Source organism: Notamacropus eugenii, chromosome 1 (genome assembly GCF_028372415.1).
Source record: "Notamacropus eugenii isolate mMacEug1 chromosome 1, mMacEug1.pri_v2, whole genome shotgun sequence".
Classification (NCBI taxonomy): domain Eukaryota; kingdom Metazoa; phylum Chordata; class Mammalia; order Diprotodontia; family Macropodidae; genus Notamacropus; species Notamacropus eugenii.
In genome coordinates, this window is record NC_092872.1 from 68,221,040 (window position 1) to 68,293,128 (window position 72,089).

General features: G+C 37.6%; 1 protein-coding gene across 1 annotated transcript; it reads left to right on the forward strand.

Moving 5' to 3' along the window:
- Window positions 1-19,018: 19,018 nt before the first annotated feature.
- On the forward strand, window positions 19,019-59,322 carry PSAT1 (phosphoserine aminotransferase 1). Its single transcript, XM_072605041.1, has 9 exons — window positions 19,019-19,301; window positions 25,337-25,397; window positions 25,555-25,624; window positions 26,566-26,771; window positions 27,702-27,874; window positions 30,498-30,667; window positions 42,470-42,598; window positions 57,111-57,248; window positions 58,021-59,322. Exons 1-9 carry the CDS (start codon window positions 19,242-19,244, stop codon window positions 58,124-58,126), a joined length of 1,113 nt encoding a protein of 370 aa, XP_072461142.1. The 5' UTR covers window positions 19,019-19,241; the 3' UTR covers window positions 58,127-59,322.
- Window positions 59,323-72,089: the final 12,767 nt, after the last annotated feature.

The following is a 72,089-nucleotide window of genomic DNA, read 5'->3' on the forward strand; positions in this document are numbered from 1 at the left end:
CACTGTACTTATTTAGATGTCTTGGCAAGCTTTCTTGAAGCCATTTCTATCTGTTTTTATGAGGCAATATTGCTCATAATCACCATCATCCTTCTCACAAATGAGTTTCTATTCTAACTTAGCATTGCCTTTGGCAGACACCTTTCTCCATTTGGCAAGTAAATCATATACTGCTGACTAAGGCGCTTTCTAGCCTTCTTTGGAATCCTTGTTGTAGCAATTGGTTCAATGTCTGCATGGAATTATTATAATTAGTATCAATGTAATTTATGTTGATCATTTCCCATTTTTGATGATCAATATTCTAAATAGCTTAGGACTGAATTTTCAATTCTATCCTGTCTCTTTGTCTTATAATTCTTTTTTTTGCATTTTACTAATTCTGATCTTTTATCTGACAAGTTGATGGTCTGACTGTACACAGACAGCTGACTCAGGGATAACTCCTATTTTGATAACAATTTTTTTCCTGTCTGTTAAATATAATTTCTTTTGTGCTTTCCAGGTCTAGCACCTATCAATTCTTTTCCTGAAGAAAATGTTCGTGAGACATGAAGTTTCTGCATAACCTTCAAATCTTCCTTTGTTTTCTCTTATTACTTCTTCCCAAAACATGATTTCCTTAAACACATACACACGCATACACAAACACACACATACACGCACATATCTCCCCATCCTCATCTTTTCCACCTTTGCATGACAGTCACCAGGCATTATAGTACATGTTGCTTTGGTTTGGAAGGTCTTATCTTCATGGAATTTATCTAAGTCTTTTATTCTCAGCAATAAACTCTTTTCATGTAGTCCTCTTGCAAATATTTATTATGAATACTGTATAGCATGTACTGGCCAAATGAGCCATGAAATAATTTGTCTTGTTGTCTTTGGGCATATGATAAAATCTACTCTGCCAATTTTTTATTTGGTATTCCACTGAGTACCTACGAACCTTCCTTCCATTTAGCCCATTTATCTACAAATTCTTTATTCTGGTCTTGTTTTCAATAAGAATGTCAAGATTGATATAATTTAACTTCTCCAGCAAAACACTAATAGTCAAACTGAAGTTTATTGACAGTCAAAAGACCATGTGATTCTCACTCTCCATGACCTTTTCCCTGACACTCTGCCACCATCCCTGTAGAGACATGATGGTGCTGCATAGGACTCAAGGGATATTTGTTGTGTTTTTTTGTGTTGTGTTTCATGGCTTGTCATTACCAAAACATTCATCACAATTTGGAATAGATGGCAATCCATTTCTGGAATGATATTCAAAGTATTTCCAGTGTGGTAAAAAACCTGATAGAGTTCATGCTTTGCTGGTAGAGTCTTTGAAAAACAAAAACAAGGAAACCATGATGAAGCATCAGAATAAGACTTTGTAGAGGACATCAACTAAAATAGGTTTAATGTTGTGTTTTTCTCATGATGCCATGAGTGTTGAAATGTTTTCTTCCATGTGATCATTTATTATTGATGTATTAAGTCTGCCTTTCTCTTATTTCTTTTCCTTTTAAAAAGAGGATTTTTTTATCCTCAGTCTTGAGTGTCAATACATGAAAATTACTTTAGAGTATTTTGGTGGTCTGGATGAACAAAGCATGAAGTTATGCTTTCGTAGGTTTTTTTTCTAGCTTGTAGAGTTTAATCAAGTAACTTCTCCCCATGTTACCTTAAAATAATTAGAAGATTAGTAAAACTCTAAAAAGCTAGGAAATACTAACAAGTGTGGATGAAAAATATGTTTGTAATCCATTGTACTCGACCTGGCACTGGAAAGGCAAGTAACTAAACAGACCTTTGGTTTCATCAGTCAAAGAGAACCACTGAGATTTTGTAAAATCAAAACAAACAAAAAATCCCACACTCAATTTTTTTTATTTTCTACCAGTCCAATACAAGGGTCAAATGTTTGTACTTAATTGAGCCATCCAAACAATGGCTCCATTCATTTTAGTTTTGTTACTAGTAGACTTAGGTTTTTGAAAAAATAAATTTGTTCTTTTTTGTTTTTACATCATAATCATTTCTAGACATATTATTCCCTACTCCTACACTATCTCCCTCCTCCTCCCTCCTCCCTCTCCACTCTCTCCCACACTCCCTTTTAACAAAGAAAAACAGTCAAAGAAAATCAACTGCCAGTGTCAGACCAAGTACAGCCGTGCCGTGCAACATTCTGTACCCATGTGCATATCCTTCTTTATTCTATATCAGTTAGTTTCTCTGAATTCCTCATATTTATTGTTAAGAATATAATAATAATTCGTTATGTCTGTATATCACTTTTTTCAATCATTTAATAATCAATGAAAATGCATCTTATTTCCAGGTTGTTATTTTTCACAAAAGTACTGCCAAAAATATACATGCCTAGTAAGTGGTAGGATAACCAAGGAAAACAATATGAACATGACTTTTACAGCATCATTTCCTGAAGTGAGAAGTTAGTAACGATCTCAGGAACTCAAATCTAGCATAGGGGGAAGGGAAGACAGAGTATCACTTGCTATTGATTCAATGAAGTGTATAAAATGTAGTTACATGTAGTATGTTTGATGTTGCTCTCAGCACTGTAATCAATTCAGTTTCCTCCATTATAACCTTCAAGGTTATAATAAATCTCTTAGAGAAATGGATGTTCTGTTAATGAAGATGGGATTTTGGCAACAAAGATGTAATGATTTTAAAATGGAAATTTTTATATTGATACCATATCTGATTCTATTAGTTAAAGGAAAAAAACACCATAAAACCACATACAACTACCTAGCACACTGATACGTGATTAATGTTTATAATCACTGTTAATCAGAGAATGTTAATCAAAGCCAGCTAGGTATTATAGTGGGGAGAGCACTGGCCTGGGAGTCAAGAAGACCTGATTTTAAATCCTGCCTCAGACACTTACTGCCTGTTTGACCCTGGGCAAGTCAGTTAGCCACTCAATGCCTCAGTTTCCTCATCTGTAAAACGGAGATCATAAGAGCATCTACCTCCCAGAGGTGTTGTAAGGATCAAATGAAATTTGTCAAGTGCTGTACAAGTAATATATAAAGGTAGTTATTTTTTTTCTTTTTTTGGAGGGGGGAAGGCAAGGCTATTGGGAGTAAATTACTTACCCAAGGTCACACAGCTACTAAGTCTTAGGTGTCTGAGACTGGATTTGAAGTCAGGCCCTCCAGACTCCAGGACCAATGCTCTACGCACTGCACCACCTACCTGCCCCAAAGTTAGTTATTATTATTATCATGATTATAATTTTCTTTTTTTAAAGAATTATTTAGAATTCTCCTTGGTGGGCATCTGTTCATTCTGAACATTACTAAATGGTTTATCAGCCTGGGCTGTAATAATAGGAGAAAGCACGGCAGCACATCATCCCAGAACCCCCATAGCTTGTTTGGAGTTGATGTAGAATCACTGGGCAGAGGAAGAGACCTAGATGCAGAAGCTTAGGACATTACTAATTATTAGCTAGCATTTAAGCTTTAATAGTCTAAAGCCACACTAAGACTGTTGGGACACCCTGTATAAGACTAAAGTTTGCAAAGTGTTTTATAGAATTTTTTAGGTCCTCACAGCAATCCTATGAGGAAGGTGCTATTACTATTCCCTTTTTACAGTTGAAGAAATTATGGCAAACAGAAGTTAAATGACTTGCCCAGAGTTACACAGCTAGCTAAGTATCTGAAACAAGATTGAATTCAGGTTTTCCTGACTCCAAGTCTAGCTCTTTACCTACTGCACCACTTAGCTGCCCTCCATAACTGGCATCTGGCCCTATTTCTGATGCCAATCTCACTTGAGTGACTCTAGCCCTTCCTAAACCATTCTACATTGCTTTTAAACTTCAGTAAAGGGTTTAAGGTAAATTGAAACGGTTTGTAGGTGTTTGAAAAAAGCAAGAGGTAAATTAGGAAGAGAAGTATCTTTCTCCCTTGCCCTTTCCCAAACCTGCCAAATCCTGTACTTTTAACTATGAAGCTCATTCAATCCTAGTCTCTTATATGAAAACTTTTGGGTCTTTTTCTCCAGTGCTTGGAAAAACTATCACAGTAGCTCCAGACAATCAGGGATAATGTATTATATCTCATTAGAACTAAGAGCCTGTAAACATCTTAAATGATAGGTCTGGGTGAAAAATGAAAAAAAGAGGCTTCCAACAGATCCACCTGCCTCCCAGGTATCACGACTGTATGTCTAGATTCTGTACTGTCATCTGTCTCCTCTGTTTTCTGTGGACATAATTCCACAACAGATATTTTAGGGGGAGAGAAACTGATTTCCTTAGCACTGGGAATTCTCCATTAGGAAATCTCCCCTTCCAAAACACACAGGCAACTGTTGCACATGGAGGAGCCTTAGAGAGTTGCCTGAGAACACTATGAAGTTGTGACTTGACAAAGTTCATTGAGTCAATTATGTGCCATAGGCAGGGCTTGAAATCAGGTGTCCTGACTCTGTGGACCACTCTAGTCACTAGCCAGCCTGCCTTTCTTCCATATACATTTATTTTCTTCTTACTGGTCATTTATAACAATAAGTGAGACATCTATAATGATGCTAATATTGGTGAAACAGAGGAAATGTTGGTAATAATTGTTAAGCATGGAAAAGTAGTGAGAAACACAGAGAAAAACAAAGTTATATAAAAGCTTCAGGAGAAAGTGTGAAGCAGGAGACACCCTGTAGTCAAAGATGCTTATGATATGGAGCCAGCATTAAGAGTCACGGTACCTGACATACATAGAGAGCTTCCAGGCCTGCAAAGCACCTTTACATATGATATGATGATACTCATGACAGTTATCCCCATTTGAAAGATAAGGAGATTTGATTTGTTCAGGCCATACAGGTAGAAGTGTCTGAAGCAGGATTTGAATGCATCATTCCCTCACTCTGTTAGTCTATCCATTAGCCCAGAAACAGGGAAAATAGGAAGCTCTGTGGGTCTGTCCATTGAAATGTCAAGTAAAGATTTATTTTATCCCATCCACTAATATTCATTTAAAGGGGAATGCTGTACCCAGTGAGATAAAATAAACATGAAGGGAGTGGCAGCCTTGTAAAAAGGTAAGGCATGTATTTTCCTGCATTTTCCTCTCCTCGAACACTAAATATGCTGCATTAAATTTCATGCTGTAAAGCTTTGTACTTTAGTCTCTTCTCTTTCTTTGTAGTATGGATTCCTTTGAAAAGATTGCAATCATTTTACTTTAAATCCCTACAACTGGGGCAATATGCCTCAGACAAAATGCAGTGGTTTTCCTTGTCTTTCTTAAAGATTTCTTTCAAGATTGATCATTAATGCCTATGAGTTTAGGTAAATTACAACTGGCCCTTGTTTTTCTCTTCTGTAAAATGAGAAGAATCATACTACCCAGCTTAGCATGGTAGAAAGAACACTGACTAAGTAGGACAAGGAGACATGGATTGTTGTCTGCCTTCTAATCCAACCCAAAAAGTACTTATTAATTGCCAGTAAATACAAGACATTATTTTAGATACTGTTACAAAGACAAAATGAGAAACAGTCCCAGTGCTTTTGGAACTTACATTCTACTGGGGAAACACAACATAGAAACTTGATTAATTGAGGAAGGAAAAAGCACGAGCAACTCAGCCATCATTCAATCCTGAGCAAGTTTTCTAACTTCTCTGGGCCTTGGCTTCTTTATCAATAAATTGAAGGGGGTAGGAGGATTTGACCAGATTATACCTAAGTCTCCTTCCAGCTCCACATTTTTTTTTAAATTTTATTTTATTATTGTTATTTTTTAATGTTTAACAATCACTTGCATAAAATTAAGATTTTATGCCCCCCACTACCCCCCTCCCTCCCCACAACTGCATACAATTCTGTATAGGTTCTACATATACTTTCCTATTGAGTACATTTTCACTATAGTCATGCTATGTAGTCGAACTAAAATAAATGAAAGAAATCATATAACAAATCAAAACATGATACACAAACACACACACACACACACACACACAAACATGATCTGCTACATTCTACGAATGACTTCCATATTTCTTTCTCTGAGTGTAGAAGGCATTTTGCCTTAGAAAACCACCATTGGGATTTTTTTTTAAATAAGTTCTTGCGTTATTACGAAATTCCAAGTCTACCAGAAAAAACTCTGGCACACTGTGGTCATTGCTGTGCACAAAGTTCTCCTGGTTCTGCTCCTTTCACTCAGCATCAGGTCATATAAGTCCTTCCAGGCCTCTCTGAAGTCTTCTTGTTCATCATTTCTTATGGCACAATAGTACTCCATTACATTCATATACCATAATTTATTCAGCCATTCCCCAATTGATGGACATCCCCTTGACTTCCAGTTTTTGGCAACTACAAAGAGTGCTGCTATAAATATTTTTGTACATGTGGGACCCTTTCCCATTTTTATGATCTCTTGGGGATACAGTCCTAGTAGTGATATTGCTGGGTCAAAGGGTATGCACATTTTTGTAGCCCTTTGGGCATAGTTCCAAATTGCTCTCCAGAATGGTTGGATGAGCTCGCAGCTCCAACAACAATGAATTACTGTTCCAACTCTCCCACATCCTGTCCAGCATTTATCATTTTTTTGTTCTGTCATGTTTGCCAATCTTATAGGTGTGATGTGGTACCTCAGAGTTGTTTTGGTTTGCATCTCTCTAATCAACAGTGATTTAGAGCATTTTTTCATATGATTACAGATATCTTTAATTTCTTCTTCCGAAAATTGCCTGTTCATATCCTTTGACCATTTATCAGTTGGGGAATGACTTGTATAGTTACACATTTGAGTCAGTTCTCTATATATTCTAGAAATGAGGCCTTTATCCCTGCAGCTCCATATTTCTTAAAGTTAATAGAGTACTTAGAGAGGTGTCATGATTAAGGATACAGGACCATGCTTGGAGTCAGGATGACCCAGGTACAAATCCTGCCTTGGATACATACTACTTGTATGAACATGAGCCAACCTCTCTATATCTCAGAGAGTTATGTAAGACTACAAAGAACAAAGAATTGTTGAGGGGACTTCTGTAGGGGAAATTCTCTGCACTGATGAAATTATCAAAAAAAGAAAAAATTAAAAAAGATGAAAAAGCTGACCAATACAATTTTAGGGAACATTGATGCTGGAAAATGATGTTATCACCTATGTTTTATTCTTCTTAAGCTCTTATTACTATGAGTAATATATATGTATATATACTAAGAGATTATATATATATACATATATATATATATATATATACACATATGTCAGTATAAATATAATAGTGTCTGAGAGAATTGCACTTATCTTGACCCATCACTCAGTATTATCAACTGTCTGGTTACTGTTATGTATGCAATTTAATGATTATTTTTACTTGGTGGTATACTTAACTCAGGACAGTGAAGTAAACCCAACTATCTTTTTAAAAGATATATTTTATTTTTCCAGAATAAAATACTATTAAAAAGGTTTTGCATAAGCAGAATTAATTTAGCCAAAATCAGAAGAAAATCAGGAAACTGGGAAAGAATTTTTGTGGCAGTTTCTTTGATAAAGATTTCTTTCTCAATTATACAGGGAACTGAGTCAAATTGATAAGAAGAGTCATTCCTCAAATGATAAATGGTCAAAGGATATGAATAGGCAGGTTTCAGAAGAAAAAAATCAAATCTATCTATAGTCTTGTGAAAAAAATGCTCTAAATCACTATTAATTAGAGAAATGCAAACTAAAACAACTCTGAGGTACCACCTCATACCTATCAAATTGTCTAACATGAAAGAAAAGGAAAATGATAAGTGCAGAGATATGAAAAAATAGATGCACTAATATAGTGTTGGAGCTGTGAACTGGTTCCACCATTCTGGAGGACAATTTGGAACTATGCCCAAAGGGTTATAAAATTGTGCATACCTTTTGAACCAGAAATACCACTACTAGGTCTGTGTCTCAAAGACAGCAAAGAAAGTGAAAAAAGACCTAATTGTACCAAAATATTTATTGCAGCTCTTTTTGTGGTAGTAAGGACTTGGAAATCGAGGGCATTTCCATCAATTGGGTGGTGATTCAATAATTTTTGATATATGATTGTGATGGAACAGTATTGTGTTATGAAAAATTATGAGCAGGATGGTTTCTGAAAAACCAGGTAAGATTTACATGAATTGATGCAAGGTGAAATGAACACAACCAGGAGAATATTGTATACAGTTATAGCAATATTATAAGGATGATCAATTATGAAAGGCTTAGCCACTTTAATCAAGGTCAATGATCCAAGACAGTTCTTAGGGACTTATGATGAAAAATGCTATTCACTTCTAGAAAGAGAACTAAAGAACTCTGAGTATAAATTTAACTGTATATTTTTCACTTTCTTCATTTTTCTTGCTTTTTTTAATGTGGCTAATATGGAAATGCTTTACATTATTTTTGTATATATAAATAATATAATATTTCTTGTCTTCTCAATGGATAGGGGAGGAGTGGAAGTGAGGCAGATAATTTGGAACTCAAATTTTTTTGAATGCTAAAAAGAAAAATGTAATAAATTTAAAAAGGCAACATTTCTATTTTTTCTAGTTAAATGTAAATTTTTTAACTTTCTGAAAATTTTGAGTTCCAGATTCTCTCCTTACCTTCCTCCCCTTCCTCCTCTTTGAGCAGTAAGCAGTTTTATGTAGGTTATACAAGGGTAGTCATACAAAACATATTTCTATATTTGTCATGTTGTGAAAGAAAACATAGATCCAAAAGATAAAATAAATTAAAAATAGTATACTTTGATCTGCATTCAGGCTCCATCAGTTTTTTCTCTGAAGGGTGAATAACATTTTTCATCATAAGTCCTTCAGAACTGTCTTGGACCATTAAATTGCTGAAAATAGTTGATCATTGTATAATATTCTTTTTACTGTGTACAATGTTCTCCTGGTTGTGCTCATTTCACTTTGTATCAGTTCCTAGTTTTTTTCTGAAAACATCCTGATAATAATTTCTTATAACACAATAGTACTCATTCATAATTATATACCACAATGTATTCAACCATTCCCCAGCGGATAAGTGTTCCTTCAATTTCCAATTCTTTGCCACCACAAAAAGAGCTACTAGAAATATTTTGTACAGATAGGTCCTTTTCTTTTTCCCTTGATCTCTGAGGTACAGACCTAGTAGTCGTATTGTTGGGTCAAAGGATATGCACAGTTTTATAACCTTTTAGGTATAGTTTCAAATTGTTCTCCAGAATGGTTGGATCAGCTTACAACTTTACCACCAGGGTATTAGTGTCCCAATCTTCCCACATCCCCTCCAAGATTTTTGATTTTCCTTTTCTGCCATGTTAACCAATGTGACAGGTGTGAGGTAGTGCCTCAGAGTTGTTTTAATTTGCATTTCTCTCATCAATAGTGATTTAGAACAGTTTTTCACATGATTATCATAAATCACTGTTTTTTTTTCTGAAAACTGCCAATTCGTATTCTTTGATCATTTATCAATTGGAGAATGCCTCATAAATTTGACTCAGTTCTCTTTATATATGAGAGATGAGACCTTTATCAAAGAAACAAGCTGAAAAAATTTTCCCCCTCCCCCATTTTCTGTTTTTCTTCTAACCTTGGCTGTGTTGATTTTGCTTGTGCAAACCCTTTTTAATTTAATGTAATCAAAATGACCTATTTTAAATCCTTTAATGCTCTCCATTTCTTGTTTGGCAATAAATTCTTCTCTTATCCATACATCTGACAGGTAAACTATTTCATGCTTCCCTGATCTGCTTATGGTATCCCTCTTTACATCATGTACCCATTTTGACCTTATCTTGGTATATGGCGTGAAATGTTCTATAATGACTTTCTGTCAAACTACTTTCCAGTTTTCCCAGCAGTTTCTGTCAAATAGTGAGTTCTTGTACAGTAAGCTTGGATCTTTGCTTTTATCAAACATTAGATGACTATGGGCATATGCTAATGTGCACTGGGTACCTAATCTATTCCATTGATGTGCCACTCTATTTCTTAGCCAGTACCAGATTGTTTGGATGATAACTACTTTGTAATTCCATTTAAAGTCTGTTATGGCTAAGTTACCTTCCTGCACAGTTTTTTTTTACATTAATTCCCTTGATATTCTTGACCTTTTTTTCTGCCAGAGTAATTTTGTTACTATTTTTTCTGGCTCTATAAAATACTTTTTGGAAATTTGATTGGTATGGCACTGAATGAGTAAATTAATTTAAGTAGAATTGTAATTTTTATTATATTTGCTCAGCCTACTTATGAGCAATTAATGTTTTCCCAGTTGTTTAGACCTGATTTTATTTGTATGAAAAGTTCTCTATAATTGTGTTCATGTAGTTTCGGGTTTGTATTGGCAGGTAGACTCCCAAGTATATTATATCATCTACAGAACTGAGTCATAAGAAGGAGCCAGTGGGTTCACCCATTTCCCACTACCCCACCACTTACTGTTCTAATTCTCTCAGTCACACAGCTAATAAGTGTTTGACGCTAAATTTGAACTTATCTTCCTGAGTCCAGGCCCAGTGACACCTTGGAGTATTTCACTTTGTGAATAAAACTATTCTAAAGTTTTAGACCATGTGAGTCTGAGTGATGGAAGTGGAAGCTAGCAGAAATATATAAAAGCCTTTCCTATGAGAAGAAAAACCTCTGACAACAGACGAGTCCAAATGAAGGAATTCTTAGTAGCTGAGTCAGGAGTGAAATGACATGAGTGAATTTAATGATAAAAATTGGATATTTCAGCTGTACCCTTAGCTCTGTACTTAGCTCGTACAGGGAATCATCCCTTTCACTGGAAACTCAAATTGAGGTAATGATCATATAGGGGCCTCAGCTATAATATTTTTATTGTTCTTTTAACCTTGGGATTACATCAATCCCACAGAACCTGGATACATGCCTGTCATATGGAGTTGCACAGCAACTTGTATGCTAACTCTTTCATAGAATCACAGAATTTTAGAGTTGGAATGGCTGTTACTGGCTATTTACTGAAACCTATATCTAAAAAAAAGGAATTGCTACTACCACATACATGAGATATGGTCATCTAGACTTTCCTTGACAACCTCCAATGAAGGAGAATCCACTATCTCTTCAGGCAGCTCATTCTACTCTTGGATAGCTCTAATTAATAGGGAATTTTTCCTTCTAATCAAGATGAAATGATTTGACTGTCTCCTGTCTTCCTGCTTCTCTGACCCAGACTTAGTCTCCTTTGCTGCATGATCATCTGTATCACAACCCCCTAATTGTGGGTATGCCCCCAAACTCGGAACTGTGTTCTATTCAATTTTCTCTCTTGGTGACATCATCATCTTTCTTGGGTTTAATTATACATTCTATGAAGGATACTTGAAGATCTATATATCTGATTGCAGTTTCTCTTTTGAACTCCAATTTTGCATCATCAACTGCCATTGGACATTTCCTACTGGATATCCCATAAGTATCTTAAGCTCAGCTTATCCATAACGGAATTCACTTTTGCCCTCTCTGCCTCTCCCAAAATAAATCTACCACTTTTCCCAAGTTCCCTATTTCCATCAAACTATTATCCCTTCAGACATTCAAATTCGTATTCTTAACTACTTCATCCCATGTAGATAATCAGTGGCCAAATTTTGTTATTTCTATCTCCACATTTCTTTCTTTTTTTGTTGTTGGAAGGATCTTCATTTTTATTAGATTGGGTAGACCCAAGTTAGTCCTTGCTGAAGTTTGGTCTATCTTTGTGGTCACTGTTTTCTACTCATTGCTGTATCCCCTGGGTTGGTCTCCTGTGACAAGCTCACCCAGCCAGGGAGAAAAGTTAGTTTGCAGTCATGGTTGTCCTACTACCTATCCATCCCTTCCTTTAATCATTTTTGGAAATACCTGTTTTCAGAATCTACTGCAACACTCCAATCAAGCCCCTCTCCTCCACCTCGAGGAAATCATTGCTTTTTAGTTACTGATTATTTGACTACCCAAGTTATCTTGGCTGATGTGCTCATTTTGCTGCTGTCCCCCAAAGGCCCAGTCTGAGGTCTGGGCCCTTCTCTCTCTCTTTCCTTTTTTTTTTTTCACTCTCTATCACTGTATCTCTTTCTCTCCCTGTCTCTCCCCCTTCTCTTTACTCTCTGTCTCTGTCGGTCTGTCTGTCTGCCTCTGTCTCTCTCTTTCTCCCCGTCTCCCCCCTCTCTTTTCTCTCTGTGTCTGTCTATGTGTCTCTCGCTGTCTCTGTCTCTCTCTGTCTCTCTGTCTCTGTCTCTCTGTCTCTCTGTCTCTCTGTCTCTCTGTCTCTCTCTCTGTCTCTCTCTCTCTCTCTCTCTCTCTCTCTCTCTCTCTCTCTCTCTCTCTCTCTCTCTCTCTCTCTCTCTCTCTCTCTCTCCTCTCACTCTCTCTCTGCCTCTCCCCCCCTCTCTGTCTCCTCAATCCTCTCTTATAAAGTCTGTGTTGCTTAGGACCACCGCCTGTCCACCCCTCCGCTGTCCCCCCTGCTGCGGTCGCTGCCCTCTGGTTCATACTCGCCGCCCACACTGAGCGAGGCTGCCGCGTTTCCTGCTCTCCGCTGGCCCTCTTGTCCCCACCCCCCCACCCCCCTTCAGCCCCTTGGCATTCTCCGCCTTGGTCTTTCCATGGTCAACAGTTGCCAGAGCGCCCCCTCCCCCCTCGACTATTCTTCAGGCAAAAATCGCCCTTTTGGACCAAAAGATACCCGCCCCATCACCGGGTCGAACTGGGAAATCGTGCCAAGCTCACGGAACTTTAGCTCCGAGCACCCCAGCGAGCCGAGAGCAGTGCGACCTTGGCACTGCCTGCGGCTGAACGGCAAGACAAAGAGCCATGGGTTCCAGCGCTGGGGGGCAGCCAAGGACTGCCCCAACAAGTCCCCGAGCGAGGGCAGCCGCTGGGAGCCGCGCAAGGCGGCGCTGCTGGGTCCCTTTGGGACAGTCGGCCAGAGACCTGGCGCCTGCCCTCCCCGCAGCCGAGGGCCCGGACCCGGCCAATACCCTGGGCACACTCCGAGAGCCTCCGATGCAGTCGATGTCCGCCCGTTGGCCCCGGACACTCATCGCCCCAGCCCAGCCCACCGATTCCCATCTTGATGGTGGCGTTCAGGGGCATTGGGACGGGGAGGCGCGGAGGACTGACAGCCAATCCTTTCTCCGTGGACGCCTGGCACTGGCCGGGCCGGACCCCGAGTCCAGACGAGCCTGGGGGGCGTGGCAGGGCGGCTTGTCCCTCGTTCTCAATGTGCACCGTCTGTCTGTCTCCACATGTCTTAGATGTGCAGTTCGGTTCTGCTCATTCGGCCCGCTCTGGGGGAGCGTAACCTTTTCCGTGTCCTCCAAGTCTGACGAAGCTCTTCTCAGTCATGCTTTTAAATACATAAAACAGAATACATAGGATTACAAAAAAAAAATCAATTATATTGAACTAGTTATCAAACATTTTTTTAAAAGTTTACAGACCCTAGATTAAGAACTCCTGATCTAGACTTGCATTAAGTTTTTTTTTGGGGGGTGGAGGGGTGGGGCATGTGGAAGGGGCACTAATTAAGGTTAAATGACTTACTCAGGGCCACACAGCTATCAAGTGTCTGAAGTCCTGTTTGAATTCACATCCTCCGGAGTCCAAGGCTGGTGCTCTCCACTTTGCCACCCAGCCACAACTCTTTTAACTGAGACTTTAAAATCTTTCCCCTTTTCAATCCATCCTTCCCATAGCTGCCAAAGAATGTTGCTACAGGGCATGTCTGACTATATCACTTCCCTGCTCCAGAAGTTCTAGTAGCTGGTACTCTTTATATCTAAAGTAAAATATAACCACCTCTCTTTGGCATTTAAAATCCTTTGCAATTTGATGCCAGTCTATCTTTCTAGGTCCATTGCACCTTACTCATTCTGATTTATCAAGAATCCCCCTTTGAAAGGATCATAAGATCTTAGATTTAGAGCTGGAACATAGCTTCCATCAAAGCTTCTTGAACTTTTTCCATTTGTGACCTCTTTTCACCCGAGAAATTTTTATGCAGTCCCAGGTATATAGATATGTAAAATAAATATACAAATCAAACACTTACTGATAATAAATCATAAAGAAATTTTGTTTTAAAACAGTTCTTTATAGTATAGTATAGTATAGTAACAGTATACATATAATTTTACCACTTATTAAAGCTGAAAATAAGTTTGCATAGTAATGAGATGGAAGAGCTTGTTTATTTTTACATAAAGAATTGTCTTGGCAGAATATTTGATACTGAAGGACAGAGCATCTTCAATATTTTTCAGAATTGATTGATATTTTGATTTGATAATTGTCAATGCTGCGAATGCTGAACATAGTACAAAATGGCAAAAGTACGTTTAGGGCCATTTTAGAAATTGTTGAAAATCCTGTCCTAATCCCAAGTCAAAATTCATTTAATGATTTTTTTTTTTTAGGAAACTGAAGTTTTAAACCTGTTTCGCAAACTCTTCTTGAATTTTAATGGAAAATGACTGACATTTTTTTATTTCAACTGAGTATGGTTTATGAACCCAACTTAGATTTTTAGAATCAAAATCTGAAAGGAAGTATTTCTGAAACTGTGTCTCCAGGCACTTCAGATGATCAATTATAACTTTTAACTAAATTTTTGGGAAGGTTATTTTCAATTATAAAATCATCTGTAGTTGCAAACATTTCTAAAGAACCATTTTCCACCCTATTCTTCCATATGTTAACTTTTTTAGTAAAACTTCCAATTTTATCTTTTAACATAAATGTTACTATTTTTTCCCCTTAAAGTGACATGTTTAAATCATTTAGTTTTTCAAAAATATCTGACAATGCAGTTTTGAAAGCCATGTCATTATGAAGAAAATTAACAAAATTGGATTTCTGCTTAGTCAAAAATACAATAACTTCATCTTTCAATTTCAATAATCTGTTTAAACTTTACCCTCTTGAGAGCACTACTTGCTCTTCATGAATTACAAGTTTTTGTAATCAGATTCCATGTCCTTCCAAAGGTTTGAAAACAAATGACTTTTAAGGGCACAGCTTTTAATGAAATTAATGATTTTGATAGTATCACGAAGCACAGTATTTAACTCTGGTGATATATTTTTGGCTACAAATGCCTCCCGATGCATTATGCATAGTGTAAAAGTGGTATGGTCATCATCACCAGTTTTAACTTTTGCTACAGATCCATCATTCTCATCCATCACTGCTCCAGCACCGTCTGTACAATTCCAATACAATTTTTCCATCATAAACCATTTGTAAAAAATTTATCAACTTTAAGATATATATCTTCCCCTCTTGTGTGCTCTTCCAAAGAGTGACAAGACAATAGTTCTTCATGTATGCTTCCTTTATAGACATATCTTACATAAAGTAACCACTGTGCCATGTGAGATGTTAGTTGTGTGATCCAACTGAATAGAAAACTTTGGGCTGCCCTTAAGCTTGGTGATAAGCTGTTGACATTGGTCATTAATACTTTCAGAAATTTTTTTGTAAACAGTATCATTCAGTAAAGGAATTTTCCAAATATCACCCCAATACTTTTTCCCGTGAACTGTTTCTGACCTTTTAAATAGCAGGAGGTAATATGAGATGTTCTCCTATTGCATAGAGCTTTTTAGTTTTTGAAATCAAGTAAGATTCATAAGATGCAAGTAAATGCATTTCAAATTTTTCAAAACATTGTTTTTCTTTATTTGAAGATTTTTAAAAAATGTTCAAAATATTCCTTTGGTTTATGGCAGTATGCTGCATGCTTGCTATTAAGGTGACATTTTAGTTTGTCTGGTTGCACGCTCTCTGCAGCCAAAACTTCGTTACAAATTAAGCCATAACTTCATTAGAAAGAGGTTTTCCCACTCCAACATTACTAGAAATAAATTCATATTGCAAAAGTGATTTGAAATATTTTCTTTTTCTTGTCAATTTTGGTGTACTACAATATGGTAGTGAAGATTCTGCCACATTGGCATCAGTATTTTTACCTTTTCTGTCTAAAATTTAGCCACTTATCCATAACTGAAAAATATTTTTGTCCTGCTAATAATTTCTCAAATAAATACTAGTCTTAGCTTATGAAATTATATTTGTGTTTAATTTTAAAAAAATTGATATTCACACTTACATACACCTACAGCAGTGATGGTGGAGAAATATTATTAAAGGGCTTTTATCTTTACTTGCTGCAATCAAACTCATGTTTCTGTAAAAGAAGGTGATAATAGCAGTTTTAAAAATCAAACATTCTAACACAGTCCAATGCAAAGATGTACTAATTTGATATTTACATGCTGAGAATTGATCATAGGAAAATATTAAAAGTCTTTATTTTCCATAATTAAACTATCACGTCTCTTTATTTTCCATAATTAAACCATCATGAGCAGAAAAATGTGTATGTACAATAAAAACACTACAATTCATAACATATAATAGTCTTGAATCTGAGCTGAGGTGATTCTGGTGGTGTTTGTTGGCATTACCTGGTGTGAAGGCTTGCACAGTGGGAAGTGTTCATGCTTTGTGTTCAGAACCAAGGCTGCAGTGAAGTTGCTTAATGCAACATGGGCAAACTCTGCCTGAAATACCTCAGATTCATTAATTTTTGGTCATTGAACATTCAGAAACCTTTTTGCTGTGGTCAACTGACTTTCAGTTTAAGAAGTGCTTTAGTCCCACACACCATTTTATAGATGAGGAAAGCAAAGACCAGAGGAGTAGTAATTTGTCTAAGGCCACAAAGACATTGTGGCATAGACAGGATTTGAAACTTTTTGATTTTAGTCTCTTTTAACCTTCTCATGCTACCATTAAGGAAGGCTTGTACAGCAGTATAAGAATTAATTTCTTCTAGACCTGGTAACTCATGTCTATAAATCACTGCAACTGGGCTGAGGCTGAAATGAATGAATGAATAAAGCATTTATAAACTACTTACATGTAAAACAGATTCAGTGGATTAAGCACTGGATTAAGTGTGTCTTCACTAAGTCTGATGATCAACATGATGGTGAACATCCAGGTCAAGGCCACCAGGCTTGGGCCTCTTCATTTACCCAGGTTGAAAATGGAGCAGGTCAGAGGTCCTGTGTCAAACAATAAGAATGATCAGCCCACAAGTACTTCCAGTACAGGTGAGAGGGAAATTTGATCTCAAAAAAAAAATGTTTTTTAAAGGAACTAATTTTTTATCTGTTTACATTTTTCAGATTGTAAGATATAATCTTCTACTCCAAAGTCCCTGTGGCAGCAATTTGTGACCTGGTTTGTACAAAGGTCTCATCGCAGAAATTCAATATTGTAGATGCCTGAAAATACCAAGACCAGTTGACAGCTCCAACTTCTTTCAACCCTTTGAATTAGAGAAACTGATATATCCCACCCTCCAACAACTTTGCACAAATAACCTCTGTTCCACTCTACCTCTTACTCAGACATTCAGTGCACTTGGGAGAGTTTGATGAAAGAGTTTGAATAGTTGGCAAGTAGTTTAAAAATCAGAGAATTTGATTGGTTAGCAAAGAGATTAAATCAGGTGAAGTCTGAATTAAATAAGTCTTTGGTAACATCAACATAAAATCCATTATTAAATCTAAATATCTTGGCAACATATTGTTAGGACAAGTGCTAATTAGAAATTGAACATGACCCAGTTGAACTTAAAGTGACAGTAGGTCCCCAGTGCTATAACTTTTCCTCAAAAAAGGCTATTCCCTCTCAAATGTCTGCCCTTGGGGTTAGCAAACTGCAGCAAAATTTAGTAATTGTCTTTACTTATTCGATTCAACTGAATTAATCATTCACTACTGCTCCTTCTTCCATTTTGATTTACAATTGCATTTCTGGGGTAGCAGACTGGGTCAAAGATACATGATTGAAAATGTGATAAAAGGGGGAAAGAGGCTAAAGTAATAGTAAATGCAACTTAAAAAATTTTTTTTTGAGAGTTCCTCATGATAGATTTGAAAGCATAGCCTTTAAAGGCATATACATAGGCTGGCTGAATTATTCAACAAGTCTATTGTGGCTCTCCTATTTTTGGCTAGAGCACTAGATTTGGAGTTAGGAAAATCCACATTCAGATCCTGCCTCAGCAACTTATTAACTGTGTGACCCTGGGCACATTTGTTAATTTGGGTTAATAAATAGCACAGGGTTGTTCCTCACAGAAGGACCAATGAGATAATATTTGCACTAGGTAAGTGCTAAATTAAGATATTTTTTATTACTTCATTAAGAAATCATAGTGAAAGTAGTACAAGTTTACATTCTGGGTTCCAAAACAAGACTTTTAAATCAGTTTTCTTTTTATTAATTGCAAAAGAAGCACGGTCCAGGAGACAGTGCTCTGATGCCCTCCACCTGCAGTCTCGTCGCCCTCAGCCCCAAGACTGTTCCAGAGATGACGGTTGTAGGGATGCAATGGAAACTCTAGTGACCCTTCCCCTAAATACAAGAAAGTACTTAAAAAACAAAGAAAAAGAGAGTCCCAAGGTAAGCGAGAGCCTAATAAAATTAGTTGTGTTATCTAGCCATGCCTACAGCTTACTGCCAAAGATTCCTCGTCTGTAATGGCTCTCCCGCGCTAAAATGTAAGCTCCTTGGGCTCAGGCACTGTGTTGTTTGCCTTCCTTTGTATCCTCAGCTTTTAGCAAAGGGAATGACGCTTAACAAGCACTTAATAAATGCATGTGTGCGGACTGACTTACTGACATACACAAGCTAAGACACCCCTCTCCCCCCTTTAAAAAAATACACCTAAGCCTTAGTTCACAGTCCTCTATCTCTCTCCGTTCTCTTCTTGCACAGAGAAAAGTCTGGGGAGCTAAAGAAGGGAGAATGAGAGCAGGACCGCCCCTAGCATTGTCAAGATGGTGCAATCTCTAGCCTGCCTTGCATAGAAAAGGGGCTGGAAACTTGCAAGAGCGAGAGAACGGAGGCGATGCAAGGAGGAACGATCACGCTGTCAGCTCGTGGCTTCTTGGCCAATGAGACGACGAACTTCCTGGGGCCCCACCAATCCGTGGAGGGCTCTGGGCAGAGGGGGCCAATAAAACATCAGGGCCGGTGGGGCCGCCAGCTGAACTCGGGGGGCTAGGCAGTCGGCCTCTCTTGCTACTGGCATCCTCGCGCTGCGCTCTTCTCTCTCTCCCTCTCTCTTCCTTCCCCTGATTCTCGCGCTTGCCCTAGCGCTGCGCTCAGCACCATGGACACTCCACGCCAGGTGGTCAACTTCGGCCCGGGACCCGCCAAGCTGCCAGGTTCCGTAAGTGCCCAGCGCTCCCCAGGGTGGGCGGAGAGACCGGGGGAAGCAGCTTTGTAGCTTCCTTGGCATCTTTCTTCCTTGGCAGCCGGCAGTCCCTTCTCCGGCGGGGCTTCCGTCCTGCGCCCCCTCCCCACCCCCCTTTTGCAGCCCTGAGCCTAAGGGAACTTGAAAAGCCATGCTGGTCTAGGCCACTGCCAGGTTCCGGTTGGTACCGCGGCAGCTCGAGCAGTGGTGCAGAGCCGCCTCGCGGCCCCTTGTTTGACTCGCTGCCAGGGCTCCGCGTTCTGCCAGGGCTGCGATCGGCGTCTGGCGGTGTGATCCGCAGCAGCTCACCCGCCCGCCCTGGCACTCCCCAGCCCAGGCTGACCCAGGCAGGACAGCCTCCGCTTCGCATGCTTGTCTCTGGACTTGAGGGACGGGGGATAGGGGGATATTCCTAAATCATAGATGGGGAAGGGTCCCCCAGCCCAGCTCTCTCCTTTCTCAGTAAGCTCTGCCCAAGGTCACCTGTTAATAAGTGACAGAAGAGGTTCGCACCTGGCTCTGTCCAAGGTCAGCGCTAGTAAAGGGGAGGTTCCTGGAGTAACTACTTAAAGAAACCTATGCATTGACTGGGTGTATCTCACTCAAAGTGAGAATGTGATAAGACTTAGCCTGAAAGCATCAGGGTCTCACTTGCATCCTGGGCCATCTTCAGCTGTCCTGATGAATATCAGGCCACTGGACCCAGATGGCTCAGGAGAAGAAGGTAAGGCTGGTGACCTTGCCCAGCCCTCCCTCACTCAAATCAAAGTCAACTGCAAGTCATGTCGTCATCTTGATATCATGGTCCTCTTCGAGAACCAAGGACAAACACACACAACAACCTGGTGAGCGGATGAGTTGCCAGCCCACTTGGCTCTCTTTTCCTCCCGGGTCAGTTAATCAGTCTATCAGTCCCGTCAAGCTTTGAGCATTTAAATGCTGACCACGTGCCAGGCGGGATGCCAAGCGCTAAGAAACTCACTCCCTACCTTCAGAGAGGGGAGACAACTTGCAAATGGTGCTTGTTATAATTGTTAATAATCTCAGAGGGAAGGCCCTAAGTGGAGGTGAAGTAATGGGGTAATCCAGCCACTTTTAGTTTGGAATGGAATTCAAGGGAACTGGAATCTGTTTGATCAGATTTCCAAAGAAAAATCCTGTCCACCCTCCCTGCCCCCCTCTCTATAAGATGCTGCACAGTGAGAGTTTTCTCTTGGTCAAAAGGGAAAAAAAAATGAGAGGATAATACTTTGCTTTGCTTTTCTCTCTCAAATGAATTCCATGTTCTGTTAAGAAAACAGTTTTTAATTCTTCAGATAAAAGGTCCAAAGACAAGCTGCTGCTTTTGCTAGATTATGTTTTATTTTTCTAAATCAGAGGAGAGGAGATAGAGAAGAGGCCTTGGAGTTTGATAGACTGGCTGAGCAAGTCACAATCTCTCAGTGCCCTAGGCAACTCTTAAAAACCAGGATTGCCTTGGCAGCATTTGGTGAAGGTAATTAAATTGTTGAAATCACTGCTTTTTTCCCTCCCCCCCCAAAAAAAGGAAGGAAGAAAAAAGAAATAGTCTTTGATTGTAAATCTCTTGTGCCAAACTAATGAGTTCCAATATTATCATCTAAGTGAAATGGAATTTAGCCAGGTGCTTAATCTATCATTGGGACAAAAATTTGTAATTGAGCTTTTGGAGGTAAAAAGTGGCTCTTGTTGCTTCTACCCGAAAATGAAGTACCTTCATATTCTCAAATACTCCAAGGGATCTGTGATTTCCTAATCATTTCGGATCTGAAACTCAACTATGCCCCCGCCCCCATTCCTATCCTAAGTGAGTCTTGTCCAAGTCCATACTTTTTTTTTCAAAGGCATAGCAAAAAGGACATAAAAAGTAGGGAATAATGTCAGTTCAAAACTAAATTTTAACAAATATCTAATAACAATACTTTTTTTTGGTGAAAAATACATTTTCTGAGGAAAACAACTTTTACAATGTCATAGATGATCTTAAGCCTGCTGAGGCTTTGTAAAACTCATGTCCAGTAGTTGAACAGCGACAGTTCTTCTCACTGTTAAATCTGAGCTTGAGGCCCAGGCTGTGAAGCATTTCTCTCCCATGTGCCACAAGATCTAATGCTATGACAGATAAGAACACAGCTTTGTCGTGTTGTAGATAAAAAAGAGATCCTCAGTTTTGAAAGACCAGAGACTTTGAGCATGGAGTGTTTCTTTAGAGAATGTTGTCCATCTAGTGAATGATAAATCATCCTTGTGGCGGAGATAACAGGCTTTATTTTATTCCTTAGTTTTTAAATTACCTTTAGTTCCCCTGCCAGACTTGGGTACTTATTAATTTTTATGTTGAAGTTTTTGCAACATTTTTATTGAGTCTTAGTTCCAGGGTGATATTTGTGTAACAGACAATATTTTACTTGTATAATTATTGCCAAAATTTTAACATTATAGGAAAAGGGCTTAGCAGTAGAAATACTTAGACTCATATGAGCATAGATGTAGAGCTATGAATCACATATCAAAGATCTGTGATTTAAATGGTATGAGTAAACCTTCCACTGACAAAGATTACCCTCACCCTGTAAGCTACTAGATGACCTGAGAGTTCTCTGTATCTGAAAAATTCATTACTGTGTGATCCTGGTCTGGGCCTCAGTTAACAGTTTGGGTTTGAACTTGAATGCTTTCAAGCCTGGTAGTTCCTACCTGAATTTCTGTTCTCTCGTCATAGCCATTGATAGTCCAGGGGTCATCTTCCTATGAAGCAAGAAAAATGCTGAATTTCAGCAATTAATGACTTCTTTTAATCTCCCAGATACTTCAGGTCCTAAGTGGTAGAGGAATATGTCCCTCCTTGACCTAGGTAAATCAGAGGGATTAGATGTCCATCTCAGAGTGTTAGCTCATTAGGGCTAGGGTGGACCTTAAACATTGCAATGTCTAGCCCATTCATTAGGCAGATGAGAAAACCGAGGCCCGGAGAGCTAAATGTTACAAGGATAGTGAGCAACAAATTTGGAATTTGAACCCCATGCTCTTCTCACCACACTCTCCTGAGTAACTGCTTTTTATTTGCATGTTTGAACTCCCACAGAAAGAAGCTGAACCTGTAAGGGGAGGTCTGTGAGCTGATGTGTGTTCTTTGTACCCTTTATGAAGATAGGTCCTAAGTCTCATTGCTTCATGTTACTTTAGGGCAGGTGGTTTTGTGGTCCTTGGTTATTTTTTTGTTTTTTTGGTCTAGACCTATGATTTTTACCAAGTGGGAAACTCTTGGTTTGGAAACTCCTAGATGAAGTTAAGTGACCTGCCCACCTTCATGAAGGCAGGCCCCACATCTAAAAGGTTTGACACTATCCATTATTCTGTTTCCCATCTTAGTTACTGTATTTACATCCTAATAATATACCAGGTTTACTTTGATAATTTTTTAAAATTTATTTCTTGTAAGCAACATCAAAGATCCAAAATAGGTTACTAGGGCAGTTACTCTTAGATCATTCATGAGCTCATGAGGTGATAGATTCAGAGTTGGAAGGGACCTCAGAGTTCAATTCCCTTATTTTACACATTAGGAACTTGTCCAAGACTACACAAGTTGTAAACACGAGATGAGATTTGAACTCAGATCTTCCGACCCCAGTGTCAGTGCTCTTTCCAGTGTATCAGCATTCTAAGGATAAAGTTAGAAATGATGGGAGCACACTTTGCCTAATTCTCTTGTTTTACAGATGAGTAAACTCAGCTAGTAAGTCTCAAAGCTTTGACTTGAACCCAAGCCCCCTGAACTCCTAATTGTGCCCTTTCTACCACATCACACTTGCCTGTATCAAATTCAACTATTTCTTTTGCACATATAGAAACCACATCCCACTCGACTGGATGATGAGTTTTACAGTTTTGCTCTGTGCGAACTGTGAATTACTTTTATATTTTAGAATGGAAGTTTTAACCAATGTATCCCAATGAATAAAGCATTCAACAAACATCTATAAGAATGTTAAGAAAGTATTGACTTGACAATTTGTTTTTAAAAAAATTCACATAGTTAATATCTAAGTGAATTCATGCCTTAGGAAAACTATAACATCGGTCTAATCTCAAAATTAAAATGTTAACTTTTGGATGAGTAACGTAAGCAGAAACAGAGGTGGTCAGTAGAAAAAGTGTCTCCTCCTGCTGCCTGTTGCTGGGATAATTTAGTTAGATCAGCACTTCCCATCCCCGGCTCATGCTTTTGTTCCCTGTATCATCTACTATGTTATGTGGCAAATGAACTCTGGTGAACTCCAAAGTGCAGGAGGCAGATACTGCACGTAAGCAATTAGTAGAGTTTTTTGCTGTATGGTGGAGTTTTTTGCTCCACGGTTACCTGCCTGTCAGTATTTTTGGAATAGAGTTGTATTATGCAATTTCCCCTAAAAACTAAACCTTCCTTACACCTTGTATAAAATCAAGTCTATTTTCTTAAGTGTTTAAATCTCTCTCAGTTTAAGTGAAATTGTTCAGGGGCTTTGGGAAAATTTTAAAAGATGATTTCCAAGATCCTTTGTGGTTCTAAATTCTGTAAATTGAAAGAGATATCAATTAGCATAAAGTGGGAAGGGCGAGTTTCTGGACATTAAGACAAACTTGTTGTTATCCAAGGGGGAGCCAACTCAGACAGGCTAGAATGGATTGTGAAATTTACAGTATGAACACTTACAACTCGTTATCATTGTTTAGTCATTTTTCATGACTTTGTGTCTCTTTGTGACCCTGTTGGGGGATTTCTTGGTAGAGATACTAGAAGTGGTTTGCCATTTCCTTCTCCGGCTCATTTTACAGATGAGGAAACTGAGGCAAACAGTTAAGTGACTTGCCCAAGGTTATCCAACTAGCAAGTGTCTGAGGCCAGATTTGAACTCATGAAGATGAGTGTTCCTGACTTCAGGCCTGGTACTCTATCTACTGTGGTACCTAGCTGCCCATTTACAAGGCAGAAATCAGCAAATGCTATAGAAAAGGGCTTGATGGATTGTGCAGACATAAAGCAATGGAGAAAATGTTAATAATGCAGGTTCAATTTTAAAATGAACATTTTTTGAGAGCTAATTGTCAAATATTTACCAGCATACTTCTGGCCTTATCTTTCTATATCCTGTTATTCCTTGATTAAAAATACCCATCTCAGGACCCATATGTACAAACGTATTTAAAGCACCTCTTTTTGTGGTGGCCAAGAACTAGAAATCGAGGGGATGCCCATCAGTTGGAGAATGGCTGAATAAGTCGTGGTATGTGAATGTAATGGAATACTATTATGCCATAAGAAATGATGAACAGACCGATGTCAGAAAAACCTGGAAAGACTTAGATGAACTCATGCTGAGTGAAGTGAGCAGAACCAGGAGATCATTTCACACAGTAGCAACCACAGTGTAGAATGACTGATTTTGATAGACAACCCTTCTCAGCAATGCAAGTACCTGAAACAATTCAAAGGACTCATGATGGAAAATGCCATCCATATCCAAAGGACTACGGAGTCAGAATTCAGGTTGAAGCAGACTATTTTCTTTTGGTTTTGGGTTTTTTTTTGCATGGTTTCTCTCATTTGTTATCTTCTATGCAACATGACTGACTAATGGGAAAATGTGTTTAATAGGAATATATGTGTAGAACCTATATCAGATTGCATGCCGCCTTGGGGAGGGAAGCAAAAATTTAAAACTTATGGAAGTGAATGTTGAAAACTAAAATCAAATAAACTCATAAAAAAAAAAGAAAATTCCAAAATCCTAAAAAAAAAAAAAAATACCCACCTCAGGCATTCCCTTCCCTTCCCACCACATATACACTGTTTAGATATAACCCTTTGTGAGCTAAATTCTTTATCTGAACCAGATTTGTTAATATTTTGTGTGTCTGCTTCTACATGTGGGTCTTTGGGTCTTTGTCACTTGATTTAGACATGGGTAGATACAAATACTATTATGAAGTAATTTTCTTTTTTCCTTTAGGTATTGTTAGAAGCACAGAAAGAGTTGTTAGACTACAGAGGACTTGGAATTAGTGTTCTTGGTAAGATTCCTGTATTTTGTGAGACTTTTCAGGTTTGAAACTTGCATATAACCAGAAACAATCTTGTTTTTTCCATACTTAAAGATGTGTAGTAGCTGGAATCTTTCATTTGTGTGCATTTATCAAAATTTCTTCTCCTTTTTCCTGTTTCCCACAGAAATGAGCCATAGATCATCTGATTTTGCTAAAATTGTAAACACAACAGAGAATCTGGTGCGGGAGTTGCTGTAAGTTTTATTCTTAAACACTGAATTATGTTAATATTGTTTATTTAATATTACACATACTTTGTGATTTTTTTTCTGTTCTCAATCTTGTAGGGTTTTTGGGGTAGTTTTAATGTCTTATTTCTTTTTATGAAGGATAGGAGTTGGAACTCTTTGCAATGGAAAGAACTGAGGTTGAACAGTATTTTGTTTATTTTCAGATGTTAGTAGAATTTTCATGAATTAGTAAAATAATCACTTAATATTTATTAATACTTAATAATTAAACTTTCCTAAAATCTAGAGTAATGTTATAAAAAGTAATATGGTTTAAAAGTGATTTGATAGTGAAAAAGATCATTCACAGCTTAATCACTTATAAAATGCTGGTCTGCCACTGTTTTTGGTGTTCTAAAGATTTCTGATGCCGTGGAGGTTTTTTGGCCTTCAATAGACTGTTTGAAAAGAGATAATAATATGTGTACATGCAGTCATTGATTTTCTGGTATATTTTTAACCTGCCAAGGTAAAGAGCAGTGTTGCAATATTTTATGTAAAAATCTCTGTTTTTCTCTGTTCAATAGAGGATGTTAAAGAGAGATTTGCTTGATGTGTATGTACAGGAGACACCCAATGAGATCCAGAGTATAACTGAATTGTTCATATAATAGGTGATTTTATAGTACAGGTTTTATTCTCTTTAGTGTGAGATGGGTGAGATAGGATAAGCAAGATGGAACTTTAGAAATCCTCTATCTTAGCTCCCTCATTTTACCAAGGAGGCAAGGGAGGGGAAGGGACTCAGTGTCTCACAGCTATTTAAAGTCATGGAAAGGTAGTAGAACTCATTCTCTCAAAATTTGAAACTTCATGCATCACACATAAACACTCTAGAGGTGCATCAATAAGAATCTCCAGTCCCATGTTGCTTTGTATAAAATATTACCTCTGCTTTGATATAGAAATATTCCTGACAACTACAAGGTGATTTTTGTGCAAGGAGGTGGAACTGGCCAGTTTAGTGCCGTCCCCTTAAACTTGATTGGACTCAAAGAAGGAAGGCATGCTGATTATGTAGTGACTGGAGCTTGGTCTGCCAAGGCAGCTGAAGAGGCGAAAAAGTTTGCTACTGTTAATGTCGTTCATCCCAAACTTGAGACTTATACAAGTAAGTGAATGGGGTTGAGTTCAATGCAGAAAAACTCTTTATATAACAAGTTGCTTCTGGCCAGTGGCTCTTTCATGTTTTAGGTGGGTTTTTTAATTCTTTCTCTCCATTATCAGTTACATTTTCTTTCATTTATTTATTTATTTATTTTTTATATCAGTTACATTTTCATTAAATTCTGATTGTACAGTGAACCTTTTAAAATGTCCTAAATATAGTTGAAAGACAGCATCTGCTTTTTGAGAATTATTCTATCCTATGAAAGATGGGAGCAAAGTATTCTTTAGGATGATGATGATGATGATTATTTAGGGTGGAAATTATTCTAAAATATCAGTATAGTATAATTTGTGTATGGAATGTTTTATAATAAAGTTTTGATTACATAAATATAAATGATTTCAGTGAAGAAAAATGAAGAAACTAGCTGTCTTAATAAACCAGTGGAAAGAAGATAATTAGGATGATTGCAAAAGACTGGAACAGCTATATAGGAATGACAGGAATGCTAAAGCCTAAAATGAGCTGGGGCTTGCTATGAATACAAGAGTCATACCAGTTTTGCCCTTTCTGTATACCTGTTTATTAACACTGTCTTCTCCATTGGAATATAAGCTCCTTGAAGACAGGGACTATTTTTCCTTTCTTTGTATCTCTTTTGTAAATTTGCCTCTTTACCATATGATAGGTGAAGTGTACTTTGGAAAGGATTAGCTCAGTGCCTGGCTCATAGGAAGCACCTAAAAATGCTCATTGACTGACTGAGTCATGACTCCCCTCAAATGGTGTGGGAGGTAGGTTGGCATAATTACACTTACTGTGCTGAAGGATTTGTGGGTCTGTTCCCCACCAAAAAGGCAAAAAAAAAATCATGATTAAGTAACATAAAAATGGGACCCCATCTTGAATCTGTTTTTTTTTAAATGCTAGAGATTCCTGATCCAAGCATGTGGAATCTCAACCCTGATGCATCATATGTGTATTACTGTGCAAATGAGACTGTCCATGGTGTGGAGTTTGATTTTGTTCCTGATGTCAAAGGAGCAGTCCTAGTCTGTGACATGTCCTCCAACTTCTTATCCAAGCCAGTGGATGTCTCTAAGGTACAGTACACAAAAATATCATTTTAGGGAAACCCAGTGTTGTAATTGTTTTCTCTTTTTTTTCTACTTCCTCTTTTTCTTTCCCTTCCTTCCTTCCTCTCTCTTTTTCATCTCTTCTTTTTTTCCCCTTTCTTCTTTAGTTTTTCTTTGTTTCTGTTTGTTTCTTTGGTTGTTTCTTTCTTTCCTTCTTTCTTTCCCAAGTCTTCCTATCTCTCCCAGACTGTGAAAGTTCAGGGGTCAGTCACTCACCTATTCATGACCAATCCAATACTGATTGGCATGTTAGCTTCAACCATCCTGTTTCTGACTTAAGCCAGTTTTTCCCATCCTTAAACATCCTGGTTGCATGGAGCCAGTACTCTTTCCAGTTTTCTGAAGGGATACAAAACATGCCATTTTTCTGTAAGGGGGTGATAAAAAAACATATCGGCCTATATACCTTAGCCATGTATTTGTTGAGCAGGAGGAAAGAGCACAGGGAGAATATTAGAACATTATCCAAAGGGATGAAGCCTCTTTATGGCACTTTGAGAAAAAGGTGTGAACTTGACCCCTAGATGATTCTGCTTATCTTGTGCTTTTGTACACCTACATATTGTCAAATTAAAAAAAAAAAAACAAACTATACCCTGCGTTTTGGCACAAATATGCTAGAAACAATTTTATTTAATTTAATGCTATTCTGTAATCTCATCATTTGTAGCCTTGAGAAGGAGATGTCCCAAACTAGCATAGTTCCCATATACCTTTAGATATGTCTACCCTGAGATGATTTGAGGTGACATTTATAGGAATCTTGAAGAAGTGAAGATTATAATGTGTTAAAATATAGTTTTGCGTTAGCATTCCAGAATTATGGTCATTCAATTCTTATTTCATGGATCTCTCCTTTCAAGGATTGAAAAGGTTTCTCTCTGTCATCCATTCCTTAACCCTGAATTTAAAAAAGGACATTATCCTTAAATGGTGAGTAACTCCAGTTGTCATAACTTCCAGGGGATGAGGAGGCAATGAATGACTTTAACTAGATAAGAGTTAAGTTTGTTTTCATCCATATTCCATTTCCCCATTAGCTTTTGTTTGTTCTTCCCACTTTTTTTATGCAATAGAGTCTGTGAAGGGTTTTAGACTGGAGAAAATAGTAATTAATATTACTAGTATTAATATTGCTAGTAATAATAGCAAATTCTTAATATTTTCAGTTGAACTAAAAAGACATTTCTATTTTTGTAAATGTTTTATAGCATTCATAGCAAGGCCACTCTTTTGGACACTGCATTAGCCAAAGCATGGCTGAAAGCAGTGGACATGGTGAGGAATTGGGGTAGAAACTTAGAAGGAGGCTTACATTCCATCCACAGCTGGGTAGATGCATAGCTTGCGCTTTCATGGAAAATAAGGAAGATCAGTTTTGTTTTTTTTTTTGAAGACATCTCATCTGGGAATATAGTATTACTCTCTGCAGGTGTAGTCTTTTGTGCTGTGTTTGGCTTTGATTTCATCTTTACTTATCTCTGATTTCTGCTGGATGTGAAGTCAAGGTAATATACTACACATATGAGGGTGGCCCTCCGGAAAGGGAAGATAAAGGTGGCTTGGCCTCTTCTGAACACAATGGCCATGAACCCTATTGCACTTTATTTTGTTTACCAGGAACAATAGATAACAAGACCATTTTATTATTTTATTGCTTTGAGGCAAAGAAGATGAAGAGCAGGGATATGTAATATATATGGAATATGTTAATATAATTGCCTCATGTTAAAAAAGTCTTTATCTGAACCTATATCTGATTGAATTCAACAAATGCTTAGTTAGTGCCCATTAAGGGTGATTGGTTAAAAAAAACCAATATGTTGTCCCCTCTCCAGGAACACACAGTTGGATAGAAGGAAAATATATATACAAGTAAATGTAATAGTTGATAAAATATGGCAAATAAAGCAAAAGAAGAATCTAAATCTAGACAAAGTGCTGTCAAAAAAAACATCAAAGGGAAAGTGGTATTTTGGAAGGGGTGTTTGATGTAAAATCAGATGACCTGGGTTCAGATTCTGCCTTTGACACTACCTTTGTAACCTTGGACAAATTGGTTAGTCTCTATATCTCAGTTTTCTCATCTGTAAAATATGAGGGCATTGGACTAGTTGGTCTTTGATGTCAGATTTTTGGTCCTGGATCTGACTCTAGAATGAAAATATATATATTTTATATTTTTATATATATTGATAAATACGTATAATTAATCTGAGTTCACTTGTATGGCCACTATTGATCTATTGAAAACAAAGCACATAGGCCTCTGAAATTTGCTTTATATCTGTCTTATGTCATTTGTAGATGTAGTTTGGAAACAAACACATATCAATGAAAAGGGGGTTCAGAATTTTACATGACTTTTTAAATCACGATTGAATGAGGCGAGGCCACCTAGGTTTACCTGACTTGGAATGAGAAGACCTAGATCCAAATCCTGCTTCAGACACTTCCTTGCTGTATGACTTTCCCAGGGTCTTGCATTCCTATCGGTAAAATGATGTGTTGGATTAAATGGCCTCTGAGATTCCATCCAGCTCTTCCATTGGATGACCTCTTAAAACTGCCTTCTGTCTTCTTTTTTAAGTTTGGAGTGATTTTTGCTGGTGCTCAGAAGAATATTGGCTCTGCAGGGGTCACCGTGGTGATAGTACGGGAGGACTTACTGGGATTTGCATTGAAAGAATGCCCATCTGTGTTAGACTACAAAGTCCAAGCCGGGAACAGCTCCCTGTATAACACTCCTCCATGCTTCAGGTAACTATTTTGACTTTGTATTTAAGAAAGGGGACTTTGAGGACAGGATTTTGACTTTGTATTTAAGAAAAGGGACTTTGAGGACAGGATTTTTAAAAACAAACATGGAAATGCCTTTTTTTTTTAAGGAGGGAAATATTTCTATTAGCTAATGACCTAATAGCCCTAGATCCTTTTATGAATGACTCCTACCTCATTCCTTCTCCTTCTCCCTTTCTTGGCTCTCCTATTGATTCTTTATTTACCACTGGCCAGCATTCATTATTAACCTAAGAGTTGTCCAGGGCCTCATTGCTGTGACTTGCATGTAAAATAATCTTTTTGTTCTCTTCCCTTTTAAAAATTACATTAGTAGATATTTATGGAAGAAAACAAGCATTTCCTTAATATAGTACAATATTTGCAGTGAAACTACAAATCTGCTTATGTACAACATGCTACTCCTTTCAAATATACAACAAAATTATCATGTAAAGTTCTTTTGTTTCTCATTTTTTTCTGCCCTCTCCACCTGCTCTATTAACCATTTCATTTTTGTGAAGGACTTGAAAAGTCTGAGCCTTCCTGCCCCTTCCTTCTCTTCACCCCACCCTGAATTGCTGAAAGCTGGCAGCTCTGTGGAGTAAAACTGTAGAATCTGATTTTACTTTTTTTTAGCTAAATCTGCAGGGGACTCTTCATCTAAGTGTCAAACTATCTGAATGAGAGCTCACACAGTGGCACCATTCAGTAGCAGTTTTTCAGCTTTTCAACTTTGTGCTCAAGGGTTTCTCCTTATGGAAATCTCCCAGCACTCAGGATTTATTAACTACCCACAAGACTCTAGAAGGCCTGGTAGAAGAGAGGAAAAGAAAGATTTAGGTCCTTAGTGTGTAGATAGCTGGATTTATCCTTTCATTCTGAGACATATTCATTTATTAATAAAATGGATAAAAGCAATGTAGACTCTCAGAGAAATGAAGAGGCAGTGAGAAGAAAGTTCCTCAGGGCAGATTTCTTGTTTTAAAGGATTCTGTTGTAGACATTGCATAATCAATCCTAAACACCTACTATGTTCCAGGCTCTATATTAGATGCTGGTGATATAAATACAATGGCTTTGTATTCCTACTCATAATGGGTTTTCATTTTAATAAAGGCAATAGCAACTGTATATGTAGATATATGCAGAATAAATAAAAAAGAGAATGAATGGAAAATAGTTAAATACAAAGTAGTTTGGAAGAGAGGTCATTCAGGACAGGTTTAAGCCAGAGCGTTGACTAAAAGCAGTGACTAGAATCTCCCTCTACCCTTGAGTAGGGACATTGAACTTGGAAGAAAGTGGAAGCAGGATGATGCCATCTTTGGGAAGATCATCTCTATGGGATTTTTCTGTTAAAACCAAATGACCATATAGAGTGGCAAAGGAGAGGCAGATAGAAAAAAGGAAAGATCCTTCAAAATCTCTTAGCAGGAGGAGCTTTGGTTTTTCTGAAACCAGTGACTCTGCTTTGTTCTAAAACTTCCCAGCATGAAACATTCTTATAAAATTAGTTTACCCAATGAACCCTTCTTTCCTCCCCTTTCACAGTGAGTCATCTTTTATAGCACAGAATAGAAAAAGAAAACCTTTTCTGCAATATCTTGAAAGAGTTTGATATTATATATAGTATTCCCTACCTATCTCCCTTATCTCTCCAAAGAAAGCAAGAATGTACCTTCATGTAGATAAGCCTATCTATAGATGATTAGACATAGGTATAGATAGAGATAGAGACACACGTACATATTTGGTGGCCAGGCTTAGTCATTATAATTTCACAGCATTCAGTTTTGATTGCTATTTCCATTTCTGTTGTTATAATCATTACATTTATTTGTTTTTCTGTTGATATTGTCCCTGGTTCAGCTTACCTCATAGTGCAACAGTTCATGGAAATTTTCCCATTTCTTTGTATTCATCATTTCCATAGTTTCTTGTAGTTAATTTAATATAAATGTATTTGTAAATGTACATAGAGAGTACATAATATATGTACATATATCTATGTATCCACACTATTTCACTGTATTCATCTACTCTATCTTTTTTATCCATTCCTCAGCTGTTGGATATCTATTTCATTTCTACTTCTACTACCAAAAGCCCAGTGTAGTTGCTGTTGGAAGAGTTCATCTCTGACCCACAATTGTGTAGTCTCCTTTTAAATTGTTTCCATTTTTGTACACTACTCTATTTATTAAAAAGTTTTTTTCTTGTATTGACCTAAATCCATCTACGTATAATTTTCTTGCCATTAATACTAGTTTTTGCCTTCTTTGAGCTTTATAGAGTGTTTAATTCTTTTTGATATGATAGCCCTTGAGATAGTCAAAGAAAACTGGCTTGGCCCCTTAAATTTCCTTTTATCTGAGTCCCAAATCTTTGGTCTCTACTTTTACTTCTAATGTAACAGTTTTTATATCCGGTTTATTCCCTTCTGGCTGAATTCCAGTCATTTTGGTTTTCAGAAATAGGTACCCTACTCTATATGTCATCTTGCTAACACAGAATATAGTAGGACTCCTTCCATTTTTCTGGACATTATACTTCTCTTAAAGAAAACCCAAGACATATTAGCATTTTTGACAGCCACGACATCTTGCAGACTCATTGAGCCTACAGCCAAATAAAACTCTTAAGTATTTTCATTATGAACTGCTCTTAAGCCAGGAATTCTCTAATCTTTACTTGTGCATTTTATTTATTCAACTTAAATAAAAGACTTTATTTTTATCTTATTAGATTTATCCTACTCTATCAGTATTTAGGGAGCATGATTCCATCCTAAAGTATACCGATTATACCCCATAATTCTATATCAGTAACTTCGGTCAACCTGTTTTTTGTCTTAATTATGGGTAAAAAAAGTGTTGAACCTGACAAGGAAACTTTATTACATGTATCATTGGCATTCAGGTGATCTGTATCTACATTGCATGCTTCGGATGGATTGGCCCACTGAAATCCTATTGATAAGGGAAATTTGATTAGTTTGCAATGGCTTCTTTTGATTGGGCCCATTTTGACTCATAGCTAGCAATGCTTACTTTTTAAGTGACCACAAAACATTTCACTATTCTGTACTATCCAGGATCTACCTTTTTCTGAAAAGTAGGAGATCAGACATAGACAATTTTTTTCAAACCTTTCTTATTCTTTGCAATCTTCGAAAATTGTGGGCTTAGCTTAACATTTACGAATCTTTCATTTAACACCTTCATTTGGGCCTAGAGATAGGAACTCCTCTAAAGCAACTGCCAGAGAATTTACACCCAGAGGGAAGCTTAGAGGTCATTTAGTCCAGGAACCTTTTTTGTACCCTTTGGCAGTTGGCAAAGTCAATGGAGCCCTTCTCAAACTAATGTTTTTAAATACATAAAATACTAGAAAAATCAATTATATTGGAGTACAGTTATCAATATATTAAAAAAACAACAAAAACCAAATTTATTGCCTCCAGGTTAAGAATCCCTGGTCTAGCCTAATCTTTTTATTTTACTAATTGGGAAACAGATACAGAGAAGGGAGAGAGGTTCCGTAGGAAGTAAGCAGAGCTGCTATTGTCACCTAATCTATTTTGGGATTTCAGTTTTCCCTTAATCATGTTTGTTCTATACTTCTCAGTCTTAAGATCATTTTGCTTTATAGAAAAGATAAATAAAAAATAGCAAAGATTATGTAGTTTGTATTCTCTCATATGTTATTGCTGTTATTTCATATTTACCAAACACTATCTCTTCTTTATCCTTTTTACTAAGAAAACTTTTTTTTTTAGTTATTCTGACCTCCTTTTTCTGTATTCTCAGTTTAAGATCTTGCTTTTTGATATTCTTAAAGACCTGTGCTAGTAGTACTCATTCTTGCCTTTGGGCCTCAATCATCTCTTTGTACATGAACTTTAAAAATCTGAGCCTATCAGATTATTAAACAGCTATTTTATGTAGCCCTAGCCTAGGCTAAGTTTTCTAATTCTGTTTTTAAAATTTTATTCTGGACAGCTACATCTTCCTGGCTAGGAGGTTAATTCTCTATCCACTAAGCCAGGCTGTCTTTCTAAATTCATTTTTAAAAAGTAATTTGTTTTCTTGGTTGAGTTTACAATCCAATCAGCATTTCTGGAAGATTTCTTCAGTGTTTCAATGATATAAAACAGCTGGGATAAGTACAATATAACCTTGAAACATTTGGGTTTTGGAATGTTTTAGGTTGTTTTTTTTTTTTTTAATCTGCATATGCCTATTGAAAATGTTTCTAAAATGTTTGCATATACTTTCCTGTGTTAGAGAACGTAGCATAGTGGACATAATTAGATATTTGTCAATTGGGGCCATCAAATACAACAACTATTTGAATTGGGGGCTTTTTTTTATCATTAGTGATAACTTTCTTATGTTAGTGTTTGGATTGAATATATACCAATTTCTGTGGACATTCTGTGAAAGTTGTTTCTTGTTTGTTTGTTTTCTCCTTCTAAAAGTGGAATATAGGAAAATTATATTCTGGTTAATTGAATTTTTTACTATAATTCACCTGAAATGTCTAGAAGGGTATCTGAAATATTTTAATTATCCATATTTATAAGATTAAAAGTTACTCACATTTAGAAGTTAAAAGTTAAATTATTCACTTTTAGAGAGTGAATCAATGAATAGTCAAGGCCTAAGGGGGAAATGAGTATTATTCCTTAATCATTTTGAGATAAGAGTTGCTATTATAAACCTGAAAAATTAGAGGACATTCAGTATGGTCACATGAAATAATGTAGCCCTTGAAAATCCACTATTTTGAAAGATGATGCCTTTGGTTAGTTGCTTTTTTGGTAGTCAACACAGAATGTGAGGAGACTTTGAATCTTTATATATATTAATGTTACAGTGAATAAATGGCCTTAAATAGTTGATTGGTAGCCATGAGAAATGAAGAGATTTTCATTCAATATGTCTGGGCTCTGGATTAGAATAAAGGGCCTCATTCTGGTATTATTTTATCCATTAGTACTCAGTTCTAGGCAGAGACCAACTCTGTCTTAAATCCACATACCCTAAGAAAACTTAGGTTTCCTAAGAAATCAGGTGGAGGGTATATGATTGTTTTAACTTGGGAAATTGGTGAGTATAATGGAAGTTTTTCAAAATTTCCACTCCAGATTTATAACATAATTACTCTACAAAGAAATAGCTCAGATGAGAATTGGTCCCATATAGAATCTGCCTACTGAGACACATCCAAAGATTATATGAACACAATTATACAACATTTTTCACAGAAATAAAGATAAATCTAAGCAAGTGGAGAGATATTGATTGTTCAGGGGTAGGCTGAGCCAATTTAATAAAAATAGCAATGATATTTGAATATTTCTTTCTGGCTGCTTGCAATATCTTCTCCTTGAGCTCTGGAATTTGGATATGATATTTCTGGCTATGAGTTTTCATTTTGAGATCTCTTTCAGAAGGTGAACAGTGGATTCTTTCAATTTCTAGTTTGCCCTCCTGTACTAGAATATTAGGGCAGTTTTCCTTGATAATTTCTTGAAAGATGATGTCTGGGCTCTTTTTTTGTTTTTTAATCATGGTAGTTCAATAATTCTTAAATTAAATCTCCTGAATCTGTTTTCCAGGTCAGTTGTTTTTCCAATGAAATATTTTACATTTTGTTCCATTTTTTCATTTTGTTTATTTTGTTTTATTGCTTCTTGATGTCTCATGGAGTCATTAGCTTCCACTTGCCCAATTTTAATTTTTAAATAATTATTTTCTTCACTGAGCTTTTGTTCTTCCTTTTCCATTTGGACAACTCTGCTTTTTAAAGAGATCTTTTCATTAGATTTTTGTTGCCTCTTTTGCTATTCCATTTTTTTTTACTATTCTGTTTTTTAAGATAGAATTTTCTTTAGTGTTTTTTGTGCTTTCTTTAGCAAGCTGTTGACTTTTTTCATGATTTTCTTGTATCACTCTCAATTCTTTTCCCAGTTTTTCTTCTCCCTCTCTTATTTGAATTTTAAAATCCTTTTTGAGCTCTTCCAGGAATTCTTTTTGGGCCTAAGACCAATTCGCATTCTTATTTGAGGTTTTGGATATAGCAATTTTGACTTTGTTGTCTTCTGAGTTTGTGTTTTGAGTTTCCCTGTCACCACGGTAACTTTTCATGGTCAGGATTTTGTTTTTGTTGTTGTTTGCTCGTTTCTAGCTTACTTTTTTTTTTACTTTTGACTTTATATTACAGTTGGTTTCTGCTCCCAGGATAAAGAGACTACTGTCCCAAACTTTGCTTTTTTACAAAGATGTTTTCAGAGCTAGTTCTGGGGAGTCTATAATATAGCTTTTAGTTCTTTCAAGGTGGTGTGATCTAAGGAGAGTTGTATTTGCTACTCTTCTGACCTGTGAGTAACCACAAGCATTCTTTTCTGCCCAGAACTGTGACCAGAGTCCCTGCTCCCCTGTGGCCACAAGCTTTGGCTCTTTTTTACCGTGGGAATGCCACTCAAGACTGTGACCTGGATTTGAGTATGAATAATAGAACAGCATCTTTCATCCAGTGACAGCAAAGAGACTCCTGTAATTTCCTTCTAACCAGTTGTCTGACCCCCTTACTGTCTGTGGGCTGAAAGTCCCAGAAACAGACACTGTAGCAGCTGATTCAGATTGTTTTGAGGCATTATTTAAAGTTTTTTGGAGAGGAATTTGAAAGAATGTAGGCAAGTCCCTGCCTTTTCTCCACTATCTTGACTCCATCCCCAACTTACCTTCTGCAGGGCAGCTTTTCTGCCATCTCAACCAAGATGGGAAGGAGGCCATTTCAGGGAAAGACCATTAAATCAGATTCTATTCAGAGATAATTTGTGATTATCTCCTATAGATTTCTATGTGAAAACACAGGACAAAAATCTTAAGGTGAAACAGGGGCAATGAAGTGTTAGTTTCAAAGGTACCAGCACTATAACCATACTTCCTAGGAATGTGCTGAGCACAATAATTCTCAGCTGTTGCTGTGTAACCAAGTCACAACGCTCTAAATTTGTTTGGTTGGAAGAGCTGCTGAATTAACATGGTCATCAAAGCACTCATGGAGAAATTCCCCAAGCTCAAAGGATTATTTGTGAAGAACTTAATAAGGTGGCAGAATGACACTAAGTATTGCATATATGTGTAATGTGTTGTCATTATTTTTAATTATTATTACTGTACAGTATATGAAAATGTGATTCTTTTAGTTGGTATTGTGATTTTTAAATAATTATGAAAAATAAATTCTACGTTGAGTAGTAGGAGGATGAAACAAGTCAAACCAAAGGCCCCAGGCATTTCCAGGCCTACTTGCTAACCTTGTTAAAAATGAAATTGAGCAGTTTAGGGCAATTGATTTGCAAATGAGGTTTTTAAGGTTGATAACATAATATGTGTAAAAAGAAAATAATGAACCTTGAAGCTAATAATAATTATCTCTTAAGCTTTTTATAATACTCATCTCATTAGATTTTTACAATAATTTTCTGATATAGGTAAGGCCAACATTATTATTCCTGGTTTTAGTGATAAGGAAATCAAGGCCTTAAATGATTTGTGTAAGGTTTAATAGCTGGCAAGTTGTGAAACTGACACTCACACCCAGGCTTTCTACTCTATATCCCAGGTTCTTTCCACTTAATTAAGCTAAGAGGACCCCTAAGTTGTTGAAATGGTATTAGGGAGATTTGGGGTCAGATTGTAAGACAGAAATTTTTGGACTCTATTATAAGACTTTTGTCCTTCTTTGACTCCAAAATATGTACATGTATATGTCCCTAATATTGTTTATGTAGCCCTGGATCATTTAAAAGGTCTTTTATAAGACTCCCAGGAACTAGGAGAGCATCAGGAGTGGGGTTGCAGAGACTAGGATTCCTCTCTGAGCATCTTGTCTTTATCATGTTGTAATCTCCTGGTTCTCAGAGGATACTCTGTCTGCTTGTCCCAGTTACAGAGGGACTGTGTTGATGAGCTAGTCCGTATCCCCAAATAAGACTCAGGTCCCCTAAGAAAGCAAGTAGGAGTGTTAGGTGGTTTAAATTATGGAAACACCTGAAACTCAGATTACTTCTGATTCTGTTCTACCATCTTGTTCTGCCAAGGGGTCTGTTCTGGTCCTTCTGCTTGAAATACACTCTTTTCTCACTCTCACCTTTGACTCTAGGAATCCAGTTTCTTTCAAGGTTTAGCCAAAGACCACTCTTTTCCATGAAGTCTTTTCTGATTTCCTACCCTCTCCCCGCTAATTGCTAGTGCCTTTTCATTCTGTACTTTTCTGTGTATACATATATACATACACACATCAATCCATATATACATACATACACATATACATATATATGTGTATATATATATATACACTTATGTGTATATGTATATGATATACATATGTATGTTATTTTCCCCTGTAGAATGGCAGACCCTTGGGGTCAAGGACAGTTTCACTTTTGTCTTTGTGTACTCTCCATATATAATACTTAGTGAGTCCTTAATAAATGCTTATTGATTGATTGGCAGACCAGTTAGGAGATATAACAACTTCTACTAAACTTTTCAGAAGGATCCAGAAGACACCCCTAGGAGGAATACAGTGTGGAGGTGGAAGGGTGTGTTGTTTGAAGACAGGTTTCATCTTCTAAAAACATCAGTGTTGATAAATGATAATAATACTATCTCACATTTATATAACTTTTGACAAACAGAGCTGATCCTTTCTGAGTGGTTGATGATGATGTTTTGGGGGATTAGGGCAAATTTCTTTTGTGTCTTAAGAAGTAAGTGGGATAAAGGTCTAAATTGTTCAGGTACACAGGTGACTTGTGAGGCAGTGAATTTACAGTAATAATATCATTAAGTGCACCATCACAGGGAGATAGAAAATGTGGGATAATAGTGGTCCTTTAGTCTTAGTAATGCAATTAAGCACAAACTATATGCCAGTGTGATCTCAATCAAAATAGGACTTTTTTCTCTTTTTGTTTTAGTATACTCAAGTGCCTCTGATTGAATCTTGCTTTTATCAATCTCTTGGTTATAAAGACTCTTGATTGATAAAGGCAAGGTTCAGAGTCTTTACAAGGAGTAAAGTACAGAAACAACAGTTTCTTTAACTAGAAACAGTATATGTATTGGTATTGTTAATGTGATTAAAGATCTTCCCCACCCATTAATGAGACTGCCTATTAAGGGGAATTTGAGAGTTTGATTAGGGAAGATTTGTAGGAACACTCACAGCTTTTGTTAAATGAGAGGCACTGATTCTCAAGGGTTGGTTTGCCCTCTGACTCTAAAAAATGTATAAATACTCTGAGAATGAGGTTTTACTTTGGGGCTTAGTTTTTGCAAGAAGGTTTGAGTGCTAAATGAGTACCCTGGGAAGCTGCTAAGGAGCAGTGCCCCACCCCACTCCCCTTGAAAACCCCAATGCCATGCCTATGGTCAGGCAGTTGTACCTGTCTGTTGAATTATGGTCAGGCAAACGAAGCCATGTCTCTTGATTACTTTGGGGCTTACTGATAGGAAGTGTTCGTTTGGCCAGATGAGGACTCTAGGAAGCTGCTAGCTTGCTGGCTTTGAGAACTCAGATGTTGTGCTTCCCTCTGTGGTAACTATGGTCAGGCAGTCTAATGAATTCAGACAGAGGATGCCATGTCTGTTGATCTTTTATTTCCCTATATTTTCTTTGCAATTCAGGGTGCTGACTTCCTGAACTAACTGAATGAAATATGTACTTGTGATTATATGGCTAAAGGAATGATACATGTGCTTAATTAAAGTGATTGCTAACCCCTCAAAAAAAATAATATCAAGTGCTTTGTAGGTTAGAGTGTTCTTATACATATATTATTAACAGCAACCTTATGAGGTAGAGCTGTTATTCACATTTTGAATGAGGAAACTGAGGATCAGAGTAGCAGTAGAGATGGGAATTCACATTCAGGCTTTTCAACTCTGAATTCAGCACTCTTGTTATTACACCTGACTATGGGGCTTATCCTGGTTAGCCATCAGGAAACCTTTTAGGATTTAGAGTGAGTTAGCTTTTCTACATAGGGGTCAAGTACCATCATCCCAGATCTGCTAAAGAGAACGTGCCTATGAAAAGCTGGACTTTACTGCACTCTCTCTCTCTCTCCCTCTCCCTAAAACAACTTGGCTTTCTCTCACTGTCTTTAAGGACAGACTGCAAAGTGGAAGTGTGCCACTTCTTTTTCTTTTTTTTTTTTATTAAATTATTTTATTTGTTTTTGGTGTTCTATAATCACTTCCATATATCTTAGATTTTTTTCCCCCTCCTTCCCTCTTCCCTCCCCACTCTCTCCCTGAGACAGCATATACTCTTACATAGGTTCTACACATACATTCCTATTAAATACATTTTCACCTTAGTCATGTTGCATAGAAGAATTAAAATGAATGGGAGAAACCATAAAACAAAACAAAAAGAACACATAATACAAAAGAAAATGGTCTGCTTCATTCTGCGATCCAATTCCATAGTTCCTTCTCTGAATGTGGAAGGCATTTTGCCTCAAGAGTCCACTGGGAATTTTTTAAGCCTTTGCATTGTTACGAAGTACTAAGTCTACCAGAAAAATTTCTCACACACTGTGGTTGTTGCTGTGTACAAAGTTCTTCTGGTTCTGCTCCTTTAACTCAGCATCAGCTCAAACAAGTTTTTCCAGGCCTCTCTGAAGTCTTCCTGTTCATCATTCCTTACAGCACAATAGTATTCCATTACATACATATACCACAACTTGTTCAGCCATTCCCCAGTTGATGGACATGCCCTTGATTTCAAGTTTTGGGCCTCCACAAAGAGAGCTGCTATAGATATTTTTGCACATGTGGGACCCTTTCCCATTTCTATGATCTCTTTGGGACAGAGTCCCAGAAGTGATATTACTATATGAAAGGATATGCACATTTTTGTAACCCTTTGGGCATAGTTCCAAATTGCTCTCCAGAATGGTTGGATCAGCTCACAGCTCCACCAACAGTGAATTAGTGTTCCAACTCTCCCACATCTTCTTCAACATTTATCATCTTCCTGTTTTGTCATGTTAGCCAATCTGATGGGTGTGATGTGGCACCTCAGAGTTGTTTTGATTTGCATCGCTCTAATCAACAGTGATTTAGAACATTTTTTCATATGACTATAGATAGCTTTAATTTCTTTCTCTGAAAACTGCCAGTTTATATCCTTTGACCCACTTCTGTCTTTCTTAAAAAAAAAAAAAAAGGCTTTTTGCAAGATTAGAGTGGGTCCCTGTAGAGATTTCTCCGACTATCACTCCTGTAAATGTTTAAAATACTGTTGTTTTGTTTTCTGTTCTATGAACCTCTCTTCTGTACCAGGGTCCAAAAGGCCCAGAAATGCCTTAAAGTCAAAAGACCTGGGTGTGAATGCTGGTGCCTAGATGGGTAACCATTGATAAGCCTCAGTTTTTGTATCTGTAAACTTGGGACAATGGTATTTGTGCTGTCTGCTACAAGCTGCTGCAAAGAAAGAGCTCTGTAAACCTTTGAGTCCTATAAGGCTCAAATATAATTATTATTATTAGCAGCCATAGTAGTAGCGGTGGTGGTGGTGGTGGTGGCGGTAGCAATAGTGGTGGTAGTAGTAGTAGTAATATTTTTAGAACTTTCAAGCAGTGGAAAGTAAATATGTATATTTAATCCTAATTAGCAATTCCTACTATGCCGCCTGCACGTGTCCCTTTTTGCTTACCAGAGCTAAGCTAAACAGCTTCTTTTGTCATTATTTCAGCATCTACATCGTGGGCTTGGTCCTGGAATGGATTAAGAACAATGGTGGTGCTACGGCTATGGAGGAACTTAGCCTAATCAAATCTGAAATGATTTATGGTATTATTGATGAATCCCAAGGATTCTATGTGTAAGTTGAGATTTCGTTTTGTGTTTTTGCGTTTCTTGTTCATTTAAAAGTGTATGTGTGTGATACCATATCCATCATTCATTAATGTCATCACTGGCTTTGATGTCATTAATACAAACATTTTTGAATTAAGTGCCCACAATCCTCTGGGGAAAAAAGGACTAATTACTTCCTTGCTAGACTTTCTGAGATGTTAGAAAATCACGCTTGTCAAGTTGTTCAGCTCTATTGCCACTTTAAGCTCTGTAATTTCTACCAGAGGTGAGCATTAGAATTTGTGCTATTTTTCTGTGTTCTTGGGATTTTTTTTCCCCTTAAAATGAACAGATCATTAAATTCTCCTACCCACCGTAATTCCTATGTTTGGCAGAAAATGCCTTCGCAAATAAGTGATTTTGTGGTAAGTCATCATTCACACTAGGAAAAGAAAAAGGGAGGAGAAACCCACCTACCTATTTAAATGAGATTTATTGAATGATATTTTTTCCAGCCAACAGGGTCCTGCTCCAGGATGGCTGGAGACAGTTGTTGAGTCATGACCGATTCCTAGTGACCCTATGTGGGTGTTTTTTTGGCAAACATGCTGAAGCGATTTGCCATTTCCTTCTCCAGTGGATTAAAGCAAACAGAGGTTATAAGTGACTACTCTGGGTCACAGAGATAGTGAGTGTCTGAGGCCAGATTTGAATTCAGGTCTTCCTGACTCCAGGTCCAGCACTCTCCACTGAGCCACCCAGCTGCCCTCTCATTGCCATCTATGTTGGAGATAAATGGAGAATCAATCTCCACATTAGTATCAGACCAACATATGGGAAGAAAAGCGGAAGGGGAGAGAAGAAGGCAGAAGCTTCAAAAATCGTTTCTCAGCTTTTCTCTTTTGTACAAGGAAAAATCCTATCTCTAATGTGTATTACTGGTGTACTATGTTACCAATTTTCCTCAGCTTCCTAGGGATTTTAAGGAAGTGAGTGATGAGGAAGCAAGATGTTAATCCATTACATGCAAGACAAAATTCATGTTTTTTTGTGAACATTGAAATTAGTTCATGGTCTGAGAAAGGGAGAAAGAGAAGTGGAAGAGTCTGATTCAGTCCAACCCAGGACTGATGTTTGACTTGTTCAAATAGAGATTAGGAGATTTATCTCTCTTGGTCTTGACTGGATTCTGTGAAATGTTCCCAGCCCCCAGAGGCTTGTTTTTATACACTGGTGGCCATGATCTTATAAGATGCTGTGACAAAACCAAGGCTAGAAGAGGGGCAGCATCCCAGGTTTAGGGTATAGACAGCTGATACTAAGGCACAGAAGAAAATGTTCTGTTGGGGGACAAAATAGGCCAGTTTTGACTGCACATAGATTACATGAAGGGGATGTAACCTGAAAAGGTAAGAATAAACTTTGAGGGATTTAAATGTGAAACAAGAGCAGTTTCTTACTATGCTGTTGTGGGAATGAAGGTAATGTGCCCACATTTCCTTCATCCATAAGCATCAGACAGGAAACATCACCTATTTAAGAGTAAAATATATTAAAATTTTTGGAAAGAAAGTTTATGTAAGTTAAATTGATAATGGCGTTTGAACGTCTACTTGTTATTTTAAAACATTTCCTTGTGTTCCATTGCCAGCAAGCAAAAGAAATCAGTGAACAGATACTTGTTAATGTCCTAGCAAATGGAATTTTTTCTGGTGTCTCAAACTACTGCAGTTGGATTGGATTAAAGGGCATTTTTAACAGAGCTTTCTTACTTCCCCTTATCACCAATGCCACACTGCTTTCAAGTGCTTGAAGTAATAATGAATGAATAAACAAATGAAGAAGTATTTATTAAGGGCTTACTACATGTCAAGAACTGTGTTCTAAGCACTTGGGATACAAATGGAAAAAGTGAGACAATTTATACTCTCCAGGAGCTCATTCTTTTGTTGGGAGAGATAAGCCATAAAAAAGTAGCAGGGGAGTCAGTGTCAGGGTCAGTGTCATGGCAAGAGCCATGGGTCATTAAGGGTATGTCAACCAGTAAGATGGCAGTGCCCAACATACCACCAGGGCGGATGGTAAGGTCCAAAAGACCTGAGGATATAGTAGCAAGGTAGTTGTCAAGACCTGGTGGTTTTGTGTATTACCAGAAGGATTATCCTTAGCTTGTCCTTAGTAGCCATGTCACCTTTTTTGCCCAGCTTCCTAGATGGGGTCTTGGTGGCCTGAGGGACAAAGGGATGGGAACTGGGAAAAATAGATGTTGAATTTATTTTTATTATGTAGTCATCACGGTTGTCGTATGGAGTATCTTCTTTGCTATTATTATACTCAAATGGACTTGTGATCTCAGTAATAGGAATATTACTGCCAGTGATACACAGGTCATAACCCATCCATTCTAGGCCCTCCCATGCTACTCTTGTCCAAGCCCTGTCCTTAGTTCACTATACGGCATGTACTCAAGGATCTGAAAGTCTACCTTAATTATCTTTGAATGATAATGATGATGATAATGATTATTTATTTATGGTGGTTGAAACTATAAAGTCAATTTGCCAACTTTATGTTTAACATGTTGTTATGATTAATTCATGCATGGCCTCTCCAGTTTGTAATAACAGTATCATAAAATTCTATGGCACTTTGAGATTTAAAAAGCACTTTTAGCCTAACAATGCCATGAAGCAGTTAAATCAAATATAGTTATTTTATTTATAGTTATATTCCTTCTTTGAATTTGAGGAAGTTGAAGCCCAGAGAAGTTAAGGAGCCCATCCAGGTTTCCATGGCTATTAAAGATCAGAAATTCTGAGGCCAAGACCAGTGCTCTTTCCATTACACTGTGATTTTATAGACTATCTACAGCAGAATTTTTAATCTGAGTTTGGCATCTCCTATTACTGGAATGTTTCTGGGCTACTGTCATCTCATGTGCATGCAGAGAAATGCAGATGAATTTAGCAGTTAGTCAAATTAAAAACAATGGTGCATCCTGAAACTATTTTCAGGATTTGGGGGAAGGGAAGATGGGAAGGAGTAATCTATGCCAAAAACATTCTTCTTGCCATAAGTTCATATAATCAGTTATACTGTAAGAAGGAAAGAACCTTAATCTTAAAGAAAACCACCATAGAACTACTTGTGGGTATCCATTAGCAAAGGGGATGGTGATGGGAGTGGAAAGCCTGAGAACAACATTTGTTTGAGTAGATAACAAAACTGCACTCTTTCTATAGCCATCTGCCCAGCCTCTTTGTAATGGCCAAGAAGACAAGACAACTTGTACAAAGTGGGATTCAAAGGAGAGGAGAAAAAGGAAAAGGGCAGGGAAAGAGTTAAGGCAGACCATAAAGGGTCAGAGGTAAAGGCATAACAAATAGGATATCAAGCTTATAAGATGCCTCTCACCATCAGAGACTTGCCCTTGAAGAAAACCAAACCAAACCAAACCAAACCAAACTTAAATTTCCCTCTAGGGCAGGGGTTCCAAATCTAGGGTCTGGGAATTTTTGTTCTTTATTCTTCTGAACTTAATTTCAACATAATGGTTTCCTTTGTAATCCTATGTGTTTTATTTCATGTATTTAAAAGCTTTATTCTGAGAAGAGATCTATAGGCTTCACCAGACTGCCCAAAGGGTACAGGACACACAAAAAGAGAAGGAGGTCCACTCTAGGAAATACATCCCATTTTGCTCCCTGCCTCTTCTGTATGCCCCTTGGACAGACTTCCATGTTCTTGTCCTGGGGATATATATCAGACACCTGTTTCATTACTTGGGCTTTAACTACCACTCTCAGGCTACCTTTCCACCTAATATTTGTGCCTTAAGAGAGTAAATTGCTTTGTATACTACAAGATGGAACTTCCTCAGACTCACTCTGTGAGCTTTGCTTTGGGGATGAATTAGTTGTCTGCAATCAATTATTTATGAAACCAAAGTATCAATTAAATAATATATTTTCACTGACTACCCTTTATGTAAATATCCATCACCATGCTAGGTGCTATGGGGGGATCAAAAGCAAAAGATCTATTTGCTGTCCTTAAAAGATTTATAGTCATAAAATTATAGATTTTGATGTGGGAGAAACCTTAAAGGTCATCTGCTCCGTCCCGCTCATTTTACAAATGAAGAAACCTAGGGCCAGGAAGTGGCAGAGTCATATTAAGTCCCGTGTCTGAAAATCTAGCATTTTTTTCCCACTGTGCCCCATTAACAAAGCCATACGAGACAGTATATTATTAGATGTTTGAATGTGGGGAACTGATTTAGGAGTTTAGAGTCAGGGAAACGTTGCATCTTGGAGCCAATAGAAGATTTTGTAATGAAGGTGGGAAATGAACTAGATCTTGAAGGACAAAATAGCAAAGTAAATCTGTTCAATGAATGGATGTCACATCCCCCTAAGTGAACACCTGCAAACCTGCAAAGATCTTGCCTAAAGGGCCCAAGGCCTCCCAGTGCATCCTGGGTCATCTCCAGTCATCCTGATGAACATCTGGTCACTGGATTCAGATGGCCCTGGAGGAGAAGTGAGGCTGGCAACCTGCACAGCCCTCCCTCACTCAAAACAAAGTCAAGTGCAAGTCAGGTCATCATTTCTCTGATGGCATGGTCTTCTTCAGCAACAAAGGATGAACACAACACAAGCAAAGTAAATCTAAAGAAACAGGAGTACTAAGTAAACCTAGCATGTGTTGGAGACAGAAGGTTATGCGTATATTTAAGGTGGAGAGTCCATGATGGGAATTGTGATAGGTTAGAATAATGTCTCTATCCCCACCAATACTCCCCTTCTGCCTCCCCCAGGGTCTGATGCTGGGGCACTGTCCTAGCCATTCAACAACCTGGACCTGTTTCTTCAAAGGCTACTAGACGAATGTAGTTACCATAAAGCTTTTAAGGACAAGGCATACTTAGAAGCAGGAACCTGGGACTTACCATGATCCTTGTGTACATCTGTATGCATCTGTAGCTCTACTCTGGCTAAATGGGAAAAGTGGGCTCTTGCAATGATGCAACCTATAATTTTAGCCCTGTTATATACTGAGACCTTTCTGTATTTTTGCATTCTTTGCAACAAAGCCTAGGGAAACCATTTGGGAATATGAAGGTTTTAATCCATTTACCCTTGGATTTGCCTCCTGGTGATGGGTAGTAACCAACTGTAAAAAACACAGTGATCATGATGATAATTGAACTATTCATCTAATCCAATTGTGGTATAGTTCTGTGAAACTTTCCCATGGGTCTTATCTTAAAACCTATTCCACTCTTGTTCCCCAGTCTCTTTAAATTCTCCCCTCCATTCTCCCTCTACCCAGTATATTCGTAAATACATATATTTTTTTCCCATTAAGACCTTTATCCCCAGAATAAAAATGATACTAGAATGGTTCTTATTTCCAAATGCCCATTTTAACCCCTTGATCTTTTTGTGGAAAACAAACTTTCCCCAATGGTAATACTTCCTGGACTCCCCCTCCCTCCCCTGCTGTCTTGTTGGACTTCCCTCTTATGTATTTTAAGGAAATAGACAATTAAAAGGAAAAAAAAAACCTATGTATTTCTAAATACATGAGCATGAGCATGCCATCAAAACCTAATATGTAAAAATTCTAGGGAATGATGCTAGGAAAAGGCAGGCATCTTGGGAAAAGGGGAAAAAAATGAAATTTAAAAAGAATAGATGGAACTAAACTTCTGAGCATCCCTTTTCCCCGTCATACACCTTAACAGTTAGACCACAGCTAGGATATTCATTCGCTGGTAAGTTGGCAATTCAAGTGTAGTACATGGGGCAGTCAGGTTTCTATAACCATAAACAGTGTTATCCTAGGTGTCATTTCATCTCATATAGAATAAACTGTAAGTGTTTTTTTAAATTTCTAAGTACTCCTGTCCCAAGAAGTCCTATTTAGAACAATAATAAATAAGAACTGACATTTGTAGATTGCTTTAAAATTGGTAAAACACTTTAAATCCTTTGTCTCATTGTGGAATCACAACAACCCTGTGATATTAGTGCCATAGACGTCATTATTACCATTGTACAAATGAAGAAACAGACTCAGAAGTTAAGTGACTTGTTCAGGGCTATACGATCAGTAACTACCAAGTAGGATTCAAACCCAAATCTTTCTGAATGCAAATTCATCACTCAATCTTCTGTGCTATACTATATTAAAAACGTTCATGCAAAATTATTCTTCTGACAAAATCAGATTGGTCTTGTTAGTGTCACCTCAAAACAACCAGTGCTTAACTTCCTGGCAACTCTCCAGTGTTTTCCCTGCATCTACCGAGAGCTGTTCTGAAATTTTCTCTTTTGTTTCAGTCTAGGAGACAATAGGGGGAATCTAGCCCCCAAGAGAGGGATGGACGAAAGGTGCTTCAACTCAGAGGCTGAAAATCAGACTTTTGGATAAGATAGGTTACTTTCCAGGTGCAATTAACACCCTCTCTTGCTACTGTTTTTTTGTTTGTGTAGGAAAAATAGACTACACCATTTCAATGAGTAGGGGTGACAGATCTTGACTGGAAAGCATAGTTCTGAGGGAGTTCATCGAGGAAAAGAATCCTCAGTTAGGTCATTATTTCTGTATTATTTAGTAGCATTTGTAGTTGATGAACCAGAATGGGGATTTTTTGGTATGCCCATGATGCCCTTGAGTATTTTCTGCCAACCAGTTCAAATAGTCCAAACTGTTCCAAGCTATTTTTATAGGAATTCTGAGCACCAAATCTTCCATTTGTTTTCATACTAATTCTTCTGTACCTGTTCCAGGCCTTTGCCCAGGACCAGGGGACCAGAACCTAGAACATAGGAGGAGCTATGTGAAAGGTCTCTTTCCCCAACCTAAATTACAGGTGCATTAATGTTATATTTTGAAGCCTTCTCTCAAGAATCAATTTTTAAAAATTATTGCTACCTCTTGTTTTTGCATCACCTATAATTCCTGATGGATTCCTCCTCTACCATCCGAGAAAAAATCTCTCAAAATACAGAAAAAAATTGGCAAAATAAAACAGTGCAAAAATCTGATGCATATAAATATAAGGTTTTTTTCACTATGTATGTCCTATATGTATATGTATATGAGACATGCAATGTATAATGAAATATATAGTATACATATAGATAGGATATACAGAGAATGTGTACACATACATGGTATATACAAATATACTATAATTTATACACATATACACGTACATATGTAGTATCCTACACCCATAGTCTCCCACCTATGTAAAAAAAAAAACAAGGCAAGGTGCCATCTCTTATTCGGAGATCAGTTGAAGGAACTGCAAATGTTTATCCTGTAGAAGATGAGACTAGGCAACAGTTGCATCACTGCTGTCTTTAAATGTTTAAAGGATTGCCAAATAGAAAAGGAATTAGCCTTATTCTTGTATACAGAGGGCAGAAAAGGAATTAGCCTTATTCTTGTATACAGAGGGTAGAGGTAGAACTAGAAAGGGATGAATGATGTCAACTTCAGTATAAGAAATAGAATTGATTATCTTGGTAAGTAGTGAATTCCCCATTATTGACAGTATTCAAGTTGGGTTCATTTAATATTTCCAAGAGGATTCATGTTTCTGGTAGGTGTTGAACTAAATGACACCTCAGGTCATTTCTAACTTTCACATTCCTTGAACTCAGGTTTCATTCTGGTGTTTCTTTTTGTTTTTTGAGGTATTCTTCCCTTAGAAAGGAAATTAGCATGGTTTGGATGCACTCACCCTATTCCTCAGGGGGAGCTTCATTGAGGAACAAGATTTCCAGTTAGGTCATTATTTGTAGATTTTCCAGTGAAATTGGCAGTCCTTAGTAAGAGGGAATGATATGCACTCAAGTGTGTGATTCCCATGAGTTCATCTCACTGCTTTGTTTAAATAGTCCAAATGGTCCCAAGCCATTAGAGGAATGCTGAGCACCAAATTTCTCATTTTCTGATTGTCACCTTCTTGGACACTACGAATCTTGTAATTCCACTGTCTTTTCAGCTCTAAGTTCCCCTGGGATGCTGCTTTCTCTTTACACCTACCTCCTACTGATCTTACATTGATATTTCAGGGAGTTTAAGCACATTATTCACAGATATATGGAACTCCTTGGCATCTGCTCTGGGGCGTTTTATGAGACACAAACATACCAGTACAAGCTAGTTAGGGAAGTACATTGAGAACTTGAGCAGGAAAAGTTACTGAAGTTGGTAAAAAATAATTACCAAAGCCAAGAGAAGGAGCCCTGCCTAAAGTAGACAGAGATTACCCACCTTTGTGTTGCTGCCATATTGAGGACTTTTTTTCTTTTCTTTTTGCTGGTTACACACCTAAAAGAGAATGACTGAGTTCCTTTAGTGGAGTCGTAGGATCACAGATTTTAAGCTGGAAATGATCTCCAAGGTCATCACATCCACCTCCCCCCCTTTTTCCAGATGAGAAAACCGAGGTTCAGAGCTCTTCAGAGTCTTGCCCAGGGTCATATAGCTAGTAAACATGCAGAAGTTCCAAGTCTTCTGTTTTGGTCTTTACAGAAGAAGTAGGGTCTATGTTTAGAATTTTTCGATAGCTGTCAAAATTCCCCACTTTCATCCTCACTGCACTCTAACAATGTGTCTGCTTCTACCCCTTGAGTACATCATATTTGTGTAACATCTTTCCTCATAAATCCTCTGGAGTTCTGATTGGTTTTAGCTCTCCAGTTATTTGCTACTACAAAAAGAGCTGATATAAAGTATTTTTGTACATATGGGTCCTTTTCTCTTTCTTTGGCCTTTTTTGGAGTACAGGCTTAGTCTTACTAGTTGACCTTGGGGTCATGGTTCCAGGATGACTGGATTAATTCACAGCTTCACCAAGAGAGCACCAGTATCCCTGACTGCCCAATTTTAAAGCTAGAAGCTCAAAGGCCATAGGAAAATAGCAACAATCCAGGAGATACTGTCTAATTAAATCCAAAGGAACCCTGAGAGTGGTTAGTTTGTGCTATTCCATGATTTCCATAGGAAACCTGGGAATTAACCTCAGAATTCCTGATCTTTGAATCTCAGAATATGGGAGCTTGGGTCTACATGCTGTGTCCAGGTGCCTTGGGGGTCCTGCCCAGAGAGCAGGCTGGTTTTGAGTTCTTTAAAGCAGAGTATACTATTTTCCTCCTGTTTCTAGGTATTGTCTAAAGTGGCTAATGGACATTAGTCCATTAAATATTTCTGGACTTTAGTTCAAATATATTTCCATGCATGCTTCAGCATGGAAGACAGTACCCAACATGGGGGTGCCTGGAAGAGCCATCATCAGAACTTCAGGAGATCACTGACTTAATTAATTTCCTATGAATATAGGAACCTCTTAGTCCATTATTTCGTGAGTAACTATGCCACCTACCTCCCAAGGTTGTAGCTGGGATAAAATGAGATAATATTTATAAAGTGCTTTATATACCTTAAAGTACCATATATGTGCTAGCTATTATTATTAAGCATGATCATTGTTAGAGGAGACTAGGTGGCTCAGTGGACAGAGCTGGATTTGGAGTCAGGAAAGCCTGAGTTCAAATCTTACCTCTGATGCTTACTAGCCTAAGGTCACACTAGCAAATCACTTAATCTCCATATGCCTCTGTTTCCTCATCTGTAAAATGGGGATAATAGCACCTACTTCCCAGAGTTGGGAGGATCAAATGAGATATTTGTAAAATGCTTTGCCAATATTAATGTACTGTATAAATGCTAGCTATTTATCATCATCATCATCACATAATTGTTACCAAGAAAATTCACTCTCTAGTAGCCAGCCTCTATCAATAAGCCTCTGTGAATTTAGTCAGGTGGGTGGAGATGACAATTCATTTCCTGGTCCATGTCCTAAGCCTTTCCAACTACATATGATCTGCCATAACTCATACTTATATTGATGCATCCTTTAGGACCGCTGGTTTCCATGCAGTGATTCTGCTTCAATGTGTTATTTCTGTGGAGTTACGGCCCCTTTGCTAGGACAGAATGTACAGTAGTGAGTGGTAACCTTGTTTGCTTATACTGGGAGCCTTTGTCACTTTCCTTGCATCCCATTATCTTTCAGTGTACGCAGCCAATTACATTTTTTTTTTAAAAAGGTTTTATTGGTGAACCTACCCTTGTAACAAAGCAAAACTGTTGGGGGTAAAAAAACCCCCCAACAAATCCAGCCCATTCTGATAACATATGCCACATTCTTCATTCCCAGTTCCTCATCTATAAAATGAACTGGAGAAAGAAATGGCAAGCCACTCCAGTATCTTTGCCAAGAAAACTCCAAATGGGGTCATGAAGAGTCAGCAGTGACTGAAAACAACGGAACAAAAAAACCCATCCCAAACAACCCATTTATATAGCACTTGCAGGTTTGCCAAGTGATTTAGATGGGCGATCTCATGTGATTCTCACAGCTCTGGGAGGTGGGGACTGTTATTATCTCTTTCACAGGTGGGGAAACTGGGACTGAGGGGTTAAGTGACCTAGCCAGGGTCACACATTTAGTGAGGCCACATTTAAATTCTTGCTCCTAGTCCAGCACTCCATGCGCTGTGCCTTCATCATAAATGAAGTTACAGAGGACCTGAACCTTAGTGAACTGATTTCTGAAAACTTAAACTTCCAGGTTGAATTTGTTGTTTTTAGTCATTGTCATTTCCCTCCTGTCTGAGATGTTTTGAATATGTTTTGGCCGGGATCCATGGTGACAGATAAGTGGGCCTTTAAAATTACTTCCTTTATTATATGGACTTTAGGCTTTCATTTTCATAAAAACCTTGTAGACTCAGTACTAGAACAGGTCTTAAGGATTGTCTAATCCACCGCCTTCATTTTGCAGATGGGAAAATTGAGGCCTAGACAAGTGAAGTGATTTTTTCCAAAGTCACTCAGTAGGCCGGCATTAGAAAGATGTCTAATAGATTCTTATGTTCCTTCATAATAGCTAAAATTTAAATAATGCTTCAAGGTTTGCAAAACTCTTTTTGCATATATTATCTGGTTCAATCCTCATAACCATCCTGTAAAGTATATGCTATTATTCCCATTTTTACAGAAGAAGAAACTGAGGCAGAGGGTAGTTAAGTCACTTCCCCAGGTCACACTGCTCCTATGTGTCTGAGACAGAATTTGAACTCAAGTCTTCCTGACTCCAAGGCCAATACTTTTTTATCCATTGTGCCACATGTACTGCTGTACAAAGAGTGAATTTTTTTGGGGGAAAAAGCCTAAAACACCAATTTTCCACATGGCAACTGTTCCTTTTTTTAAATAAGATGTACATTTAATGGCTGAACATCAAGGCCAGAACCAGCATGTTGCATTTTCCCAGCTGTAGAATGTCTAAACAGAGTGGCTGTGGTGTTTTTAATTTAAATGTCAGCTATGAAATAACCTAGCATCTCATGGAAAAAAGGGGACAGCAATTCAGATCCAAAGCCTGTTACAAGGTATTTGGTTATTCCCTTTAGTATCTAGTCTGCCTTAAAGGTGTACACTTGACTTCTATTAACTTTCATAGGAATTATGTATGTGCCTCTAGGGGAGAGTATAACTTTTAATGGCAACTTCCCTTCCTCTGCTTTTATTTGCAGTTTAATTTTAATGAATCTCACCTAGCAGAGACTTCAAATAAAATGGAATGTGCTTCTACTTAAAAATAAATAAATAAGTAAATGAATGATTTCATGATACATCTAGATTTTGTCCTCCTAGAACAGAGCTTTAGTTCTTTTCTTACATCTCCGTAGTATCCCTGGAAAATATTCTCAGTTGCTCATTATTTTCAAAATCAGAACCCAAGAGCCAGCTGTGATGTTTTTTCCCTTAGGCAAGAGTTGCTGGTTGTCAGTAAGTTTCCTCCATATCCATTGAGCACCCTCCAGCCAAGTGTGGCGGATGGAGCTACTTACATGGGGGAATATCGTTCAGATTTCACCTGTCACTACTTGCCCCTCGCTAATAACGTTTGAGTGTCTGCATTCACAAAATTTATGGTGATACATCAGATTTCTCCAAGAGATATTTCCTGTGTTGCCTGCCAAGTCTTTGGTGAGTTTCACACTTGGTCATAATTCAGATAAAGCAGAGAAGTTTCTTACTGTAGTAGAAGGGGCCCAGGAGCACTGCCCTTCTCTTGCCTCATGGTATCTCTCTCTTTTTCATTTAAATCTTCCCGTTGGTGACTCATTAATCACACCAGCAGACCCTTTCAAGGTTAGAAAATGTAGTTTGATCTAGGTCAGGGGACCGGGATTCATCTAAGGCTTTCTTACTGAGTACTACAGCTATTAGTTCCATATTAGTATTTTCCTGTTATTTCTACCGTAAATGTCATTCTCCTCCACAGAGAAAATAGAAACAAAATAATTAAACACCTCTGATATCTTCCTGTTGTCAGTTATTTTTGTTTCATTCAATCCTAGCAGAGGTCCTATCCATTTTTCAAGTCTTTTTTCTTTTCTCTCAGTCTAGCCTGAAAGTATCATACAAATCAACAAACCATTTTTGTTGTCCTTAGCTTTCTAAAATAAGCGTTGGCTTATTTTGTCCTTTTGCATTGCATGCAGGTCCATGCCGCTGTTATACCTGGTCTTGCTTTCATCATCTCTAAATTTCTTTTAATATCCTGAGTTGGTTAGGGAGTTCGCTGTGTATCCACAACTGTGTTGTGTAGGGGAATGGCCACCAAGAATGGTGAGTAGATCCAAAGGGTAATCAGTCAAAGCAAGGATAATATTGATTTAATTACTGTGCCCAGAGGCACAGTAGGAAGAGGTAGGAAAGGGGGTTAAGAGTGAGACCTCATCTCCTGTAGGGCAGATGGCAAGATGACCCAAGTGAGCAGCTGGATGGCTAGATGGGAGGTGAGGCATGATCTAGTTTGTAGCTGGCTAGACAGAATGGGACCCATTCTACTTCACCATGGGATCTTTCTTAGACGAAACACCAAAACACTGAAATTATAGAATATTCTTAAAGAAATGGAGCTTTATTACTTTTAAGTACCTACAGTAACTGCTGACAAAGTGCCTCCTGCTGGGCGTGCTATAATGAGTAGATGAAGTTTGTGATAATTAGCGTTATTTGCATTTAAACAGTTTTGTAGCTGAAGCCTTGAAAAACAGTTTGTTCTCTCCAGTAGATTAATCATGCTTTCCATAATCTCCTTTCCATTATTCATTCACTTCCTACGCCCTTTCTTCACAGATTGTACAAAGAGAAATCTCAGCTCAGCCCAAATCTAATTATTGGAGATTTTAAGTTAGCAGAGTCCAAAATAATGATGTTTTGCTGGTATTGCATAAATGACTTAAGAAAGTCTGATTTCCAGGTGTCAGTACCCTTTCTCCTTGTACAGTTCCCAATCCTTTTCTAATTTAGATTTTCTTTAAGGTTTTGGAGCTGAAAATGCCCCCATCCTTCAGCCAGCCTTGCACTGAGGTTCTCCGAACTTAGCTAGACTTAGCTTAAGACTTAGACTTAAACAAAAGAGAGGTACTGCCCATAATGAAGCCCATACTCAGGGCTTTTCCAACTTGGTGTACCACCAGTCACATTTTGTGCTACCTTGGCATAGCCTTCAGGGATCCAGAGTTATCTCCATCCTGGGTATGGTTGATGAGGTATTGGGAGATACTGGATTAGAACTGTCGTGCAAGACTTTATATCACTTAATCAGCAAACATTTATTAAGCACCAAATGTGCCAAATATCAGATTCTAAAACTATACAGACAAAAATGAAGCAGTTCTTGCCTGGGGAACTTTCATTCTAATGGAGGAGACAACATATACACAAATTAATTATTTACAAAATAAATACAAGGTAATTTTTTTTATCTTGGGGGCAGAGGGGAGTGGAAACACCAAATAATAAATCTATGGGTAGGTAAAAGAAAGGAAGGAAGGAAAGAAGGGAAAGAGGAATAGATAAAGGAAGAAAAAGGAAGAGGAAGAAAGGAGGGAGAGAAAGGAGAGATGAAAGAGAAGATGTAGAGAGACAGAGAGGAAAAAAAGAGATGAGAGAAAGAAAAAGCCTAATTCTTACACAATGCTTTGTTACCCCTAAATAGAATACAGTGTCCTTTTCTTCAGCCTGCTGAAATAATTTCAGTTCCACAAGGCTCAAGTCATGCCATCACCTCCTCAGTAAAAGACTTGCCCTAACTACCGCCATTCAACCCGCTGTGATTTCTCCCTATCCTCCTACAACACTGTTTTCTCTTTAAGGACAGGACTGTTTGTGTTTTCACTTTGCCTTTCTACATCCAGTGCTTAGCCCAGTGTCTGGCACAGAGTAGGTCCTTAGTAAATGCTACTTGATTGATGCGTTTGCTATTTCCTTGTAATACCTTTTCTTGTGTTCCTGCCATCCTTCCTCAACTAGATTGTTAAATGTCTCGAGAACAATGCCTTACACACAGGAAGATTTCAAGGCATAATTTGTCGATAATGATCTACACATTCCAGAACAGATACTTTAACCAATGCAGTATTTTTCAGATGCCCGGTGGAGAAACAGAACAGAAGTCGAATGAACATCCCTTTCCGTATTGGTAGTGCTAAGGGAGATGAGCATTTGGAAAAGAAGTTTTTGGAGAAAGCTCTTGACCTTAATATGATCTCTTTGAAAGGACATAGGTAAGTAAAATGACTCAAAAGTCTTGAGGTAGAGATTTGGCTTAGCCTTTGCAGGAAAAAGTAAAAGTTAATTGAGTTGGATGGCCAGGGACCTGTCCTTTCGTGCTTTGTTGTTTTTTTGAGAGTACCAGTTATATAATTTGCTGAAAAAGAACCATCATCACAGAAGTGATTATCTTCATTTTTTTTTTTTTGTGGAATGTGGAATTGACATGCCTTTGTTTTTGAAATGAATGTAAAATGTGTATTATAGCCTGGAATTATGGTTAAAAAAACAATTTTAGTTGATAATGCTATGCTGTGTTGTACTTTCTTTTCTTTTTTCAAAATTCCAACTTCTCCATAAATATTAGTGGTATTAGGCAGTCTAAATCCAGAATTATTATGAAAACAAATGGCTGTCTGAGAATGCACAGAGCTCACGACTGTTATAAGCTGGGGGTGAAAAGACTTAAGGAAGACTTGATAGTATTAGAGAAGGAATTTGACCAGGGAGACATGTTGCTTTAATTAGAACTGCCTCATGGTGGACCTAGCTATCTCATTAGTTAGCAAGTTCTTCATTAGAAGTGAAGGCTAGATGGGCCATCAAGAATGTTGCATTTGCTATATTGGGTAAAAAGGAGGTTGGACTTGTTAACCCCGAAAGATCTTTTCATGCTCTGATTCCAGTCTTGTAAACGTCCTTTAGAAAAGGGTGAATGAAAAGTAGTGTACTCAGTAAACTACTCTCATCTATGGTGGTCAAACATTCTCTCTTTGGTTTCTCCAGGTCTGTTGGAGGAATGCGTGCTTCCCTGTATAATGCAGTCACCGTGGAGGATGTTCAGAAGCTGGCTGCATTTATGAAGACTTTTATGGAAATGCATAGGCTATGAATACTTTGTTGCCAATTTTTATACTGCCTATTTAAAAACAGGCAATCTATTAAAAAAATTGTGGCATATATATAGCTATAAGCATTTAACAAACTAAGTTATTTTCTTGATAAACAAGCCTACTATAACTCTTAAAAAAATAACAAAACTGTTACAAGAGAGTTTGCTATTGCAAAGTCAATAACAGCTGCTATCTTTGCTCTGACTAGTACTATAAAAATTTTTCAAGCTATACTTCCTATATTTTATTTGAGGTTCACTTTTTTCCCTCCCTTTTGCTTTTTTTCTTGCTAAATCTCAGTATGCAAATTTGACTGCGTGCTGAATTCAGTGTTTTGCATATTCTGGCATCTATGGGCACACACATCAATAGTGGAAGGGACGAGACATTTCCTGGGGTACTAAGGATGCTCTAGACCAGGGTCAACAATCTATAGACCAGATCTGGCCTTCTCCCTGTTTTTGGACATCAGGCTTGTTAAGAATGTTTTTTACATTTTTAAATACAATAAAACTTTATCTTAAAACAGAAGAGCCATTTTTAGCTTACAGGCTGCCAAGCCAGATTTGGCCCGCAGGCCATAGCTTGTTGACGCCTGTTTAGATTGGTAGCCTGGGCTACATTTATGGTCTGCTTCCATTTATTTAGGCCCAAAATTCTCACTCATTGTTAGCTCAGAGAATCAAGGCACAGGGCAAACTCTGGGTCTTCCTTTATGTATTATATATTCTCTTAAAAGAGACAAACTAAAATGACTGTTTCTATTAAGGTCTATTTTTAATATCGTATACTATTTTTCTCTATGCATTTATATTTCAAGTCACAGTTCTTTGTAGTATATGTCAATACTTTGACGTATACTAGTAGTCACGGTTGTCATACGAGAAACCTTACTCAGTATATTAACAAGGGATTGTGGTGTGGTGGGGATTTTTTTTTCTGCTTCTCTTTTCACACAGGAGAATTTGCAGTTTTCCCCTAACATCTTTCTGCCTGTTAAGTTCAAACCAGAGCCTTTATTAAAATACCCTGAACCTTTATTACCTTGACTGTTCACTTTTCTCTTCTTGAGAGGTCAACACTCTTCTGGAGATTTGCTTGATGATGAACCTTTTCCTATTCTGTTATCTGTATTGATCAGTATGTGATACTGAACACATTAAACCACATTAAAAGTACTAAAACTTGTCTCTTATAGGTGTCTTTCATTTCCTGCTTTATTGAGTACTGGCTATTCTTCATAATTTTTGGTTAGAGAAAGTGGATAAAATGCCTGTACATCTGGGTGTGGTGGATAGTACACTGGGCCTGAAGTTCAAAAATACCTGAGTTCAAATCCAACCTCAGACACTTACTAAAATTGTGACTCTAGGCAAGTTTCTTAACCTGTCTTTGCCTCAATTCATCTGTAAAATGGGGATCATAAATCTTCCCTGGTTGTTGAAGGATCCAATAAAATAACATTCGAAAGTGCTTTTGCAAACCCTAAAAGCTAATCATAATGTCTTGTCCAATAAAGGTAAATTAGTCTTCTTAGTTTTATACTAGATAATTTTCCTATTTCTATCATCTAGAAAACCTTCCCTTGTGACAAAGAAAAATCCTAGGTGGCACAGTGGATAGTGTTGAACTTAGAGTCTGGAAGACCTGAAATCAAATTCTGCCAGTCTAGCTGTGTGATGACCCTGTGCAAGTCACTTAATTTCTTAGCCTCAGTTTTCTCACTTGTATAAGGAGGAAAATAATAGCACTTATCTCCCAGGGTTGTTGTGAGGACCAGATGAAATAAGTGTTGTGAACTCTATATAAATGCTAGCTATTGTTGTTAGCTGAACAAAGCCAATATACACAGTGGCTTTGTTTGACACAATATTTCACACCCAACAGTGAATAAGCATTTTCTTAGGCACTTCGTGAGATCCTAGGGAGACATTAAACTGCTTTCAGAGGGCTTACGTTCTATCAGGAGGGTTAGTATATACATGGAAGTATATACAAAATGGATACAAGTTAATTGATGAAGGGAAGGCACCAGATTTAAGGATGGTGAGTAAGGTGTAAAGAAAAGAAGGAAACATATTTCCTCATCTTTTTTCCAAGGCCAATACTGGTCATTATAATTGCATAAGATTATGCATCATTTTAGGGTTCTTTTTGTTTATATTACTTTGATCATTATACTTTCTGTATTCCTTAATTCTGCATCATTACGTATAATTCTTCCCATGTTTCTCTGAGGGTTTTTAGTCTGTAGTATTCTTTTACATGATTAACCTTCCATTATACTCATGTACAATCATTTATCCAACTATTCCCTAATCAGCGGGGACCCATTTTGTTTCTAGCATTTTTGCTACCACAAAGAATGTTGCTGTTAATATTATGACATATATTAGGCTTAATTTTTCTGCCTTTGATCTTCTTAGAGTATATGCTTAGCAGTAAGATCTCTGAGTCAAAGGTGAACAAAATGAACATTTGGATGACTTTATCATTTTAAATTATTTTCCAGAATCATTGAACCAATTCACACCTTTCCAAATAATATATTAGTGTGGTTGTCTTCCTGCAGTGTCTCCAAAATTGACTCTTTCTTTTGTCATCTTTTTTAATTTGCTAGATGTGAGGTGAAATGTCAGAGATGTTTTCATTTGCATTTTTCCTATTATTAATCATTTGGAGCGGCCTTTCATATATTCTATCCATTATTCCACCTGGCTACCTAGCAGATGTGGAATCTGGGGTTACTGTGAGGTCTAGGTTGTTTTCTACAGAAGGCCTAAGCATATACTTGGCTTGAGATGATTGTGCTTTCCTTGACCTGAAATCCCCAGACCCAAGTTAATCTTAGATACAATTTTTAATGTGTTTTGACTGATTTGGGTTTTCTATATTCTCTAGACTGAAAATAGATGGGACTGCATGGAACCTCTCTGGCCCAGACACAGAATCGCAGGCTGTTCTAGTCATGAACTCGTCTCTAGGGAGAAAGGGATAAATGAGGCTTTTCATCTTGCTTCTCTTAGAATTTAGCATCATAGTACATTGAAGACCTGAGTGTTGAGTTCTGAGCAAAAGGCCAAATGATTCCACTATTTTGAACTTATTAACTCTTACTCTACTAGTTTCATTGGTACTGTGGTTTGCAGTCATTACATACCTTGTCATCCCTTGTGATTCTTGCCCAAAACTACCATAGAAGCTAATAATAATGATAGCAAAATAATAAAAAACATTCATATAGCACTTTAAGGTTGACAAATCTCTTTATATATCATTATAGACTTTTTATTATCATGCCAACTTTGGGAGGTAGATGTTATTATTGTTATTTTAAAAATAATTTTTATTGATATCTTTTGTTTTTACATCACCTGAATTTCCAATGCCTCTCCTCCCTAGGAACCAAGCCTTTCAACAAAAATTTTTTAAAAGAAAAAAAATGTTAGTAAAGTCTGTTAGTACATTAAAAAAAAATCTGACTTATGTAATATCCTATACCCACAGACCCCTTTTTTCTACAAAGGAGTGTGTGTGTGTGGTCATGGTGGGGGGAGTCTCCAACCTCATCTGTGTGGCCAGGCTAGTTCTCTGTGATTTCATCACCTTCCTTTGCGTTTGGTTTGCAGTTCTTCTTTCCACTTTTGGATAGTCATCATGTATATTGTCTTCTTGATTCTGCTTACCTGACTTTGCATTGGTTCATGGAAGTCTACTTATGCATTTCTATGTTTATTATATTAATATAATATTATCATTTCAATTTTACTGATGAATAAACTGAAGCAGATAGAAGTTAAGTGAATAGCTCAGGGTCACATGGCTAATAAGTGTATGTGAGTGTGTGTGTATGTGTGTGTGTGTGTGTGTGTGTGTGTATATGGATGGGGCAGGGGGAGGGGAACTGTATCAGTAAGCACCCCAACATACACAGGGTGGCCTGCTATCACAGGTTCTTTGATCTATTTCTCTAAAAGGAAAGGCGAGTTAACAATCACTTTAATCAAGCACATGGATCATTCAGTTAGTTCAGGTGAAAAAGTCAGCACCTCGAACTTCAGAGAAAATACGGAGAAATCAAAGATCAACAGACATGGCTTCCTCTGTCTGACCATAATCATACATATGTCACAAATCAACAAACAGGTCCAACTGTCTGACCATAGTTACCAGAGAGGGAAGCACCGACATCTGGGTTTTCAAAGCCAGGGTGGGGCTGCTTAGCAGCTTCCCAGAGTCCCATCTGGCACAGAGACCTTCTTCCAAAAACTAAGCTCCAAAGTAAAACCTCAACCTCAGAGTATTTATACACTTTTCAGAGCCAGAGGGCAGGACCCTCTGACCCAGTGTCTCAATAGAAAAAACAAAAGGTACTTGACACCCTCCTGCAAAACAACTCCCCTAATCAAGTTTCCATCAATAGGCTGGCCCAACAAAGGGTGGGAAGGATCCTTCTTAATCACATTCTTCAGAGACATTATACTCCTTGGTCTAAACATAAGCAACAAAAAAGATCCTACTTTGCTTGCTCTCACAGTAACTCTGGATTTTCTGACACCAAGTCTAGAATTCTACCCAGGAAATGATCTATTATCACAATCTAGTAATCAACATTAAGCACCTACATGCTAGATGCTAAGGATAAAAAGCCAAAAATGAAATAATCCCACCCTTAAGGTGCTTATATTTTATCAGAGGAAATAAAGAGTACATATAAGCATATATAAAATATGTATGAGATAAAATACAAGATAATTTTGTGGTGTAAAAAGCAGCAAGATCTGGGGAGAGCAAGAAAGGCCTCTTTGGTAATCAGGAGAGAGGGCATTCCACTCCCTCTGCGTGGGAGACAAGACATGAAAAGGTGAGAAGAGAAAGGTAATAGAACATAGTTGGTGAGACACGCAAACAAACCAGTTCAACTGGTCCACAGTCAGTGCAGAGGAAGGTGATATGGATAGGGCTGAAAAGGGAGACTGGCTCAAGGTGATCAAGGACTTTAAATGTCAAAGAGAAAAGTTTATATTTGATCCTAGAGGCTCTAGGAGTCACTGGAGTGTATCAGGGAAGTGACAAAAGTCATTTTTGATAAATGTTGCAAACCTATTAATTGCCAAGAAGAAAACAATCTTATATTTTGTGTTCTCCAGATCTAGGAGAATAGGGAAGAGTTTACATTTTCTTACCAGTTTGACAGAGGGGAAGTTAACCAGTAGAAAAGCAATGATTAAAAATCAACAGGCAGAATACACTAAAAAGCCAAACATATCTCCTTCATTTCTACTGCCCATTCATTGAAATCTACCACGGTAGCAAGTAAATTATTATGGGCACAAATTAAACTTATTTGGTTTGGGATACAGGGAGGCTTGGGGTTTCCATGTGTGTTCTTCCTGTACCGTGTGTGTTCGTCCTTCGTTGCCAAAGAAGACCATGCCATCAGAGAAATGATGACATGACTTGCACTTGACTTTGTTTTGAGTGAGGGAGGGCTGTGCAGCTCACCAGCTTCATTTCTCCTCCAGAGCCATCTGAATGCAGTGACCAGATATTCATCAGGATGACTGGAGATGACCCAGGATGAGGCAATTGGGATTAAGTGACTTGCCCAAGGTCACACATCTAGTGAGTGTCAAGTATCTGAGGTGAGATTTAAACTCAGGTCTTTTTGACTCCTGCACTGGTGCTCTATCCACTGCACTACCTAGCTGCCCCTCCTCTAGTACTATGGACTTGTGGAAAGAAGACTGGACTTGGATCCAGAGTTTGAATCACAGCTATGCCACTTACTACTTGCCTAACTTTGTACCTCTGGACTTCAGCTTCCATATCTATAAAGTGAGATGCATGGACAAGATGTTGCCTCAGCTCCCAACTCCAGGTCATATGAACTTGTGACATTTAGTAAAAGTATATTTATTAAAACTCCCTTCTGAATATGTGATCATCAAAATAATAGCACCCACATCAATAGAATCAAGGAATGTTTGAGTCAAAGGGACTTGAGGAAGAAAAGAAATAAAAATGATTCTCCCATTCCAAGTTGGCAGTGCCAAGGGATACCATATTTTAGAAAAGATACTTCTTAATATTAATAAGTCAATAATCCATTAAGTACTTGCTATGTACTAGGTACTAGGCTGAGCACTAGAGATGCACAGAAAGATCAAAATTGTCCTTGTCTTCAAATAATTTGTAAATAAGTAGGTACATTTGAAATATAAATATATAAACCATACAAAATATACAGAAGAGATGGAAGATAAAACTCTTGATCTTTATATGATCTTTTTGCAAAGTCATAGGTAAGTAAAGTAATTTAAAATTTTAGAGACAGATTTGGCTTAGTAACTTCATTAGTGAAAGTTAATTAAAGAGGATGGCCTCATTTTCATTCTGTTGTGGAATGTGGAATTTGCTAAACGTGTCTTGCTAAAATGTATGTAAAATTGTAGCCTGGAATTACGGAAAAATCAAAAAAAATTACTTTAGCTGGTAATGCTCTTGTACTCTACTCTCTTTCTCCTTTCCCCACCCAAATCCCAACTTTTCTATAAATATTAATGACATTAGAAAGTCTGAATCTAAACTTGCAATTGAAGGTGAAAAGACTAATTCTTGTTTGTTGTCACTAGATGTCTAAGGAGGAATCAAATATATTATTTACTGCTCTAGAGGAGCACAAGATTATGACCAGTGGGTGGAAGGTACAGGAAGGCATATTCAGATTCATTAAGGAAGACCTTTCAAATACTTAAATGTGTCTAGCAGTGGAATTGGTTGTCTCATTAAGTTGTGAGTTCTTTATCACTAGAAGCAAAGGCTAGACCATCTGTCAAAGATGTTTCAATTCCTATCTGGTGAAGGGTTGGATTTGATGACCTTAAAGGTTCCTTCCAGCTTTGATAGTCTGTGATTCTAACCTTACATCTGTATTCCATCCCTCTTGCTTTAGGGATAAGGAAACTGAGGCCCACAGTTGCAGTGCTATGATTCTGTACTTAAACCCTAATGTGAGAAATAGAACTGGGTTGTACCTTTGATTCCCAGCTTTTCTGCATTTTCTTAGAAAAATTAATTTAATTTGATTACATTGTGTTTTGTCTTCATCTTGAGGTTTGGGATTTAAAAAATAGGTGAATTGTTTTATGTAGCAAATAATTCTTCCCCCCTCCTATGTTAATATTTTAGAGTAATTATTAGTAGAAGAAACCATGGATATCCATAAAAAATAGACAGAACACTTAAATAGATTGAATATTGTCCAATTATGCTGAAAGCATTATCAGGTCTGGCATCATATCGGTATATGATTAATGTTTGTTGTATCTCATTCTTAGAATGGAAAATAAAACGAGGAAGAATCTTCTCACATTTGATCAGAGTGAGCATAATTAAAAAGTGAAATGCTACTGGGTCTTCTATGAAATCAATCACTTTAATTGGAAAGAAGGATCCTTTACTTCTGTTGGTAATTGGGCTCTTGATAATTTAAAATTGGAATTCATGACAGTTTGTGATAAATTGGCTCCTTTTAGGCTAAGAAGCTAAGAAGTTATAATTACCCATGGATTACTTCTGAATGGTTGGGGAAGTTTGATCAAAGAGATATTGAGAAATATATAGAAAAACTAGTAGCTTGAAGAGGTATATTGGATTTTTAAAGAATAAAATTGTTCGTTTGATGTGGTGAAAACAAAAGCTCTATGGTATTTGAAATTCTAGATACATAAAATTGGATTTTCCAGAAAAGTACAGTATGGGGAAAGAGAAAATTGGATATACTAATGGAATGAAATCATATATACTTAAAGAAGTATATGAAGGGATCAACATAAGAATTGAGGGTCATTTTAAGTAAGACAACCAATGTGACATTCATATGCTTATGCTGATGTATGTGTGTTGAAAATGAAGACAGACTCATGACTAATTTCCAAAGTATAGAATGGTATGGAAGAGCAATTAGCAAATTCATTGTTCTCAGTTCTTTTTATAGTCCTACTGTGAAGGTTAACTTAAGTACAGCTGTATACCTTGCTTGTGCCTGTGTCAGAAAATCTTGACTGAGCATGGTCTTAGCTATACACAAAGTGTACAAAATTTAGTCTTGCTTGTGAAAATGAAAATATGTTCTTAGTTACTGACAAACATCCAACAGTGAGGTTGGAATTGCTTCGTTCAAACTAGAAAATTATTAGAATTGATTGTGGAGGTATAATAAACAGGGTGCTAATTAATAAATTTTCTAGCTTTTTTCCTGCTAAAGAAGGAATGACAGAGTTCATCTTGAAACATTTTTATGAGGTAGGTTTTTTAACAAAAATAAGCAGTTGGAAGGTGAGAAGTTAGGGAATGGAGTGTTCTAGATGGCTAAAATTTCCATAAATCTGTCCAGATAGAATAAGGGCCTGAGCAAGATATAAGAATGGGTGTATGGAATTCCTTTTTTGATTTTTATTGCCATTAAAAAAAAAAACAACTTTACAGTTACAGTTTCTAATAGCTGTTCTCTCCTCTGCACTGAAGTGTCCTTTTTAGTAAAGAAAAAAAACACAACAGGTAAAAGAAAACCCATTGATCCAAGCAATCATTTGTGATGTCATGTGCAACATTTTTCTCCCATTGTCCCTCACCTCTTTATTGGGAGGTGGGACATCTGTTCTATTGACTGTTTCCTGATACCCAGATTTCTCATTACAATGAAGCAGAATTCAGTTGCTTTTAGATTGTTTTCCTTTATATTATTGAAGTCACTGTGTATATTGTTCCCTTGCTTCTGCTTTCTTCTCTCTTTGTCAGTTCATCCTCTGAATTCCTATTGGTTATTTCTTATGGTGCAATGATATTCTATTGCATCCACAGATCACAATTGGTTCAGTCATTCTTTAATGGATGTCCACTTTGTTCCCAAATTTTGTAATTCCTTTTCAAGTATATACTCAATTATATTAGCTAATATTTTGATTGTGTATTTTAGAAAACTAGAATTTCCCCCATCACAAATTTCTGCTAACCAGACTCTCAAAGAACCGTATGTACATACTTCCAAAAGAAATGTCATTAAAATGTATGATGTTAAAGTTGTCTCTCCTGACTTTTATTAAGTAGAACAAATCCCAATTAGATAAACAAATCCTTTCCACCAAACTTCACCCACCTAGGAAGCATAAAATTTTAAAAGTCCCTAAGAAATAATAAGCATTTTAGAAATAAAATTGGGTTAGAAATATAAGAAGGTATATAGCTGGTACTGGAAAAATGATCGGACAGATGTAAAAGAAATCAGTGGTTTAAATGTATATTTGAAGTTTTCTCTTTGTGTTGTACCTCACCGAATAAACTCAGATTATAGGATGAATCTTTTTAACCCCCTTTGACATCAGAACTGAATTCCAGAAGAGGAGGCAGAAAGTAAAGGACAGTGGATCAGTGTGAAACCTTGGTGCTCCTGATAACAACGATTTCATTCTGTTTTCTGGTCAACTGGGATGTTTCTACCTTTCGGTCTTAGGTATCAGTTATTCATATAGTATTCAGTATTTCCTTAGATAACATGTTGGAAACCTCTTGAGTAGAATATCGAAGATAAGATACTGCTTGCATGGTCACTTGGCAAAGCTCCAATAACATGCAGGCTAGATTTAGAATAGCAAATATTTTGTTCATTGACTACCACTCCTTCCTTACAGATCCTTGATAACACAGTTAAGTGTTAACAATATCTATCTGTGTGAGAGAACCTGGACAAAGTTTACCCTAGAAACGGGTAGGTCTAATATATTTTCTGTTCACATCATATATTTTCCTTTAAGTAGGAAGATACATGCTGATTTTAAGATCATGGGTCTGCCCCCCTGTATCTTTTAGGCTCTTTTAAGGTCTCATGTTCTCTATTTGCCTCCAGCACAAGAGGGGATCAATACAGATCTCTCTTTTGGAAGACTATTTGTCCCTAGGTTCTGGGCTTTCTTCTCCTTTCTTGGTTTCTCCAGTGGTAGTAGAATAACTTCCACCCATCCCCAACTCTCCCTTGAAAATTACTATCCAACACACAGAGGTGGTTCAGCCAAACTTTACCATTCTGAAGCATCTCAGGCTGTTGCATCTATAGCTGACACTGCTTATGTGTCTCAGGTAGCTTTGCAACAGGCTTCGCTGAAGAACTCTCCCTTGCAGGTGCTCTCTGATGTTACTCTCTTTTGGTCTTGGAGGTCTATCTGCTAGGCCTCTTATCTGTGGAGTCTGTGATCAGGTGTGTCTATCATCTTTATTCAGTAGTTATGAGTGAGCTGGCCTTTTAGTCTTTTGGAGAATAAAAGGCATTTCTTTCTTGTGTCCTAGGAACTGACCTGTTAGGTTTTTTGGTTGGAATGCCTTCCAGTGCTGCTACCTTTATCACCAATGTAAAATTTTTGTCCATATCCATCAAACTAGGAATCTATATTCTATCTATTTATTTTTCCTGGTTTCTATAGGGCTTTTTCTAATCATTGATTCTCCTGTATCCTCCCCCCCTTCCCCCTTTTCTTTTTCCTATTTGTTTACAAACATACCCTTTAGAATTTTCACACCATTGCCCCTTTGACATCCTCCCGCTGGTATTCCATTTGGGTATATCATCTTTTCTCCACCCTGGTCATCTTATTCCCTTTTGCAATACTCTCATCCAGGATTCATAATTGATTTTCCTCATGTAGATCTGATCATGTCACCCCCATCCAACCTGTAAATTCCACTCTGTAAATTTCAATTGCTCCCTGTTTTCTTCAGGGTCCAGTCCTTTCCAATATTCTTGCGTGTTCTCCATAGTCCAGCTGTACAGGCATCTTTATTATACTTCACACATGGCACACCATCTCCTATTTCTGTGACTTTTCACTCTCTGTCTCAATGCCTAGAATACTCTCTTTCCTCACATCTGCCTCTTGGAATTTCTAATGTCTTTCAAGATTCAGTTCAAGTGCCAATTTCTGCAAAAGGTCTTTCCTGGTTCTCCCAGATATTAAATGCCTTCCTTTCTAAGATTATCTTGTATTTTCTTTTCATGTCTTCTATCTATCTTTCTGTCTGTCTATCTGTCTTTCTGTATACATCTGTCTTTCTGTCTCTATTCTGCCTACTTGTCTATCTTTCTGACGATCTGTCTATATCTGTCTGTCTGTCCTAATTGTTTATCTATCCTACTTCTCTGTCTCTCTCTCTCTCTGTCTCTCAGTCTCTCTCCTGTCTGTGTATGTATCTATCTTTCTATCTATTGTCTTCTCCACTAGATCAGACACCTCTTGAGGGTAGGAATTGCTTCACCCTTTCTTTGTGTCCCCAGTGCTTAACACAGGGCATGGCACTAAGTACTTAGTGCTAAGCTCTAAGGTTACAAAGAAAGGCAAAAAAAATAGTCTCTGTCCTCAAGGAGCTTACAATCTAATGGGGGAGACAACATACAAAAAAAATAGGTACAAACAAACTCTATTCAGTATAAATAGGAAATAATCAACAAAGGGAAGGCATTCTAACTAAGAGCACTCTTTCTGCTATGTCTCACTGACACCAATGTGTTAAAAGTCTGATAAACTGCCCCTCAAATTGTGACCAATCTGAATAATCCAGTTAATTGTATAGGAGTCCTATAGACAATAACAATTTATAGTAGAATATCTTTCACCCGAGACAGTCTTTTATCAGGTTAGAAGTAGTAAAAGAAACAAATCTCTAGACTTTCATTTTCTTACTCTCTAGAAACTCAGCTTTCCATTCCTTGGAATGAATCTGGAAAATACCTTTTATTACTGAGGGCACATAAGCCACCAGCAAAATTCTTAAAACAGAAATTTCAGTTATAAGAAATCATCCTCTGAAGGGTAGATGTGCTCCAGTCCATTTTAAGAAAAGTATAATATAAAAGCTTAACAACTGTGCCAAGGAAGAAAAACATCCTTATATGATCCCCATCCCACTTCCTCCCCACCAAAAAACCAAACTAAACCACAAACCAAGAAATGTAAATTCCAAGAAAAAAAAAATATGATACTCTATTAAATTTAAAGTCAGAGAAGAACAGTCAAAATGGTTTGGTTAGGCTCTTGTATTGCCCTAGCATTTTTTTTGTCTTAGTAATCTCTCTCTCTCTCTCTCTAATCTATCCATCCATCCATCCATCTCTCTATCTATCTATCATCACTTGTCTATTTTTTTAATAATTATTTTATTTGCTTTCAGTGTTCTATATACCTCCATATACCTTAGATTTTTTCCCCTGCCTCCCTCTCTTTCTTCCCTCCCTCCACTCTCCCTCCCTGGGATGGTTTGCAATCTTATATAGGTCCTACACATACAATTTCACCATATAGTAAATATTACCAATATTAAATACAATTTCACCATAATCATGTTGAATAAAATGAATGGGAGAAACCATAAAGCAAAACAAACCATAACATAAAAGAAAATGGTCTGCTTCACTCTGCGATCCAATTCCATAGTTCTTTCTCTGGATGTGGTCACTTGTCTATTTATTTAACATTTATTAAGCACCTACTAAATGTCAAGCATTGAAGCAAGTCCTGGGGATACAGAGGAAAACAAAACAATTCTTGCTTTCCTGGAGCTCACAGTCTAATGCGGGAGAAAACATGCACAAGATTATGTATAAACAAGATGTATTTAAATTGGCTAGAGGCTAGGCACTAACACTGAGGAGGACTGGAAAAGGTTCCTTAAGGAAGGGGGTAATTGAAGGAAGCCATGAGGTAGAACTGAGGAGGGAGACTTCTAGGTAGGAGAGACAGCCAGTAAAAATGCATAGAATGTATGTGTGTGTGTGTGTGTGTGTGTGTGTGTGTGTGTGTAACAGCAAAGAGACCATTGTCATTGGATCACAATGTACATGGAGGAGAGTAAGTGTAAGAAGACTGGAAAGGTAGGAAGCAACAAGGTTATGAAGGACTGTAATTAAAAGCCAAACAGAAGACGCTGTATGTGACCCTGGAGGTAATAGAGAGCCATTGAATTTTATTGGCTATTGGGGTGACATGGTCAGACATGCACTCTAGGAAGGCCAATTTGACAGAAGATGGACTGAAGTGGGAAGAGACCCGAGGCAGGCAGGCAGACCAACCAGTAGGCTATTGGAGTAGTCCAGAGCGAGTGACGAGGGCCTGCACCAGGGTAGTAGCAGTGTCAGCAAAGAGATAAAGGAGCATGCAAGAGATCTTTAGAAAGTAGAATCAACAGATTTGGCATGTAATTGAGTATGGGGGTGAGACATAGATTGACACATAGATTATGAGCCTAGGTGACTGGGAGGGTGATGGGGCCCTCGACTGTAGCAGCAAAGTTTGGAGGAGGGGGAATCTGGAGAAGGGGATGAAGAAAATGACTACAGTTTTGGAGGTGTAAAATTAAAAATGTGTATGTGATATCCAGTTCGAGATGCCCCATAGGCAATTGGAGATTTGGGACTGGAGGTCAGGAAAGAGGTTAAAATAGATATAAGAATTATCTGCAAAGAGATCATAATTGTATACATGGGAACTGATCAGATCACCAAGACAAGTAGTAGGGAGGGAGAAGAGAAGGGGGTCCCGGACAGAGCCTTAATTAGGAGCACAGCAGCAAAGCACAGTGGAAAGGATCAGTCAGGTAGGAAGACAGCCAGCAATAGCAGTTTCTCAAAAATTTAGAAGAGAACCTCAAGAAGAAGACAGAGATCCATTCTTGAGCCTCTAAGATACCAGGACAACTCCTTCACTCAAATAAAACCAAATGTAGCAAGATAAGCTTTGAATTTTAGGTCCAGGTAAGATCTTGCATGGAAAGCCCTTGCTTCCATCAAGACCACATTCTAACCATTAAAGGAAGATAATTACTAAATAAAAATAAAATAAGTTACTAAATAAATAAAAAATACTGTCAAAATAAATACTAAATAAAATAAGTCTAAATAAAAAATGAACACCAAGT

Excerpts from the sequence above, each read along its gene's own strand:
- PSAT1 (XM_072605041.1), top strand. The coding sequence starts at position 19,242 with ATGGACACTCCACGCCAGGTGGTCAACTTCGGCCCGGGACCCGCCAAG. Across the intron at positions 19,302-25,336 it reads CCGCCAAGCTGCCAGGTTCC|GTATTGTTAGAAGCACAGAA; the intron begins GTAAGTGCCCAG and ends TTTTTCCTTTAG. Across the intron at positions 42,599-57,110 it reads GAATCCCAAGGATTCTATGT|ATGCCCGGTGGAGAAACAGA; the intron begins GTAAGTTGAGAT and ends AGTATTTTTCAG.